This window comes from Cryptomeria japonica, chromosome 3 (assembly GCF_030272615.1).
Source record: "Cryptomeria japonica chromosome 3, Sugi_1.0, whole genome shotgun sequence".
NCBI classification, from domain to species: Eukaryota; Viridiplantae; Streptophyta; class Pinopsida; order Cupressales; family Cupressaceae; genus Cryptomeria; species Cryptomeria japonica.
This window is the reverse complement of record NC_081407.1, coordinates 344,871,147-344,943,235: the sequence shown is the minus strand read 5'-3', so window position 1 is coordinate 344,943,235 and position 72,089 is coordinate 344,871,147. Positions and strand designations below refer to the sequence as shown.

Sequence of the window (72,089 nt, the reverse complement as noted above, 5' to 3'; positions counted from 1 at the left end):
TTGCAGTGTGTCATCACATGTTGTTGTGTAGGAAACAAAATTGTTTTTTATTCTTGCAACACAAATGAAACCATTGTAGTGATAGTCTTGCATTGTGAGTTTTTCAAATTGTCTCCAAAGTTGATTACAAATATCCATCCACTAAGTAACATATAAATTGTCAGATAAGGCACTGGTCTATTGTTAGTTTTTGTGAATAAATTTGGTGTGCATAAGGTCCTCATCAGGGAGACATACTTTTTATTCCTATTAGTATTGTTCTTTCATAATTACTTAAGGTTCCAACAACATTCTTTTATAAGCATTCATTCACTATTAATCACATTCAATTTTTTAGATTAAAGCAAGTTAAAAGCATATAATAAAGCACATTTGCAGGAAACATTTTCCCATTCTTGCAAACAACAAATTTGACAAGTTTAAATTCACTATAAAGAAGTCTCTTTTTGCTTTGGAGATTAAGGTATACCCGCCTAGGTCTAGTGGAGCCTAAAGTACAGAGGAATTTGGTCTTTGACCATTCCTGTTCGTTGGCCAAGGCTGATTGAGAAATTAGTAGGAGATTGGGCAAAGCTCTAGGATTTCCAATCTGTGGTTTTGGGAACCAACAGGTTCTTTGAGCAAATTTTGAGTAATTTCCCAAAAACCAATTGGAAGCAACTATTGAGCACAAATTGATAGGGAGCACTCCAAGAGAGTTTGAGTGTTGGAAGCAACTATTGAGAACAAATTGATAGGGAGCACTCCAAGAGAGTTTAAGTGTTTTGGCTTGTTAAAGGACAAGTGAAGAGTGATAGGAGCCCACTAAAACATTATCCAACTACCTTTTGAGTAACGTGTGACTCTCTTTGAGAACCTCTCCTCATCACCCATGAGGAGCTACAAGATATTGTTTATTATTATTCTCTGAAATTATATGAGATGTTGCAATGACATTGAATAAGGAAGGTTATAAAAGGAAGTAAAAAAACAAGTTACGTATCATCTTTTTCAAAATAGGCAATGAAAATGTGAATACAATTATTACACTTGTGGAACTCATAGCAAAGAGAAAGCAGGCTTGAAAAACAAGCTATGTATCATCTTTTTTTCTGAGCTCCATAAAGAAATGTTGGATAATTTATTAATACAATTCACCATTGCATTATCATAGGATTGTTGGGAGTGGATGCGTAAAAGGTTGAGATTGATGGACATTTATTTGGATTCATAGTTTGTAATCAGAGTAAATCATCAGATGTAGAAGTCAACAAAGATAGTAAATCATCCAATCATCAACACACATAAAGAAGAATCATAACACAAGTAAATGGACCAGCAACAACATCATTAGTGTTTGAGTTGCTCCCTCTAGATGTGAGCTTGTTGTAGCTAACCATTCAACACTTCTAACTCAAGCCAACTCTATGAGTGATATCCCATTTTGGGGTTTGTATATAGAAACATTGGAATTGATATCTAGAATATAGAATATAGAATATGAGATAGAGAACAATTTCATGCACATAGAATCAAAAGACAATTTTTTTTTTCACCATATATATTGAAATCCTCCAATTTCTTACCGAGCCAGAATAGAAACTCTATTGTGTTACAAGAATTTTATGTTATTTGTAGTCATATATATTGAAATGCTTGAATTTGATGTTACAAAAAAATTTAATGCACATACAATCAAAAACATATGTTTTTTCACCATATATAATGAAATGCTAACAACAATTTCAAAATAGGGAAGATAAGAGTATCAGTTGCTGTCAAGAATTTTTATTTTTGTCTGGTAATGCTATATTTTATATTAATTCTGAAAATGTTTGCATTCTAAAAGAAAAACCTCCATGTCTAGCCGACTAGACCATCGAAGCCAGTATACATAACAGTCCATACATAACACATTCAAAAATATTAAAAAAAAAAACACAGTCCTTGCTTCAAAAAAGGTTGTATGTTCCATCTTGCCACTCCACGTGAACAATGACCAAACCCTCTTCCACATCCATCACTTCCATGTTCCTAACTTGGTTCATTTTTGTCTCCCTGTTGGAGCCTTCACCGAACTGTAGCACACGACCCTTCTTAGTTGTTCCTCTTCCACAAGGTTGACCCTATTGTTTTGTGCGTGCAGGAACCGTTCGTTGCACAAGTGCTCTATATTTCGACCAAGGTCCCAATTTTTTCCATTTTCACACGCGCTTGCCAGACATCAACTGTCTCAAGGTATTGTACAATACCATACATTCCAGCCTGTGCTACACTTCTTCTCGCCTCTTTATCGAACGTGGCGTTCCAGAGCAATAACGGTCGCAAGGGAGGAGTGAATTCACTCACGTGAATCCATGCTCCGTCCACACTTTCAAATTTGTCCATGTCTCATGCCAAACCTAATAAAGCTTCCATTCCCCCTAGCCATTCCTTCTTGACACACCTGTTCATGATTTCTCTAACTTTCACAATAGGTCGAAGCTCCAGACACCATGCCATAAACATAGATTATGTTTGCATTCGTTCTGTACTTCCATCCACCGTCTACATAATCAGGTCCAAGGATCAACTTCACCACGGAAAGGAATGCGGTGTCTTCATAGATGAACAAGTTCATCAACCTATCATCGCTTATTCCTCCCCAAAATGCGACTTGTGTTTTGCTTGTCTCTAAAGAAAAGTTGGCCTCCATATTTGAAATCGAGGTACCTGTAATTCCAAAACGGACATACAAATCTATCAGACTAACAACGACGTCTATAAATTATTTGAATTTTTATCAACTGTAAAGCGGAAAATCGCGATCGAACCCTAGTTGTTCTCCCCTCTTCCAACTCCAAGGAGAGAGAAGGGAGGTTTGCTAGGATTCGATGGTTTTCACTTAGGGGAGAGACTTTACATTCAAAAGAGGGGTTGAAACTCATAAGATCCAATCCCACACAATGTAAGATTGGATGCTAAATGAATTTCAAGGGTTAGAAAAGCAAGGCTACCCTCTTTTGTAAAGAATGTTGTTAAGGAAATTAAGCTAAGAATACATAGAAAGTCATAAAGATTCGCTTATAAACTGAGTTCGGGTTATAGGATGAAGCTGCGGACCTGGAATTAGCAGTAGAATGTCGATACGGCGCTGTCCTGCAAATTTGAGCAAAAGTTGTCAGGACGATGGCGCCCGGCGCCACGGTCTTCCGAAAAATCTGCAAAACGAAGGGGGATCTGTTCGTCTCTGCACAAGGATTCCAGATCTTCAATTTCAGCCGCGTACCTGCAACCTACACACAGAAAAGCGAAGACGATTGGGGGGTTAGGGATTAGGGGTTTGCCTTTAGGTCAAACCCCGGTTTTGGAATTAACCAAGAAATGAGCAAGAGCTGTAAATGTAAATGACTGTAAAACAAGTACTAATACCTTGTTCTAAGGATGTTTGTATCCTTATGTGCGAAGGTATAGATGTTGTATGTTGTATGTTGTAGCATGTAGTATGTGATCTCCTCTTCAATGGTTGAATCCTTGACTTGAATGCAACACTTAGCCTTGAATGGAGACTTGAAATGATCAATTGCTTGAAGGAATGCTTGAATGCTTGAATGCTTGAATGTTTGAGTATAGTTTCCACGTTTTTTCCCTCATGTATCTCTTCTCTCCAAATGAGAGAGAAAAATGTCGTTTATATACTTGTCATTTAGGGCTGATAGACTGATTTTCCCGACCTTAGGCCGACCAGGAAATGTAATTTCCAAATTGCAAACAAAAAGACCCGAGCCCCTTAGGAGACCAGGCCCAAAATAGGACCCAGGGACCAGGGCACTGGGCGCTCTGGTCCCACCTCCCGGGACAGCAGGGTGCAAGGAGGTTCAGGCCAGGGTGCTTGAAAAATGCAGTTTTCAGTGTTGCGAGCAAGTTTTGGGGTCTCCATTCAGGTTGCGTGTTGCGTCGCCATCGTGAAGACCGAAATGCAGTCGAAATTGCAAGTGTCGCAATTTTAGGACGCTACATTTAGCCCCCACTTTAGCGGGAGTATGTATGCTCATACTTCCGGTAAAGTACAAGGAAACAACATTGAAAGACTTTCACCATGTCAAGGAGGCAAGATACACCAAGCCCCCAGTGGACTAAGGATCTTACGACTTCGATTGACAAAGTAAAAGGGAAGATCACGAGGGAGAACCATGACTGTCAGTAGTAAGATTCCCTCACTATGAGTCATGCAAGAAAGATATCAAAAATTTTCAAGGCAAGGTTAAATTTACCAAGAAATTTTCAAGTATCTTGAAAAGATATGAACGGGATGTATGCCCCCCTACGTTAAAGCGATCGCACACGCCTCACCGGGGGTGATTGTTTTAACTTAGTGATACACATAAGAAATGAGAAAGGAGCACGTTATCGCAAGGATTTAGCCCCCAAGTGTGAGATAAACCCAAGGATAATAGACACAAAACATAAAGCACGAGGTGACTTCACTTTCCTCGGGGTCAGTATGCTGTATGATAATTCATGTATATATATCATATGTATGTATGCATAATTGTTCTTCATTCCCCAATCAAGGAAGGTCACCTAGAAGAAGGGAACACATGTGTCTTTTGAGTCAACATGAGAGAGACCGAGGGATCTCAATGCTTTGCATCGTCCTCAAGTAGACAACACCAAGGACAACAAATAGAAGAATGAGAATAACATATAGAAGAAGTAACAAAAGAGAGGGGGAGAGAATCTGCTATGCTAATGTAACTAGTCTAGCACGTCATCTACCCCCCGATCTTGTTGATCAATGTTTCGGGAAGGCAGGGAACACGCTAGAGGAGGAACATCCAACACAGCAGATGGAGCTATCACAAGATCCAAACAAGGGCTATGTTCATGTTCTGAGCCACATTGTTCTTGTCTAGGAGCTAGGATAAGTGCTTTAGAAAATTCATTAGATAAATGGTTATCAACATCAACAAGTTCATATTCACTATCAGAAGCAAGAGGAGTAACATTTTCATCTATATCATCATCAAGATTTATAAAAATAGGATCTTTAACTCGCACAGGATCAAGATCATCATGCATCTTATGTTTAGGAGATTTAGGCTCAATGTCCGGCTGAGGAGAAAATGGAATAATGCTTGTTGAAGGTGTTTTTGGAGATTGCAAAGTTTGAGAAGCAGCTGCCTGAGCTCTAAGACGACGCTTTCGTCGGCGTTCACGTGCAGAACGATTTCGTCTAGTCTTAGTAGGAAGTGGAGAAGATTGAGGAGGGGGAATGTTCTCATCCTTAGCACTTGGGTGTTTAGGTTGTGGTCTCTTAGGCTGGATAATAGGAGAAGAAGAAGGTCTCTTCTCTCTATAAAAAGAAGGAGGAGGAACTGCTCCATATAAGGGAAGAATATTTGGTTTAGGGAGAAGACCAAGTCCATCACGACGAGGAGGTATAGGTCTACTCTTAGGAAGTTTATTAGGCATAGACATAGTCACATCCATAGGGATGGGTTGGGAATCTTCTTGAGGAAAGACATTAGTTTTATCTTTCAAAGGAAGAACTTCCTTCTCAAGAATGATAGGAATGTCAAGTTTAGGTGTTCTAGGTTCACTTAGAGATAAGATCATATTTGTTTTCCACTTTTGAAAAGATTTGAAAAGATGATCACTTCGCGGAGGAAGAGATTGGAATTGTTTAGGCCAAAAGTAGTCTATAGGAACACTAGAAGTTCTTTCAGCTGGTTTAAAGAGACTATGATTGACAGTAACGACTTCACCATTGTGGGGAAATTTCAAACACTTATGTATAGGAGAAGCAATAGCTTTCATGGAAGATAGCCATGGATAGCCAAGCTTCACACGAAATTGTTCGGAAGATGGAATAATAGCAAAGTTCACATCAAGGGATTTGTTATGGACCTCAATAGGCAATGTAATAGAACCAATTGCGGGAGAAGAAAATGCATCAAATAATTTCACAATCACATCTGTTTTGTCATAGATCACTTGATTCAATTGCAAAGTAAAAAGAAATTCTTCAGTAATAACATTAACCATGCACGAAGGATCAATAAGCACTCCACGGCAAGGTGTATTCTTGACTTTTGCAACTATGTATAAAGGACCATCAGGTGCCCTAATGGTTTCACTGGAATCAAATGTGATGGAAGGTTCTTCAGGGATTTCTTGCTGCTCTACAAAGTTAATCACATTCGGGGTCATAGACACAAGACCATCAGATGAAAGAGAGGAATCATTAGCCTCAATTGCATTAGAGGTATGAGAAGGCAATGGATCAGTGAAAATCTGAAGATTTTGGTTAGGAGGAGCTACGGATGTGTTGCCTTTATCATTCACTCCAGAAACATAAATAGTATTATTATCAATCAAATCCTGAATTTTACCCTTTAAAGAAAAACATTTTTCAGTATCATGACCAGGCTGACGATGAAATTGACAAAAGGCTTTGTTATCAAAATAAGGTGAAGTAATCTTTGCAGGATCAATTTGTCTTATAGGAGGAAGAGTAAGCACATTTTGTTCCAATAACTTATTCATAATACTATGCAATGATTCATTCAAAGGAGTACACTTTCTTTCTCTCTTGAAAAATTTAGAAATAGGAGGCACACCTGATGCTGCATTCACATTGTTGTTGATGATGTTTTCATTGAATTTGATGGAATCTCTGTTCGGTTTAAACTTCCCAAATGGTTGTTGACTGCTATCACCCTTATCACTCGGAGCCATAGGATGTGATTGTTCCATTTGACTCACAGTCAGTTGATAATTGTGAAGAGTTGCACACAACTGTTGGAAAGAAGTAAACTCAGAAAATAGAAGTTTGTCTCGAATATCTTTTTGTAAATTAGAAATAAAGATTCTTTGAATATCATTGTCAGGCACTGGAAAAGAAATTTGAGCATACAAATGCTTATATCTACCAATGAAATCAGTCACTTTTTCTTTAACACCTTGTTTACAATGCATTAAATCAATCAAAGTAACTTTAGGACTTATATTGTTTTGAAATTGTTGAATGAAAGCATTTGCAAGTTGTTCGAAAGAAGTAATAGAATAAGAAGGCAACGAGCAATACCATTGTAGGGCTTTGTCTCTTAATGTTCTAGTAAACAGTTTTGCAAGCAACCTTTGGTCATAAGCAAAATCAGTACAAATTGTTTGAAAAGTCTTAACATGTGTTAGAGGATCTCCTTTACCATTATAAAGCTCCAAATGCGGGATTTCAACATGTTTAGGAGGGATAGCTCGAACAATGTCAAGAGAAAGTGGGCTCACAACGTCAAATGTGGGCACACTGAACTTAGATTGATTCATAGAGGCAATTTGTTGCTGTAAAGAAGAGACAGTTTGTGCTAGATTGTTAATGGTCGCTTCAGTCGAAGAATTCATATTGGATGTGTTAGATTGAGATGGAGGTGTTATGTTATTGAAAGAAGGTAAAGAGTAAGGTGGTGGGACTCTATGATAATTAGTCATAGGAGATATTTGGACAAGAGGAACACTACAAGGAGGAATGGAATGGTTAAATGAATTGCCCCCTTGCGTCATGTTCATTTGTGAAGATGTAATAGGAACACTCGTTGGAGGAATGAATGAAGAAGTCGGATTGAATGAAGGAAGAGGGTTAATTGAAGAAGAAGGGTTGCCCCCATGACTGGTGATCATAGGAGGAATGTCTTGTGTTGAAGTAGCCATTATGTTTGATGTAAAAGTAGGTATACTAGCAATAGGAGTTGTCAAAGGAATAGAATGATTGTCTTGGGTAGGAGGTTGTGTATAACCTAAGGTTTCGGCACAACTCTTCATAGGCATCACATTTGAATCCACAATGTGTGCAATACCACGCAAAATATCAATTCCATTCTTATCACTTTGAAGCATACGTTTTAGACCCTCAATTAAAGGAAGAGCTTGACTATCAGGGTATTCTTGAGACATCCATTGTCGAAAATCGTCAAATTGGTTATCCAATTTCGAAAGTTGTTCTACAGAAACCTCATGGAGAGCTTCTTCATCATTAGGAGGATTAGAGGAATTACCCATGTCCTTGTTAAAAAGGCTATTCAAATTAGGTTCCATCTCCTCAGTAGTTAAACCTCGGAAAGACTTAATTCTACGGCTTCGTCTAACGGGAATAGTGTAAGTAGGGCTTATTGTTGTAAAACTCATGCACTAGAAAGAGAGAGAAGATTTTGAATTTAGAGGTAGCAATTTTCAGTAAAATCAGCCAATCTTCTGGATTTAAGCTGTTAAATGCAATCACAACAGTCTCCCGAAATTTCGGAAAAAATGTCCGGGACCGTGGCGCCCGGAGTGCAACACGGTCCTTGCAACTTTTTTCGAAATTTGCAGGGATGAAAGGTATGATGATTTTAGAGCTAAAAAAATTGAGTGATTTTACGATCTGTAGATAGGCCAAATTAAAGTTGCAATCTCAAAATTGAACCCTATCAAGATTGTCAAAAAATGCAAAATTTTGAATTTTGAAAAAGAGAGGGAAACTGAAATTTTGAATTTTATGAGTTTAGAGGGAATGTCAAGAGCAATGCAAATTTTGAAATTTGAAAATTGACTCAATTTCACGCAAAATTCAATTTTGAAAGCGGAAATCAAAGTTGTTGTAATTAAACACTTAATTTCAAAAGTCACAAAATGCAAGAATTTGAATAAAGCACTGAAATTTCGAATGAATGCAAACACAATTTTCAGATTTATGATAATAAAAACGCAATTTTGACACAAAATTTTAATTTCAATGATTTTTGAATGATTAGAAGCCTTAGACCAAGCAATCGCAAGACCAACTTTGACTGTAATTTTGAAAGTGTTATAATTGACAAAATCAGCCAAAATTCTGGATTTTAGCAAGAAAATACAGCAAGATCTCGCTCCTGAAATTTTGTAAAAAATGTCGGGGACGATGGCGCTCGGAGTGCAACACGGTCCTCGCAACTTTTTTCCAAATTTTCAGGGATGAAGGATATTGTGATTTTATTGCAGAATCCAAAGTTACAGCTGATTTGGAGATGTTTTGATTGGTCAAATTGTCGGACAAAGGTTGAATTAAGAGGGTTTCAAAAATTAGGGTTTTGACATTTAACCACTTAATTTTCAGAATTAAAGCACAAATATGAATTGAAAATTTGTAATAGAAGGGCAGATCTAAAATAGGCATTAACATTTAGACATTTCGCAAGTTCAATTACTAAAAAGAAAATTTAGGGTTTTTATGCAATCACCTCTAAAATTTTGCAAAAGATCAAACATGGAAATGTAATCAATTTTTTCAGATCTAAGCATGAAAAATCAGAAAGGATGTTCACGTCGGGTTCACCAAAATGTAAAGCGGAAAATCGCGATCGAACCCTAGTTGTTCTCCCCTCTTCCAACTCCGAGGAGAGAGAAGGGAGGTTTGCTAGGATTCGATGGTTTTCACTTAGGGGAGAGACTTTACATTCAAAAGAGGGGTTGAAACTCATAAGATCCAATCCCACACAATGTAAGATTGGATGCTAAATGAATTTCAAGGGTTAGAAAAGCAAGGCTACCCTCTTTTGTAAAGAATGTTGTTAAGGAAATTAAGCTAAGAATACATAGAAAGTCATAAAGATTCGCTTATAAACTGAGTTCGGGTTATAGGATGAAGCTGCGGACCTGGAATTAGGAGTAGAATGTCGATACGGCGCTGTCCTGCAAATTTGAGCAAAAGTTGTCGGGACGATGGCGCCCGGCGCCACGGTCCTCCGAAAAATCCGCGAAACGAAGGGGGATCTGTTCGTCTCTGCACAAGGATTCCAGATCTTCAATTTCAGCCGCGTACCTGCAACCTACACACAGAAAAGCGAAGACGATTGGGGGGTTAGGGATTAGGGGTTTGCCTTTAGGTCAAACCCCGGTTTTGGAATTAACCAAGAAATGAGCAAGAGCTGTAAATGTAAATGACTGTAAAACAAGTACTAATACCTTGTTCTAAGGATGTTTGTATCCTTATGTGCGAAGGTATAGATGTTGTATGTTGTATGTTGTAGCATGTAGTATGTGATCTCCTCTTCAATGGTTGAATCCTTGACTTGAATGCAACACTTAGCCTTGAATGGAGACTTGAAATGATCAATTGCTTGAAGGAATGCTTGAATGCTTGAATGCTTGAATGTTTGAGTATAGTTTCCACACTTTTTCTCTCATGTATCTCTTCTCTCCAAATGAGAGAGAAAAATGTAGTTTATATACTTGTCATTTAGGGCTGATAGACTGATTTTCCTGACCTTAGGCCGACCAGGAAATGTAATTTCCAAATTGCAAACAAAAAGACCCGAGCCCCTTAGGAGACCGGGCCCAAAATAGGACCCAGGGACTAGGGCGCTGGGCGCCCTGGTCCTGAAGGACCAGGTCGCTGGGCGCTCTGGTCCCACCTCCCGGGACAGCAGGGTGCAAGGAGGTTCAGGCCAGGGTGCTTGAAAAATGCAGTTTTCAGTGTCGCGAGCAAGTTTTGGGGTCTCCATTCAGGTTGCGTGTTGCGTCGCCATCGTGAAGACTGAAATGCTGTCGAAATTGCAAGTGTCGCAATTTTAGGACGCTACATCAACCTATGCATTAATTTTTTTGTGCTTTCTAATAACTAAATTCATCTACCACATGTTCCATGTTATTCTAGAATCTAAGTACTTGTATTCTGCACCATAGTCTGTGGACATTTTTGTACACTTACACATATCCATATCATGTTATCCTACGAATACCTTGGATTCATATGACACACACAACTAATAGAAAGTTTCATTCTGATATCAACTAACAAGGCGCATTATGCGCTTTCGCGCATGACCGGTCCAAAACGGTAGTACACAATGACTAACACGCCTCTTAGTCGCATGTGTTACACCGTCCATTTTTCAATCAACGGGCAGCGATTGACTAACACAATGCTAACACGTTATACGATAGGTGCTCCAAAGCGGACCTTTCGTACAACGTGTTAGCAACAAGTTAGTCAATCGCAGCTGTTAATTGCAAAATCGATGGTGTAAAACACTTGACTAACACACGTGTTAGTCAATTCGTACTATCATTTTGTAGCCGGAATAGATGCATCCCACGGGGGCTATTCTGGTTCCAAACGAACACGTCTATTCTGGTTCCAAAACAACAGTACGGATTGACTAACATGTGCTAGTCGCGCGCTTTACACGAGTCTTGCCAAGGTGTAAGTTACTATAGCATCTCAGGGCTATGTCTATTGTTATTTTGGAGCCATAATAGCTTCGACCGCATCTATTCTGGCTCCAAAATGGACCTTTCATACAATGTGTTAGTGACAGGTTAGTCAATAGCAGTCATTAATTGCAAAATCGACGGTGTAAAACATGCGACTAACATGCGTGTTAGTCAATCTGTACTCTTGTTTTGGAGCCAAAATAGATGGTTGCGTCTATTCTAGCTCCAAAACGGACCTTTCGTACAACATGTTAGTGACAGGCTAGTCAATTGCAGTCGTTAATTGCAAAATCAACGGTGTAAAACGCGCGACTACACGCGTGTTAGTCAATCCGTACTATCATTTTCGAGCCAGAATAGACGCGTCTGCATCTCAGGAAGCATAATGAGAAAAGGCACCCTTATGAATGGAAGAAGTTCCTGTTTTATTATTAATCTTTTGTATCCTGAAGAGGAAGTAAAAATTACAAATAATGCAAAGTTACACTATCAGGCTAAGTCACTCAGATAAAAACACTTAGGCAACAAATACTAGCTTTTGATCGACGTATCATATACCGATAAGCATGCATGGAAATCCAAGGTCAAACCTATCGGCATCAGTCTCGCTAATTATAGTATGGAGTCAACGACAGTTATATCAGAGAAGCATATACCGATAAGGCTCATCGGTATAGTGAACATAAGCGACAAAAGCAGAAAATTGTCTTGCTGATAACCGATGAGGCTATCAGTAAGACTTATACCGAAAGGACAATAGTGAAAATGTCCATTGGTGAAGGTTGTAGCAAAAATAAAGTCATCGGGGAAATAATGTTAGTTGCTTGTTTTGCACCATCAGACCTTTTGTACAGTGCGATAACAACGTTTTAGTCAATCGCAACCGTTTATTGTAAAATCGATGGTAAATCCATTCTGTCATTTTGGAACCAGAACATCCCTAACATGCTTGTTAGTAAATTCATTTTGTTGTTTTGGAGCCAAAACAGACGCGTCCATTTTGGAACCAAAATAGCATCGCCCAGACGGGACAGACCAAAAACCTAACGCGACTAACCCTAACCCGCCTTCTAACCCTAACATCACTAACCCTGACCCACCTTCTAACCCTAACACCACTTGTAACCCTAATGCGAAAACCTAATGTGCATTCTAACCGTGGGGCGACTTCTAGCCCAATCTCACCCATCCAATCCAAAATCTATAGTCACAAAGATATTATTTGGCCCCGCTAATTCGCGGACAGCGTGTCTGCCTTTTTCTATGGCGTGTTATGCACCTTCGCTGATTTGCGAACTGCGTGTCCGCCTTTTTCTGTGGCCTCACGAAACGACGAATTGGACAAAAATGGTGTGTTATGTGCCTTCGCAGATTCGCAGATGGCTTGGCTTAGCCGTGATTGCACAACCTACGGTTCAAAAGGCCGACCCACTACCGGACTACCATGGCTTTTTAGTCGGGAGTTGCGATGTAAGGCTTTTTGGAGCCAGCAAACACATGTCCCGCGCGACATCTAACCCTAACGCAACAGTTAGACAAGAAAATTTTCTCCCTATTCTGCCTCCAAAATAAGCAATTTTTCGCACTACATATAAAGCAAAACAAGAAACAAAAACAAACAATGCAAACCGAGAATAGACGCGTCCATCATTTTAAATAAAATCCAAACACAAACATGAAAAAGATGACTTGTAAGGTCGATTTCCACATACCTCATGCCCTTAAAAAATGTAGCCTGCTTCAACAATCAGACGCCCTTCAACAATGCAGCCTGCTTCTTCAACAAGAGCCCTTCAACAATGAGTCGCAACTTGCTTCTTCAACAATAGCACTTCAACAATGACTTGCAGTCTGCCCTTCAACAATAATGTTTTAATCGCGCATTAGTCTTCTTTTTCCCAAGTTAGGCACAAAATGACGCCACGTTTACTGATGAAGGTACATATTCTCAAAGCAGTGCCATCTTTTTCCCACCAGTATGTCGTCTCAACGCGATATCTTAAATTGTCAGCGGTGTTTTTTTATTTTATGGATTTTTTTTAAAGCTCGCGTCCTCTTTTTCCTGTCGGTATGCTGTTTGAACGCGGTTTCTACAGTCGTCGATGCTTATTTATCTTTTCTGGCTTTTAATGTGCATTTTATGCACAACACACCGCCACTAACCAGTAAGCGAGTCACGACCGTCCTCCGACATGTCCACGTAGTTTTGTGTGGGCCCTGACGATTGAAATCAACGAGTCCACGATAACTCCACATCACATACTATGGGTCCGGCCGCTGCGCCAAATTGGCATGGTATGCATGTCTCAGACATGTATGTCGATGCATGTCATTGGTACGACAAGTCACTTTTGAAGCCAGAATAGACGTGTCCTGCAAAAAATACTCATCCTGGACGTATCTTGCAATGGTCAACTACATTATTTTTGGCTGGAAAGTTCGAGAGCTTTCAGATGACCCATTTTTGGGGTTAGCCAGTGAACATGCCATGGGGAGAGGTGAGGGAAGCTGTATGAAAGCTTCTAAAAGTGTCCGCAAAAATAAATCCCACCTTCTTCTCAACCTGGAAGGATAAATGTTGTTGTTTTGTACCAATTGTATTTGCTTGAAAGTTAGGGGATCCTTCCCAATGAATCTGTCAGATCAATTCCTGAAAACATTGCCACTCCCTAAGCCCACATTAGAATAGATCAGATTGTAGCGACAACTTTTAAAAAAATATACCCAACTGGCATAGGTGGTGAGGACACAGGCGAAGGTTGAGGAATTTGTCTTTACCTGAGCCATTGCATTCTCTTGGAAGTTGCCAAATCCATTTCATCGGATTGGCCGAATTCTGCATATTTTGCAATTATTGCATTCCAAGAGATGGCATCTCCCTGAGGCATTCTGGGGCATTCTGTCAAACACTTCAGGTACGTTGCCCATGATTCCATTATTTTCCTACAAGCATAACAAATCGATTATAATGTCTGGAAAATTTCTCTCCACTAATTTTGCTCTAATGTCATCCATACCCTATTCAAATTGATTTCATTTTGGTATTTTTCTTTAACATCTCCCTTTTCGGGATATACTTCTGCATTTGCATGAAAGTTTCTATTTAAATTATTAACAGTATTAATATTCTATTGGTAGTTTCTAAACATTAAGACTGTTCAAAAAAAACAAAACTTACACTTCTAGATGGCAATTTAAGAAACATCTTTGTCAAAATAGAAATGTGGTTGATCCATTGATATTTTCTTATTTTAAAATTAAACTCAATCTTCTTCAATTCATTATTAAGGTAGCATTGAAAAGAAAAGTTTTTATTGATTTCTACTAGTTAAAATATGTTGTGGATTACCATAAAAACAATATAATGATAAATAATTTCATTGTTTAAGTTTCTATTATTAGATTTCTTATTGTCAATACATTCTGGGTTGGAAATAAACATATGTTAATTTTAATCAAAAATGTATATATATCTATTAAACTTTCCATACGTTTATAATCTTTTTAATTCTTTGAATCAATAACATTCCCTATTGAGTTATACATTTATTTAATATTAGTTCTATTATTGTTATGATTTGAAGCATGGAGATTATTTAGGAAAAAGTTCTTGAAATACTTAAATAGTACTAAAATAATGAAGACTAGTTGAGTTATAAAGCTAAATGTATCTTCTAGTTATAAATGAGTTTAAATTAAGGTTTGTACATATAGATGCGAGACATATTTAGAATAAATAAATAAATTAAAAAGAATCATGGGATCTTGAAATTGTGTGATACACCCAAAGGATAAGATAGTGGCTATAAACTATAAAAATATCGTTACGATCCATTTCTTTCTTCAACTTAAAATCAAGGTATATTTAAGAACCTCTACAAGTCATGATGATGATGTTTTGCAAAGGTGGTCTTGGATGTGCTTTTACTACCATCCCTCTTTTCTTTAAGCACTTTGGGTAATAAAGGGAATTGAAATGGTGGAAGTGGAATTTTTATATTAACTTATGGTTATCTCCCCATGATTATATTAGGCAGATAGTATTTAATTTAAACTAAGGTCGTTTATTGATTTTGTAAAGTATCAATTTAGTCAGTAGGTATCAAGTTTAATTATAAGAAAATCCTTGTGCTAATTACTTGTTTGATCACATATTGAGATGGATGACTTGAAAGGTTGAGAAGTAGGTGGGGATAATCTAGTTCCTTAAAATTATTTTGATTTATAAAAGGATATTGTCTATTATGTGATGCAATCAAATGATTTATTAATGTGGGGCATATGCAAACATATATTCATATCTATATAACTCATTTAAGTATTTAGCAACGAGGTATTCTTTAATATTTTGTATTTTTCCTTCAGTGTATAATGTGAATAGAGGCAAGATGAGAATAACGTAGGGAGGGTTCACCATGGGTGATCTAAATGATGATCTCTTGCATAAGCTTTATTATTGTTATAATTTAATGGGGATAAGTTGTTCTTACTTAAATGTTGGGTTACGGGTTGGATGGGAGGGTTGTGTTTGTCATCTTTGATGGACTTGAAAAGCACTGAGAGGGGGGGGTGAATCAGTAACACCAAATAGAACACTACTTCAAACACTAACCTATAGATGAACTTAACCAAACATTTAAACAAAATACATGTTATCCAAAATGATAAAATAACATCCACAAAAATTAAAGCATCCACCATAACACAAGTGTTTTATATGTGGAAAACCCAAATAGGTAAAAACCACTGTGAGATGGAACTCACAAGTTAACTATCTGTAGTAATAGATAACTGACCGATTAAGGCCTTACAAAGTGCTCTACTAGAAGCGAATCTTGTTAGAGATCTCAAGCTTGATTAGAAGCTTATACCCTGTTAAAAGTACTACCTTGTTAAGAGTAACCTTGCTGGAGGATTTGAGAATCCAAACTAATGGATCACCTTGTTAGAGGATTTGTACAATGAAGTTTGCTAGAGCTTACCCGGTTAAGGGATTTGATTTTGTTGTAATGATTAGAAAACAACAAGAATAGATTGATATGTTTTGAGTAGCATAATATTTTCTTGATTAGATCCTTCTAAGTACATTCAACACTGCTCTTCATCTTAACACTTATCACTCTTCAACAAAAGCTTTCACTCTAGATGCATATCAGTATTCGCGTACCATCATTCTCTATCAGTTTCAAATGATTCACTAAGATGTCTTTAAATAGACATTCAAATCTTGTGTTGGCCTATGGAAATCAAAACATAATTTCCTAGGTGCAGTGTATCTAGACAAGTAGTCATAACTCATCACAAAAATGGTCGTCAAGGAGTCGGTGTTGGTAACTCATCACAAAATAAGATACCGGTTAGAGGAGTCAATACCAGTTGGAACAAAACATGTGATCCGTTGTCCTGGAATCTTCCGCTTGATCTCCATCTTCATCTTTATCTTCATTTTGATGCCGATTTAGTGTAGCCACAGGTTATCTCTTAAACACATACTAGTTGACAGAAAGTACCAGTTAGAGATAAGCCTTAAACATACCGGTTGATAGTGTAAACCAATTGAAGTTACACCAGTAGTCAATGTAATCATATGTGTGTGAGAGAGTGTTTCATCAATGACAACAAGTGATGAATACATTACAATCATCATCAAGCCAACAATACCCCCCTTTGGCATTGATGGCAACACTTAGAAAATTTTAGAGTAACACAATACCGCTAAGTGTGCATACACAACATATTTACACATGTGCTCATACTCCCCTTTAAATGAAATACTCCCCCTTAATGCATGCATAAATATAAATTTTTCAAAAACACACATACATATTATTACTCCCCCTTTGACAACAATTCCAAAATGATAAAGTAAAATACATACATATATATAGAAAATCTGTATCAAAGTGTTCAACATATATTATAACTTTAAAAAAAATTCATGCATTGGCTAATCTGATAAAAATATCATTGAAGTTTTGCTTCATCTGGGATAAAGCATTTTCCCATGATTCCAGTATGTTAGTAGTATACTAAAATGTAGACACCAACTAGGAATGAAATTCTTCCATTGAGTCTAGCATGCAGGTTTCAGGAGTAGCAAGGATAGCTTCAGCATTGGAGTAGGCTCTTTGAAGAATGTCGACCTGTGAGGTGAGCAGACTCTTGAGATATTTTATAGATCAGAGTCTCTTAGCCTTCTCAATATCATTCCTGTCCAATCTGTCATGCAAATCATCTACAGACCGGTTGAAGGCATGAATGGAGTCCTGGAGTGGGACATATACCTTGCATATTCTTTCTATTTCTTGCTCGGTTTCAACTTGACTCTTAGAAATGTCAGAGTAAAAGAAAGAAACATTGGAGGTAGAGGCAAGATACTTTCCTCCAGATTCAATAGCTTTCTTCAACAGACTTTCATTATTAGATAAAGCCATTTTGCCACTTTCAATGTTCTTTCCCAGTTTATCTCCATATTTCCTCTTGTGGCTCTTCTCAACAGACATTTGAGCAGCATCTTCAAGAGACTTGATTTGATCAGATGCATCTGCAACTAACTGACCAAGTTTGCTAATGGGTGTAGGAAGATGTGCAACAACTGTTTCCGGTAGTAAACCAGACAAAATTTCTACTGCATTTTGGATTGTCTCTACTTCAATCCTTTTCTCTTTCAATCTCTTCTTGTGTGCTCGAGATTGCATAACATTAGCAATCTTCATCATTTCAGATGAGCTCAAAGTGTTCATATCAATGGGTCCTGAAATACTTAAAGAGTTATCATCATCATCTTCAAGTAGTTTTTGCTTCGTCGGTTCAAGAGGTACACTTTTAATGATAGCTCTTTCTGTGTTCTGCTTTGTTGTCTCTACAGATAACTGAGTGACAGCTTTCCCATTAGACTCCTTTTGAGTATTTTCAATGACCAGTGGAGATTGGGTTTTCTCTAGTTGTTTTGTTGCCGGTTCATTGTCCACTTTCAGTTGAGTAGCCGGTTGATCAATTAATGTAACCTGTACATCAGTATTTGTAGGAGGCTCCATATCTGGTGCAATGATGTCTCCAGATAGGTCTACTGTGTTCTGAACATCTTCATCAAAAAGAATAATGAAATCATCCTTCTTCTTGATTGGATAGACTATGTCAGGTTGAACAATCTCCTCTTCATCCATTTCCGATCAAGGAACATCATTTGTAGTATCATCCTTATTGTCAAAGTGGATGTCTTCTTCCCTCTATTGGATTACACAGGCTAGCTGATGTGTCTCAGACCCAATAACTACCCTTTTTGCATTAAGAAGCTTCATTCTCCTCATTTTAAAATCAAAATATGCTTTGTATTGCTCAACCAAAGCACTAATTCCATCCGATGATAAGTTGGGAAAATATTGTACAAATATTTCATCAAAAATCTGCTTTTCCAATTGAATAGCTTCTTCCCATTTATCTAAAAGAGTATTATATAGAGAGATTGAAATATCTTTTTCCAAGTCATGTGGAAATCTATTGTAATGACCCAAATAAGTTATTACCTGTTGGATTACTTGCTTCTGCTCATCTTCAATGAAAGAATCATAATGTTCTTTGACATTGTCAAACCTGTTTCTTCCCAATGACTTCATTGTTCTCTCAAAAATTGTGTTTGGTTTTTAGGTAGCAATATCTATAGGTGTAGTTGCCTTCAACACTACCTTTACCTTATTGGGTGTTCTGTCAGTTGCCTTTTCTTTCTTTGGTTCTTCTTCAGAATCTGTACCCTCAGACTTTGGTTGCAAAATCAATTTCCGATTTCTCTTCTTTGGTGCACTCTCCTTCTTTACATATACTTTAGGTGTCAGTTCCTTCTTGGTTAGGACACTCCGAGTCACCCTTGCGGTCTTTTTCACAGGAGACTTCTCACCAGTCTTCTTTTTCTTTCCTTTCTCCTTAGCTATAGGTACAGTACCGGTTTCTGTTGGTACAACTTGGACTACCACAATGTCCAATTTTTCCTTTTGTTTATCTTTAGGTGATGCTAACAGGGTATTAGCATAACAAACCAACAAATCATGATTAACCTCATAGCTCATATCTTCCATCTCTTCCTCTCTAGGCTCAATTGATTGCATCAAGCAAAAGTCAGTGGTAATAGTGAAGACTATGTCTTTTGCAAAATGTTTTACATCATCTTCAGGTAACCTCATTATCATGCTCATCTTTTTCTAAAATTCATTAAAATACTTATTCAAGGCACCTGAAAAAGTATTCTTCACAGCCTTAATGTTGTTCTTTATCTGTGCATTGACCGATAGGTCTTTGGACCATTCAATATCCCCAATTCCCGATAGGAAGTTCTAAAAATAGAAAAATAATCATGCTAATAGCTGACCATATTTGAACTTTTGAGTGTTGTCCTTCTTAATGGATTCTAAATTTTGAAATAATTGACTCCTAATGGCTTCACAGGATATCATAGTTTGCATTATCAACAATCATTCTATGTGTTGTATGAATTGTTGTAAATGGAACACTGTTAAGTCTACTAGAATAGAATACTCGGTAGCCTATCACCATTGCTTCTAGCTTCACCGCAAGGTCTCTAATATTGTTGATAGAAAAAACATGCTTATCAGATGTAGAATCGGTTAATTTGAAAACAATATCTTTTGAGATTCTTCTTAGCACAAGAATTTCATCGGTTGAGAAATAACCCGTTACAACCCTAATAGCTTCCTTGGTTATTGTATGAGTCCTTTCTAAATACATGTTCTCTCAGTGGACTCAACTCAAAATGATTCTTATGTGTTCATCCTCAAAATCTTCAAGAAAGTAGGCGGCATTATGAAAACCTTTTTCAAAAACCCTAGCATATTTTGCTTCAATTTTTCCATTCTTATCACAGAGTGATCTCAGCTGTGTATAGATGTGTAAAGTTCCTAAATCTTCTATCTTTCAATCTATATAGCTGGACAAGTCACCTTTGACTACAACACCACTCAGGACTTGCGACAATGCATTATAAGACGTAATTTCATTTCCCTTTAGAGCTTCCTCAGGCTTAGCAGTCATCATCAACCTCTCTACAGTCTTAGACGTAGATGCCCTTCTAGATAAGCAAATTTCAAAGTGGTATACTCAAAGAAATACCTTGTTTCTTGTGCGTCGCTCCGTTTCCTAGTTGAAATGCCCAAATGCACACCCGTTCACCGCTTGGTAACTTTCAATTCAACTTAATTTCTCTAATCACAAAGCAATTCACGAATTGACAACAAGACAATCTTGTTCAGCTCTGCAATTGCATCAATTTTTTTTCTCGAAAGAGTTAGGGTAAAAATGATAAAGTAAAACTTGTTTTTATCCCTTTTTACCAACTGTAATAAATGCTCGCATTTTAGGTTACAAACCCTAATTTCAACGCTTAAGTGAAATACCGGTTGATAACACGTCAACAAAAGGTCACCAAAATTTAAAATTCAAAAATTCTTTCCCGCTCATTTTACAAGGGGTCCGAAGATGTTTTACCATTAAGCTCCCCTTAGCCATGTTAAATAGGCTTAAGTCACCGGTGTTGGGTTCTCTTCACTTGGTGAAGGAATAGTTTCTTCTCCAGACGAATCTTCAATTTTCTTCTTCCAAGTCCAATTCATATCCTCTCTAGTTTCCTCAACATCAACTTTCTGCTTGCCTTTCTAATCCTTGAAAGAGTTGACCAGTCTGCCATTTCTTGATCTACAGAACTTTGCTAAGTGCCTCGGGTTGTTGCAGTGATAACAGACCATACCAAATAATCTCCAAGGTCCTGCATTTCCTCTTATTGTTCTTCTTCTATAGTTCATAGCCACATGACCAAAATTATTACAAAAGGTGCAAACAACATTTGTTACCTTTTCCATTTCGAATGGACTAAACTAGTTGTCATAGGATCTCTGCCAGTTCATGTTTACCCAGTTATCAAAGTTCCTTATCCAGTCACCATTTGGTCTGGGATGCATGTGTGGTACAGGATTGTTTGCTCCATATCTGCACTCAATATGTCTATGCCCATACATTCCACATGTGTGGCAATGACCTTCAAACTTTCTAGACACATACCTAGCATTATTATTGTAATTTGCATTTCTGATAGGTTTGTCTCTACAAAAATTTGCAGTATGACCGGTCTTATGACAAACAAAGCAGACAGGTTTAAAAACCTTCGTACCGGTAGTCTTATTGACTTTAGGAGCAGTTTTGTTCTTTGGATATTTTCTCTTTGTACCAGAGGCTTCACCTTTTTCAGTTGTATGAAAACCAAGTTCAAAGATATCACCCTTCATTCTCTGTGATTGAATTTGTTCTTCCAGCATAGTAGAACTTCTGGCAAACTTTTCCAATTTCTCATTGGCTTCAGTAAGCTTTTTGACAAGATATTCATTATGCTTAGACAGGTTCTCTTTCAGAGATGATGCCAGCTCAAGATCTATCTTTAGATTCACCTTTTCTTCCATTTCAGCAATAAAGTTCTCATGCATAGTGTCTTTTTCCCATTTGATCTTTATAATCTCTTGATCTCTTACCTTGACAAGATCTTCAACAACTCTTTTGGATTCCAGTTCCTGACTAATGCAGATAGTGAGACCTTCTAGCTCTCTCTTAGATTCAGTTTCTCACCGTTCACCTTTTCAACTTCTTCTGCTAAAGCTTCAATGTTGGCTTCATCTGAAGAACTATTATCAGATATTTCTAACAGTTTTTCAGATAGCTCTCTCCTTTTGACTTGAGAAGATTTCAATTTAGCCCTAAGGGATTCAACTTCATTTCTGCTAGCTTCTAGCTCTCTAGCCATCTCGAAGTAGCTCCTGTCCCCCACGGTAGTTTCAAGACTCCCTTCTAAGTGGTTAGGCTTCAAAGAAGTTAGGCTCTGATACCAATTGATGGACTTGAAAAGAACTGAGAGGAGGGGGGTGAATTAGTAACACCAAATAGAAGACTACTTCAAACACTAACTAGTAGATGAACTTAAGCAAACATTTAAACAAAATACATTTTATCCAAAATGATAAAACAACATCCACAAAAAGTAAAGCAAACACCATAACACAAGTGTTTTATACGTGGAAAACCTAAATAGGTAAAAACCACGGTGAGATGGAACTCACAAGTTAACTATCTGCAGTAATAGATAACTTACCGGTTAAGGCCTTACAAAGTGCTGTGCTAGGAGCGAATCTTGTTAGAGATCCCAAGCTTGATTAGAAGCTTATACCCTGTTAAGAGTACTACCTTGTTAAGAGTAACCTCGTTGGAGGATTTGAGAATCCAAACTAATGGATCACCTTGTTAGAGGATTTGTACAATGAAGCTTGCTAGAGCTTACTCGGTTAGGGGATTTGATTATGTTGTAATGATTAGAAAACAACAAGAATAGATTGATCTATTTTGAGTAGCACAATATTTGCTTGATCAGATTCTTCTAAGTACATTCAACACTGCTCTTCATCTTAACACTTATCACTCTTCAACAAAAGCTTTCACTCTAGATGCATACCAGTATTCGCATACCATCATTCTCTATCAGTTTCAAATGATTCACTAAGATGTCTTTAAATAGACATTCAAATCTTATGTCGGCCTAAAGAAATCAAAACACAATTTCCTAGGTGCAGTGTATCTAGACAAGTAGTCATAACTCATCACAAAAATGACCGTCAAGAAGTCGGTGTTGGTAACTCATCACAAAATCAGATACCGGTTAGAATAGTCAATACCGGTTGGAACAAAACACGTGATCCATTGTCCTGGAATCTTCCGCTTGATCTCCATCTTCATCTTTATCTTCATTTTGATGTCGACTTAGTATAGCCATAGGTTATCTCTTAAGCACATATTGGTTGACACAAAGTATCGGTTAGAGATAAGCCTTAAACATACCGATTGACAGTGTAAACCAATTGAAGTTACACCGGTAGTCAATGTAATCATATGTGTGTGTGAGAGTGTTTCATCAATGACAACAAGTGATGAATACATTACAATCATCATCAAGCCAACAATCTTCTTGCTCCAAAATTACTTCAGAGATCCTTTATGCATTTTTATTAAAATCCTCATACCTCAATATCATTACTTCATTGAATTGTGAAAATTAGGGATGCAATTAAATTGGTGACTATCATCTTAATGTTTAAAAGAGTCAAGCCTTCTTGGAATGTGTAGTTATAGTATATCCTTAAATAAGATTTCATCTCTACTTCACCTAAGTGGGTGGCAACCGATGAGGAAGCTGTCTAGGGAAGTTGACCTTAGAAAGGGTTGCATACCCACTCTTATACCATCATATTAGATAGGTTTTAAATTGTTTTTATGAACTACGAGGTCTCTGCGCCTTCACATAGGAAAGGCCATTTGTGATGAGCCCCCGAGACACTAGGTATGGCCCTTAGGTCTTGCATGTCCGAGTTTTGATTGATCTTGCCACTTCTTCACAATCTTATGCATTCTCTATTTATCTATGAAAATTAGTAAGTGATTGTTGTAAATTGATCCAGTCAAAGTAATGATTCATGATAATCATGTACCTAACTTCCCTCTAATCTTGTGTTTGAATATATAGACAAATAGACATCTTGCAAGTGTAGGTATAGGAGGTCCGAAAATCACATCATGAAGGAATGCAAGAGAAACCTGGGTAAGAAGGAGTTATATTATGTTAGGAACTAAAGAAATAATTAAGTTAATGGTTATCAATTAATCCTATTTGGAAATGATAACTTGTTATTTGCTATTGTTGCTCGAAGTGTACAATGTATTTTGTTGTGGTTAAAAAAATATATTTTACAAAAATAGAAAACTATGGTGTAATTCATTTATGTTTAGTTGCATTTATTCAGTTTGTACATTCTGGGAATTGCATTTCCAATGAAATAATGTGTTATTTGTGTTCAAGTAAAAAAAATCTATTAGTGGCGTGTCATGTTTACTTGGTTAAAAAGTGGGCATGACACTGGTGCTGAAAAATAGAGGAAAATATTAAAGTGGAAGAAACTTTGAAAGATTCAATTAAGCCAAAGACTGAAGAATGTGAGAAGCTGGAACAAGAAGTGAAGAAAATGATAGACTAGGATTTCAGACCAGTGAATGTTCAAATTGGAAAAACAAAGACAAAGGCAGGGAAGTTAAGGTAGAAGTAGAGAGAAACTTGAAGATGCAAGCAAAATGTAGAATCAGAGATCTATTGCGAGAAGACCGCCAATTCATCAACTGAATGCTCAAAGGTACCCATCATTTAATGGTTATTGTTTGTTTTCAATGCAATAGTCTTGGACATAAAGTTGTATGAAGAAAATTAACACTCAATGTTAATATTGCAAGAAGTTTTCTCACAAAGCAAATTACTGTAGGAATCATGTTGTGAGTCAAAATCATTATCCAGTTGGGATGAATAAGGTGAATGTGATTTTTTATGACTATTATCATCTATGCAACGGTTATGGTCATAAAACTAATCAATGCAGATCTAGAATACATTCAACAAATTCAGTGCAAAGGAACATTAAATGTTACAAGTACAAACAATCCAGACATTATGCAAAAAAGTGTAGAAATGTGGTTGGTATGGAGAAGTTTGTAGAGAAGAACGTGATTAAGACTATTGAATGAAAGAAAAAGGAAGTCATGGTATGGAGAAAGAAAGAGGTAAATAATGAAAGCAAACATGATGTATCAAAATCTGATGCAGGGACATCTTCCTCCGATAATTGAGCTTGTTGCTTTAGATCAAGGGGATTTCATGAGGAGAAAATTCCATCCCCCCTTTCTAAAGTAGTTCATGTTGTGGGTTAGACGTGACTATGTTGGATATGCAATCTTGTAATTTGGTGAATATGTTGATGTCATTGATAGGAACTCTTTTTGGCAGGTAAACCCTAGAAGTAATTGGCAAGATAAATATAGGACTTCAAGACCAATTTTCTACATTATGCGAAGAAAGGGGTCTAAGGATCTGAGTAGTAGCTGAAGAGCTGAAGTAGAGAAAGAGTTCACATCATTGAATCTAAGATGTTTGTCGGGGAATCGAGCATTGGATAATTTCAATATTTGGAAAAGGTACAATTGGATGAATTTGATATTGAAAAGATTAGGAAGATGGAAAGCAATTTGGATGAAGCAAAATTACAAAAGGTTAAAGAGTTAGGGTAGAAAGGATTAGATTTTTGGAGAAAATTTCCCTAGTTTGAAAATGAAGATTTGATCAAGCTTGTTTTGAGTTGAGTACAAAAAAATTGCTTCGTGTTGGACAAACCATATTCAATTTAAAAATTTATCATTTCAATAATCACCGGGCTTTGCGATAAAGGAACTATTCTGGTAAAGGAGACTGCAAAGAATAAGGAAGTTGAAACCCTAAATGGAGTGACGGAAGATCAAAGAGCGTTGTTCATTGACACAATTATTAATCTTGTGGTAAGGTATGTTGCGTACAAAATCTCTTACAAAATTTGCTTCAGAAACAGGGAAGGTTCTACCTCGGTTAATGTTGTATTTGTTACGTATAAGCTTGTTATGGAGGATGCAGTTTATGATTTGTGTGAATTATTAAGGAGATAATTGCTAGAGAATATTAACATGACAAATAATAAAGGCTACCCCTTCCGGTTTGGTTCTTTGCTCATATGTTTAGTAATGCATTTTTTGAGATCTTTGTCTTTGAAGGAGAATGTGTTGTGGAATTCACAAGTGTCGATTGTAAAGCATATTTATCAGTGGTTGAATTGTTTGGAAAAAGAGAGTTGAAGCATGTGAGGATTATTTTAAGTCATTTAAGGAGGTTTGGTGTATTGTCTGGTATCCCTTGCTACTATTCTGCTAAGGAGAGTCTTGCCTCCGGAAAGAGGAAACTAAAAGATATTGTATTTTCTGGTTCTCTAAAACCTAAGAAGAAGAAGGAAGACCTAAAACAGAAAGATGTAATTGAATTAGATGATCTGGTATCTCCTATGGTTGAAGGAAAGTTGGATGTTGCAGAGCAAGGAGAAGATGGTTCAAAGATAGAAGCAAATGATATACAAAATATGTTGGAGAGATGCAATGATGCTCAGAGAACTTTGTCAGAATGCATACGTGAAATGAAGGACTGTATTGATAGCACCAACATAGAATACATGCATTGTCTCTAATGGTCGAGTACTATGAAAAATTACAAGGTGAAAGCTGAATCAATTGAATTTGAATTAAATTCTATTGGGAAAACATTTGATTTTCTGAGTGATAAAGATGGCAGTTAGAGGAAAAAGGTAGATTTTTTGCAAGTTGAATTATTGTTACTTCAAAGACAAAAAGAAGACATTACGAGCATATTCTGGAAAGTGAAAGTAATTGTTAAAGCTAAATTGGAACATTTTTCAGGGCTTCTTAGAGATGCAGAAGAATATGAATAGAATCTGTCCATTCCAGACAACTTATCTCATGCCATTGACTTATTAGTTGGAACCAAAAGTTTATCAGTGAGTATCAAATTGGCATTGCATTCCTAGAAGGTTCTTCTTCCGAAACTCAAAGAGAAATATAAAAGGATTTTTCTAAAGAAGAGCAGTTAAAAAGTCTTTTTGGTTTTTGATACCTTTTATTATTTGTTTTTGTTTTTGGAAGGACCCTTTGTCCTTGATGTCAAAGGGGGAGAAATGGAGAAATATGAATGATATGAGTAAGGGGGAGTTATCTATAGATATACATGTTGACATGTTTATATTTTTGAGATTTTTCTTTTTGAGATGTTTTGTCATTAATGACAAAGGAGGAGATTGTGTTAGATTTATGTGAATGTTGTCATTGATGTCAAACCTGGCGATTTGACTAGGACCAAGTGTGACATGTTGAGAAACAATGAAAGATAGGTATGTATGTGATATTGAGCAATAGTGGAAGGTAGGTATGTATGTGATATTGAGCAGTGGGGCATGTATGTTTTAGTATTTTTCTAATCATGGTTTGTATCAAGTTTTAGTATTAGTTATTACAATTGAATTGTTATCTGGATGTTCGTATCGCAATATGAACCATGAATCCTATGCTCTGGAATATGTAGCATCTATATCTTGAATATGGAAGTCGTTTTGCTTGGAATTTGTGTTCATGGACCTGTATCTATGGGTTTGGTAGACCTTTGTTTTGTTTCGGCAATCGAAGTGTATAGAAGATCTGTGAAGGCCGACTTGGTTACCCCATTTTGGTCAAGGCATATTTGGGTAGCATGCCAATCCGAGCAATATGTATACATATGTATATATATGTATACATGTTATGTGTGTGTGTGTGTGTGTGTGTGTGTGTGTGTGTGTGTGTGTGTGTGTGTGTGTGTGTGTGTGTGTGTGTGTGTGTGTGTGTGTGTGTGTGTGCGCGCGTGCGTGTGTACATGTATATATATACGTACGTACATACATGTATATATGTATATATATGTGTGTGTGTACATGTATTATATTACACACACACACACACACACACACACACATATATATATGTATATGTATGTATATAAATACATATACACACACATGTATATATGTATATGTATACATACATATACATACATATATATACATATATATACTATGTATATGTATATACATATATAGATACATACATATATATACATATGTATGTATATAAATATATATACACACACATGTATATGTGTGTGTATATGTATGTACACACACACATGTATATGTGCGTGTGTGTATATGTATGTACACACACACATGTATATGTGCGTGTGTGTATATGTATGTACACACACACATGTATATGTGCGTGTGTGTATATGTGTGTGTGTATGTGTATATGTGTGTGTGTGTGTGTATGTATGTATGTGAATGTGTGTATGAAGAGATAGTATGGTTGTGACATATAAACAAGGAAAAGGAAGTGAATTTATATGATCAACAAAGTGTGATGTGCATAAGAGCGAAGTGTGGAAAGTGTGTGTGCAGTTACAGTGTTGCAGTAATCCCTTACCAGATTCGCTGCAAGCAGTTGGATTAATAGATTGAAGATAGTATTGCAGTAATCCCTTACCAGTCTTGCTACAAGCCGTTGTGGATAGATTGGAGAGATCCCTTATTGGATCTGTTGTGAGTTGTTTTAATATCTATGCTTATCTTGGAATTGACCTCATGCATTTGGAGATGCAATTTTCCTCGGTTCACTTATTTCTATCATAGTGAGCATTCCGACAGTGAGTCATATTGTAATAAGGCAGTGAGCCACCTTGTTTGTAATCACCATATAACTAGTTATATTATCTTAAGAGTTAACCCTCTATTGGTTTTCCATGTATAAAAATCCGGTGTCTATCTTGTGATTATGTTTTTCATTTCTTCTGCATTTGTTGATTCATATTGATGAGATTAATTGCTAAAATATTTTGAAAGGTTTTATAAGTGGGAATATTGATTCCCTCATCCTCTCAGTATTATGGACCATTCAACCATTCAACACTTATGGCATGGATTGCACAAGTGAGGGTACAAATGATGATGACGTTGTGTAACTCATGCCCCTAGTCACATTGGCATGTGTGACATATAGCCAGACATTCTTTTAGTCTAGGCTAACATTTGTGTGGAAGACACATTGATAGGTCGCACAACCAAATTAATAAAGGGGTAACATGCACCACACTAGAAGTAGTGGGTGTAGACACCTAAATCTAGACACTTAATTAAATGAATTTTATTTGTTTAATTATCATGTATCCACCCATTAATTAAACTAAGGTTTGATTAATATATCTCTTTTTTCTATCTAACCATTAATTAAATTCAAATATTTAATTAATATTCGCTTTCTTCTATTAATTGAATAAATTCTTTTTATTTAATTAAATGCCCTCTCCAACATTTTAATTGAATTTTACATTTAATTAAAACCCCTTATTCATATAAATAAATCGAATTCCCCACTTGCATTTTCATACAAATGCAAGTTGCATCCACTTTAGTTGAAATAAAACATTTTATTTTAATTAAAATCCTATTTTTCTCCCACTTGCATTCTCCTACATTTTCCATTAACCTCCTAATCATTCTTCTAGAACATCTCAAATCACACTTAATGAGCTTAATTCTTCTAATCATGTCACATCCCTAAATTTGGGGAAGACACTTCTCCAAAATTGGAGCAAAGCCTTCTAAATGTATTTAAGACTTTATCCTTTTCAACAAGTTAACTTGTTGAGTTCCCCAAATTTGTAAGGCTCTTACAAATTAACCTCCAAAGTCTTTCAAACCATTAAAGGCTATTACAAAAGCCTTGAAGGTTTCTCCCTTCACACAAGTTAAACCTCCAAAGTCTTCAAAGAGCTTTTAAGGCTCTTACAAGACATCATCCCTTCAACTCATCAACCCATCATGGCTTGTCCCTTTGACCATCTTTTAACTTTGCACAGGAGTTGAACCAATGGATAATAGCCTGCATCCTTGAATAAATGCTTTATCCAACAAACTTGCCCACACGAGGTTAACCATTAAGTCTTCCCAAGCATTTATTGTTTTTGTCCTCTCCTCTCAAGCAATCCCATGGTGACACTTGTCAACATGAGATTGGGTTGAAAAAATCACATGGATTGATAACTTTCAATTCCAACCCTTGTCAAGATTATTCAATCTTGGCCATCCGTTTCACCAAATATTCTATAAATAGAGCTCATTTTCTCATATCAAGGATCTCATCTTAGTTATTTGCATCTAAGCTATAGCTAATTTGTCTTGTGCAGGTTATCAAGGAATTCCATTACCATCTTCAAGCATTTTTAGATCATTGTAGTTGCATTATAGAATATATCTCATTATGTTTTAATATATCATGTTAGTTTCTTTTCCATTCTAGATTAATCTCATCTTCATATCATTCTCATGCTAGCTTAATCTCACACTAATCTTCTCGTTTTGGTAACATATCTAGTTTCATATCCATAGCATATCACTAAGATCATAGTTGCATACATTTAGATCTTAGAATCATATATCTCTCGCTCTTTAGGTTGTCATCCTAGAGATCAAGTGCTCTTCCAAGCTGAGAGCCACTTTGAATTTGAAGGATCCTAGGAGATAAAGGATAATGAGACGCTTTTAAAGTTTTTGGTTGATTAATATGTTTGGATCATTTGATCTATAACATAATGTTTCATTGGTGTGTTTGAGTTGTTTGTGTCTTTCTTGCAAGTGTCACTCTTTCGAGCATACAATGGGCATTTGAGCTATCATAGGAATTGATGTAATAAGTTGTATAGATGGTGTGTTAAATGGCGTATTGTAGATGCCTCCCCCTGAAGACGAAGGTGGTATAAGTCATGATGAGTTGGCATAAAAGGGTTGATAATGCCTTCCAAGTGTACCCATAGGGGGTAATCCGATCGATACAAGTTGGGTACTCTGTTGCGGTGTCGCTATGGGCATTTGGGTTTGTTGTTCAATCGGGAACGATGATGGGGGTTGTTGTGGAGGTGTTTTTAGTTGAGGAGGTTCTCGTGGAGTAGCAATCACAAGTGTATCGAGTGATGCAACAATCATACCTTGAGCAACCATATTCGCAAAGATGAGGTTTTTTCAACTTTCAATGATTTCGTCGACTATTTGGGCATTATCTGGATATGAGAGGAATATATCAACAAGATTAAATTGAATTTCTCTCTCATTGGGTTGATTAACCATAGTTTCATTAGAGACCATCAGATTGAGTGAGTCATAACTGATAGGAACATTTCCTAACACGAAGGGATTGATACCTAGATCGGGGTTCAGTTGTGGGTCAAAATATCCTACTCCAAATTGAGAAGGTTGTTGTTCCATTGCTTATCAAGATCAAGATCGAGTGGTGATGGGCATGAACCATGAGATGAAAAGATGTGATGATTAAAATGCAACACTAATTAATTGAAGGATTGGGTAAATTAATTGATTTCATCGAGTTGATGAAATGAGGGAACTAAGATGAAAGCAATGATTGAATCGAAGATGGATTGATTGAGAGATTGGCTCTCAATTACAACTGGATAATTTATGAATAAAGCAATGTGACACTAAGGTTACTCAAGTGGATGCACTCAAGAAACAAGATAGATCAATGTAAACTAAACCTTTGGCTTGAGGTAATAAGGTCGCAGTGATACAAAAGATTATACCGTGAACATGATATAGTCGAAGAGCTGATGATAATTGTTGCATGAAAAGGTGTAGACTATTGCAATTTGGAATATGAGAACTATAGGATTGATTGATTGATTTGACTGACTTGATGAAATGGATGACGAATTGAATGGAAGGATTAACTGATTAACTAAAGAAGGATTACTGATTCAATTGAAATTTGGATGATTTAATTGGTGACACAATTGATTAGATAAAAGATTGGACTTGATTAAAAAATCAATCCTTGACTTAGGCAATATATGGTGACGATGAGGACATAGAGATGTGAAATGACAATAATTTGACAACACAAGCTTGAAATGATGACCAAGATTTGACTCAACGACAAGGACGACCAAAGTGATGACACAAGTTAAGATCTTGGTAGGCGATAATAATAATACTAAAGTGAACAAAAACCAAGTTTGGATAACTGCAAACTTGCAGGACTTGATAGATTTCCCTAAACTTTAGAAAAAGAGTAGTATAGCAAGGCAAATGGCGTTCTCACTACTTCTAGATGCAAACTTGACGTTTTACTGGATAATCTCATGGTTTCCTTCAATGAACCCGCGATTTCAATGAGACTGAGCAAATGAGAGACAAAATAACAACAATCCCACCATTTGAGGGTGCAAACCCGCTATTTCGAAAATGAGGTAAATTGGCTTGAAAAATTGGCGTTCCTGCCATTTAGAAAAGCTTGGTAAATGACCTATATATTCTGACGTAATCCTACTATTTCGACAAATGTAGTGAACTGAATTGGCAAAGAGATAACATTTATGTCATTTTGATAGACTGAGCAATTGACTTGGCAAAATAATGACGTTCCTGCCATTTCTACATGCACTGACTGAGATATGACCCGTGAAGTGGGTCCAATGGGGCATTATAGAAATGTGTGAGTAAAAATATGAGTGTGAAATAAAGATGATTAAAATAAAAAAGATAACAACCTATAAAACACAAATCAATCAAACACACAAGATAAGGATGATTAAGAAGGAAAAACCAAATAAACAAACACAATATCAATTAAGAATGCAAACTCTAGATTCATCCTTCAATTTGATAGTCCTTTGATTTGACGTGTGATCAATTTCTATGGTTCCAAGTGTGTTTGAAGGTGCTCCATGATCATGTGAAAATGCAAGCTAGATGAAAATGGATGTAATGTAATGGTGTAAATGAGAGTGATGTGAGTAGTTATTTCAGCATTACAATGGTATGATTATGGAAAAGTGGATGAATTGCATAGAAAATGGAAGGGTTAAAATGGCATGGATGAGAGAGGAAGAGGCTTGGGAAATGAGACACTTGTCATGGAAGAGGACAAGTGGCCATCCTCAAGATGTCATGTGGAAGGAGATTCCACACTTGTCCTTGAAGAGGACAAGTGGCTTAACCAAGGATGATAAGTGTCCTTGAGAAGGACAAATGTCAAGGGGAAGAATGACATGCATCTCTGAGGACACATATCTACTTGGAGATAAACACCTAAATAAAGATATTTTCTAAATATTTGGAAAATTAGAAATGTACGCACACATGTGAGGGGGGGAGGTTAGAAAGGATAGGGTTGGTTACAACCCAAGAGTTATGTAGTGGGTTAGATTAGAAGAAGGGATAAATGATGGTTTAGGTTAGGAGACATGTGGGGAAATGGGGGAAATATGATTGATTGATTAATTGATTCTATTAAAAAATGAGGAAAGGATAAAAAGTAAATTAAATAAACCCAATTATGCATTTGATTTACTTAATAGAAGAAGGGATAAGATTTAATTAATTAAATGATTTAGGGATATAAAACAATTAATTAAAATGAGACTATTTCGTAATTAATAAAATTAATTATATAGAAGGAGGGAGCACTCATTAATCAAATAATGCGTAAAATTATTTAAATTAAAACCGTTTGGGATAGCAAAATTCAATTAATTAGATAAATCAAATTTAGGTGTTGTGTAGGGTGAAAATGAAATCGAGTAAACTAAGACCTAATCCCACTCTCATTCACACATTAGAATATGAAAGAGCCTAATGAGATGATTCACTTTGACTTCCTCTTATGAAAGGGAGTCAAGGAATATCTTTGGGGTTTCTATTTCTTTGCTGCTATGAAGAGGAGATGAGCTAAATGTAAACAAATGATAAACTAAGCTAGGGAGATGAACAAAAGTGATGATATAATCTGAAATAATAGAGAAATGCAAAACTGAAACTAAGATATAAACTGCAAAATAGGAAATGAAACTCAAATGTGCATCTGTCACCAAAAAGTGAGCTGGATTGAACCGGACCAGGGTGTTGAGCGCTCTAGTCCTTGTTACTGTACTGGTCTAAAACTCTGAAATCTGCAAATTGAGACCCTAAGGTGTAAAACTGCCAAAAGATGCCCCAAAACTTAGAGGACCAGGGCATTAGGTGCCCTAGTCCTAGAAGACTAAGACCTTTTTCTGGGTCTAGATCAGTCCTTACAAATTATGGCTTTCCCAAAGTTTGTCGCTTTGTCGGATTTTTGTACCTGCACCTGCAACTTGAAAAATGGTGTTTGGTGGTTACATAGGGTTTTACCTTAGTCAAACTCCTTTGTTTTGGTAATTTCCACCTACACAAATAGCCAATGTAATATTGGAATATGTGTGCCCTATAATCTCAAGTGTTTGTAAGATCCTAATGAGCTAGAATGCAAATTAGAGTTCTACCTTATGTTTTGAGTATAAACCCTAAATGAATATAATGTAAATGAGAATGCTTCAAACCACAAATGAAACAATGGATCTAAAGCAATAATGTAAAACTAAAAACAAGTGTTGTGAAACTCATATAAAGATATATAAATAATATAAAACCATACCAAACCCTAAGGGAGAGGTACAAGACAACCAACAATCAATGATCTCTTATTATTCTTCAATATCTCCAAAGTTTCAATTGATGATGAAAATGGTTGATGAAGATTTGATGAATTAGTTGATTGAAGACTTCACATAAACTTGCACTTTCACTTCACAAGAGGCTCCTTCAATTGCTAGAGTTGTCAGATCATTCAAATGAGGAAAGGAAATGTTGTATATATGAACCCTAACTTTGTTTTTGATCATAGGACAACCGAGAATTGATATAATTTCACACAAAGTTGGATTTAAACATTATAATACCACAAAAACATAATCCCAAAAATTGGGGAGAAAAAGTCGGGACCAAGATGAATCACCATGGTTCGACCGACTTTTTTCCAAATTTTTAGGGATGTGAGGTATCGTGATTACAAAGTAAATTCCCACTCAATGCGACAATTCAAGGTGTTTGGATATGCACAATTGGGCCTTGAAGGTCGAAATAGGACCTGATTAGGACTTTAATGAATTAAATTGATAAAATAAAAAAGGGGCACACCTGGGGTTAAGGACCTAATCTTATGATGTGTGGAGTGGTAAAAGAGGACCTTAGATTTAATCAAATTAATTAAATGTTTAAAGAGAATCTAAAATGCAAAATGCAACACACTAAGGCGGGTGCTAACCTAAGCATGGAATTGTACCACCCAATTAAGGATGTACAATTTATGATGCCACAAGTGTCTATAGACATAAGTTCAACTTAGTGGTCATATCCTTGGAAATTATATTATAAATCACATTGCATAGTGCAATGGGTCTGAATAAATCAAAGGGTTTGGGCTCCTTCACCTTGGGTATCAAAGCAATAAAAGTTGATCGCAAAACAACCCTTTGCTCCCTACACTCTTTAGCAACCTTCTAAATATATTCCCTTATAATGTCCCAATATTTTTGGAAGAGTTCAGTTTGGAAACGATCTGGTTGCAGGGCCTTCCTAGCCCCTAAAGAGAAGGCAACCATTTAAATCTCATCCCTAGAAAAATGAGCCAAAAGAGACTCATTCTACACATCCATAATCAGATTGGGTATGCAATCAATCAACTCATCTTGAGCTATGAGGTGCACCATGGTGGAGGAACCAAGAGGTCATGGAAGAACCTTTTGGCATCACTTCTATTAACTTTGATATCATCTATGCCAACATTATTTGCATTGCTAATGCTCAAAGATCTTATTATGTTGCCTCATAATCTTAGTAGACAATTAAAAGAAACTAGTCTTCTTGTCCCCTTCTCTGAGCCACCTAACTTTTGTTTTTTTATGCCAAAGAGTATCCTCCATCCTTATCACTCTATTACAGTCTTCTGATAGCTTGGTCTCCTTCTCTCTAAGAGTCTAATTAAAGCTTTGCTTTGAAATAGCCCCCTCCATAGTCTCTAACTCACTATCTGTCTCTCTTCTATTCAAAAATAAATTCCCCATATCTTCTTTATTCCATGATCTGGCTTTCTTCTTGACTTCTTGAAGCTTCTATTCCATGATATACCTCTTACAACCACTAATACTAATTCTCCACCAGTTATCAACCATACTGTCAAAGCTAGGATGCTCATACCAAAAAGACTCCATTTTAAAGGGAACACTCTTGGTTTTATAAGGGTTGCATAAATCTAACGAGATAGGCCAGTGATTTGATCCCTTTAACCTACAAGACTTAAAAAAACAAATCCCCCAACTCTAACAACTAATCTGAATTGAGTAAGAAGTCATGCAAGTTGCTTTGAATGTTATTAGAATCGAGTCTCTTATTGTTCCAAGCAAACCACTATTATCTAGATCTAACATCAGCCAAAGTGAGATCATCACAAAGGTTCTTGAAGTCTAAGTAACCACAACTCCCCATCATCCTACCTCCCATTTTGTCACTTGGTGCTAAGGCAACATTAAAATCACACCCAACAATATAATTATCCTCACTATGAAGGCCCCTAAAGGTCCAAAGATGGTCTCGCACCACCACATGCTATGGCTTTAGTCAGAGGACCATACACATAATAGATCAACATCAAACTACCATCCTTCAGATTCCCACATCTGATAGACAAACAAAATTGTGTAGCTTCGATAAAAACACCTATAATGTTGCATTTGATCCACGGGCAGACCAAGCCACTTGCAATACCAATAACAACACAAGCCACTCCCCCCCACCATTAGCCCATAACCTTGGTATCAAATCCTTGAGCTTCTCCTCCATTTTAGTTTCTTGTATAAGCACAAATTCTAGAGCCTTTATAATGATCAACTGTTTAAGAGAATGAAGCTTCTAAGGGTCATTAAGGTCCTTGATATTCCAACTAAGAACCTTCAGTGAGAATTTGGGACAAGGAGGTGCTCGTCTCCAATAGTGACATACTTCCTAATTGACTCTTGGGAGCCATTCTCTAGGTCCTCAAGAATTTTAGTCTTGGCCTTATTGACTTTTGATCTTCTACCCTTGCCATTGACACCGGCTACATGAGGGATGTCCTAGTTCTAAATTTCTTTGTTCTCCTTGTGGTAGTGGTCCATTCCATTTTTTGATATATTGTATGTTTTTTATCCTTTTTATATTCCATAGCCTTACATTCCAACTCCTTTGTTAACACATGCCCTCTGCCACTTTCTACCACATTCCCTTTCGCACCCTTAAGTAGCAATTCTACCTTTATAGGCACCTCTCCGTCCTCAAGTGTGAAAGGAGAAACACCACTATCTTGACAGGGAGACCATTGAAATCCACCATGAGGAATATGCAAATTACAAATGTCATGAGGACACACCAACGGGGCGAATTTTGATTTCAAACCATTGCTCGACTCGACCATACTGTTGATAGGTACAACCCTTCTTTTAGCAGAGCCCCTTGAGGCCAACATATGGTTTCTCACATAGTCATAACTAGCCCCTACAAGCACCTTCATAACATTTGCCACAGTGTTGCGATTTGGCCTATCAAGATTGTTCATACCCTCTAAACCCATGGGTATGCCATTGCCCCCACAATCCCTAGCCTTGTGATCAATTTTCCGACACTTGAAACATTGGATAAATGGACCTTCAAAGACCACAACTTATGTCCACAATCCTAAAGTTGAGGAGAGCCATATAAAAAGCCGAATTGGTTCACTGAGATCTAACCAAATGCAAATTCTAATTCCAACCATTCGCTCGTCCTTGAACAAAATCTGCTCGCTTCTAATGTAGCTACCTAATTGTCTCCTATCACCTTGAAAATATCTTCTGAGCAAAGTTCTTGTGGCAATTTGGATAACTTGATCCAATAAGGGACTTTTTAGAGTTGCTCCACTTGAAGATTGAAGCCTAGATTAGGCACAAATGTAGAGCCTTGCTTTCCCCATAAACCATGGGCGACCTTTTAGGGTACAATCTCTTCCCAATTCGAAACATTATTTGGATGAAACCAAGTGGAAGAAAGCTAATGAGGGGGTTTGCTCCTTTCCAAACCAGTCGCACCAAGCCCTAATCTAAGCCAAAGTGGGCTAGATCCAATGAACTTGGTAATGACAACTGTTTGTTTCAATTGATCCGCTTCCAAGATGAGCAGAGCATTTAGAATGGCAATATTCAGGATCCCATCCGCTATGACAACATTAACATTGCTGATGGCAACCTTGGTGCAAAGCCCTTTCGCTGTTGTGAGAGAGGGATTATGATCTACTTCAACAAATAACTATCCTAATTCGCATGAATTCCTCAAGGTCTCCTTCCCTACAACATTTCCTCCATTCTCTCTATTCAATACCCCTTCGCTATTAGTGCCCTCGACTTCCTTTCCTTCACTATTGTTGTTACACATTATGAAAAATTGATTAAAAGGTAGATGCCCCGAATTTAACTTACTTTATATAAATTTATTAAAAATATATATACTAGTCATTTATTGAAAAGAAGATAACTCATTCCTACACAAAGTTGTTTGGGAGAATTCTAAATTAATGTTAGGGTTACTTTATTCCCCTACAACCTTAAAAAACACATTTTGCCTCCGAAAAGGTCCTCATATCCCTCGCAGACCCTTAAATTGGTGCGAGATATATGTTAGGGTTAGGGTTAGGTTTTGAAGAGCTTGTTTGCTCAGTATACATTCGCTGTGATTTAGCATTTCTATTCAAGGATTTCATTTGATTCGCTGTGTCTGAAGCGCAGGGTTCAGAGGGTTTCTTGTGCGTTTGTCAATATTCTTCGAATGATGCGGTATGTACAGTGAAATTATTTTTTTCTCCATTGTTAAACTGCTTGCACTTTACAGTAAGGGGCATTACAGTTTAGAATATAATAGGCTACATGTACCAGGAGATGGGCGAAATTTGATGGTCCACTTCTTGCTTTGCCACAGTGGCTGTAGCTACACTAATCATTTCATAGAAGCATATGGCCGTGCGCGATTTCTCATTTGCTCATGGTTACCGCGTTTCTTACATTTTTAGTTTAACTTTCTTTTCACATTGAAGGACAGAGTGGAGAGGCAGATTTTTTTCTGCTGCCTTCCCTTAGTTATCCTTCGGACAGAGAAAAATTTGTTAGCCTTGTGAAAACATTGCTAACATGTCACTATCCAAGCAGACCGTTTATCTCATTACATTGTGGTTGGTCTGTGTCAAATGGTGCCCACATTTTATATTTCCTTTGATAAATCCTCAGGGGTGGGATCGCAGTGATTCAATCGTATTTTAGGGTTACTTTCGAATTTTGTTTTTTAACGTGTTCTTGTATTTTGGATCTTACACAATTTAGTGCTGCATGGTTGAGGTAATGGATCGATTTGCATTTTTGCCTTCAATTTTTAACATAGCATTTTCTTGTAATTTAGCTGTTTTCCCAACCTGCTGGATAACCTAGTTGTATGTGGTATCTGATGTGAATCTTTCTCATCAGATCTAAAGAAATTATAAAACTGCGTGCACCCAAAATGTTGCATAGAAATTATTTTCATTCATTTATGCAAGCTAGAGCTACATATGAGTTGCCATTTGGCACTCCTAATCACCGAAATTCATCCAATGTGATAGGAAACCAAAATTAGCCTTATTTTTATCAGTCTCGCAATTTCCAGGCCAGCGGATTCAGTGCCATAAATATAAATGATGGATCATTATTCTGATTCCTGTTAGTTTATTTTATCCAATGTACAGTAACGGTTTATTCCTGCTTTAGGGTTATCTTTTAATCAGTTCAAATGGCCGTAGAGTTAGGGTTGTAAGTGTTTTTTAAATTCTCCTCCTTGAAGGGGGTTATATTTCATTTTCATTTTTATTTATTATTTAAGTTGCATTCTTTACAAGTAAAAGTGAAATGATGATGGAGAGCTAAGTCCAAGAAGATGTACGTATAAATGGTGCTGATATTTTCCTTGGTAACTTAGCTTAATCTTGTTAATGTTTTGTGAGGAATCATTTACCATTCTTCTGTATATTAAAGGTAACATTAATACATTCATAGGTCTTATTTAAAGTAAAGACTTGCAACATTCATAGGACTGTTTATTAATGTTTTGTGAGGAATCATTTACCATTCTTCCGTATATTAAAGGTAACATTAATACATTCATAGGTCTTATTTAAAGTAAAGACTTGCAACATTCATAGGACTGTTTATTCCTAAAAATGTAGTTGGGTAGCAATGGTTGGAAATGTAGGGATAAAAAAGGAATTTCCAAAGGGAGTGGAAATAGTTTTAGATTTGAGTTGTCCATTGTCATCGTTATGTCGTTGGCAATATAAAGAAGTCGATGTATTATATTGAGTGGAAAAGGTTACATGGACTAGGCATGTTTGGGTGAGTTTATATACATCATAAGAGGAATATCATTTGTATATTTAATTTCCTTTATGTACTTGTGCAATCATAACACTATAGATTATTATATTATTGACGTTGTCTTAATTCATTTGCTAAGACCTATGAGGGGATAGGTTGGTGTGTAGGGAAAGGTGAGTAAACCTGTCACAAGTGATGGTGAGACCAAGATGGATAGGGACATTGTCTTGGGCCATTGTTTCTAGATGTTTGGTGAAGGTGCCATGCTCGTCTCTCAAAGATGAGAAATGTTATCTTTGGTCATATCCTAAGCATGAGACCTTAATCCATGACCTAGAATGGGCAAGAAAGAGGAAAATCAGTTGCATTCAGCTATTTGGTGATAGTAAGCTTATTGTAAATTAGATAAGGTATCTTCGTGTCACAAAAATCATGCTTTGAATAGAGTTTGAGATTTAATTTAGGAATTTGGTACTTTTATTGTACTATATATACATTGAATGGAGAATGAACATGTCGATAGGTTGGCTCCCATAGGAGCACAATAAAACATTCCAATTGACACTTGACTTCTAGAGGAGCACAACACAGCATTCCAATTGACATTTTGGTTTCCATATTCCTATTGACACCAACAATATTATGTGAAAGTTATGTTAAGAGTTTTAATATTTGATAATAACATTTTGAAAGTGATCAAGAAATTGTTAATTTTTTTGTAAGAAGAGTGTTTAGTTGTCATCAAGAAAACTTTTAAACTAAGTTGCCAAAGGGATTAGTGAATTAGACTATGAGATAGTGGAGGTCTTCAAAGACTAGCAATTTGAAGAGATGAAGTTGTGTGATTTAGAGGCTCAATTAGGGACTACTATCCAAAATACTTTGAAAAAAATCTTGCAATTGCAATTTGTTTCTGGTTTTGAGAAAGAGGGTTTCTTTGTTTGATAGGTATTTCAGGGATAATCAAATTTTGGTGAAGGAAGAAAACCAATATAAAGAGAACCTTCATATTCAAATCGAAAACACTGGCTTACAAGATTTGTTTGATAGGTATTTCAGGGATAATCAAATTTTGGTGAAGGAAGAAAACCAATATAAAGAGAACCTTCATATTCAAATCGAAAACACTGGCTTACAAGATTTCCTTGGGTTTAACTTTTCAAAAATCCATTTATGTAACTTCTTCAAGTGAGAAAACATAAAATTTTACTAGTTTTCTTGATGATATTATTGTTTTTTAAGGATTCTAAAGAGCACTTATCCCATCTGAGGCAAGTCTTTAACACTTGTAGGAAGTATGGTATATCTTTCAACCTAAAGTACCTATTATTTTATTACAAAGTTATATTACTTAGGCATGTGGTTTCAAAACATGGGATTATCATTATATCAAAAGGTCAAGTATTACACTTTCTTTACCATTGTCAAGTTACAAGAAAGGTCTTGGAAATCTCCTTGGAAGAATAATTTTTGTAATAAGATCCAATTCCAATATAGAAAATATTTTGATGACACATAATTGCTATGTTGAAAAAAACCACTTGTTTCACCTTGACAAGGGAAGGTAAGAGGAGTTTTGGTACCATAAAAGAAGTCATAACAACCACCCCTACATTGATAGACCTTGATGTTTCTAAGGAAACCATTGTTTGGAGCAACCAATTTCTTGTTTTAGTTAAGAAATAGAAGGTTTTGAAGGGAGGTATTATTTTGTCGAGAAACTTGTTCTTATAAGAAGTCTTAAAAAACTCAAACATTTGATTTTCAATAAGAAGATTTATTTAATGGCTGGGTAAGAACTTGAGTGACTAAAGGGTTCTTGGATAACCAAAGTGATGAGTATGATGCTGAAATTAAGATGACCAAGTTGGTCAGGGGTAAAGGCTTGAGTGAAATATTGGTTGAAGGGTTAGAGAATGTCTTAGTACTCCAAAATCACTCCCCAAATGGCTGCACCTATGTCTTCTCTAAGTTGGGTACAATACATGACTCGTTTTTTACAAATTGGTGCATGGAATGTATAGAGCAAAGATGAGGCATTATAGGCTACAATCTTTCTGTTATGTGCTCTTGAATGGTATAATTTTAAAGAAATATTTTAATAGTGTTATGAAATGCAATACATGTTCCTTCTTCAAGGAAGAGAAAGGTTAGCAATCCTTCCATTGCAACTCATTCATGTTGAACAACTCTACATTGTGTATCTCTATTCCAATAGAGATCTATCATGCAATGTAAATAAATTACTTAAATAAATTAATTAAATAAATTACAATATTTATTTAATTAATAGTGAAAGAGGCAAAATGAATTAATTAAATAAATTAGAATATTTTTTAATTAATTAAGTGTTTACATTGGGGATTAGACTTTGTGGGAGTTATCAACCCACCTTTTAGTGTGGACCACAAATGGGTGCTTGTAGCTATTGATTATTTATCCAAGTGGACAAAATTTGCTGTAATAATTGTAAACTTTTATGAAGACTTGGTTTTACAAGGTTTGTTGTTCATGAATATATTGTTTTGGAAAATGCTTTAGCTTTTGTAGCTAAAGCTAAAGCATTTTCCAAATAAGAACCTTATTAGGATCATTCAAAAAATAATTGAAGACAATTCGAGAAGTTGGAACACTAGATTGAAATCAACCTTACGGTCTTATCGGATCACTTCTAAAAGGTTTATATGACATTCACCTTATGTTCATGTGTATGGAAAGAAAGTAGGGTTGTCTATTTTAGTTGAGTTAATAACACTTAGCCTTATTAAGGAGCTAAAAATGTTGGAAGAAAATTCAATGGAAAGGAAACTTGAAAAGTTGGTGGAGTTGAAAGAAACAATCAATAAAGTAATGAAAACAATGGAGTTGCACCAATCATAAATAAAGAGGTCATTTGATAAGAGGGTAGTTGTTAGAGTAGCCTTTGAAGAGGTCATTATTATCGAGTGAGATGTGTTGAAGAGTAGCCTTTGAAAGAACGTCAAATTTGATTCAATGTGGTATGGGCTTTATGTAATTTTTGAGTACAAACAACACGATGCTTTTTGGCTATCCAAGCTAGATGGAGAGGAAATACGAATCCAAGTCAAGGGGATTAATCTCAAACACCACTATTGAGGTAATATTTCTCTCAAGCACCACTATTGAGGTAATATTTCATCTTTATACATAGTAGGGTAAGTTTCTATGGCAATAAGTGTTGTAGCACAACTTTTCAGTATAGTTTTAGCTTATTTTTTCTTCTAAGTGTTGATGCATAGTAAGCTAGTCCTTTTAAAGGTCTAGTTTGTTAGGTGTTTTCAAGTTTCAATTTGTCTTTTTTTTTTGAATTGCATGTTGATGACAAATATCTTGGTCATTTGAGCATCAACATGAGACTAATACAAGCTCCTTGTGAGTAAAAACACATTTGAGATCACCTCTGAAAAATCAAGAGTCACTACTTAGAAATCTACTTTTATTTTAAAATCACCTCCATATTAGAAGCCAACTATGGAAGACAAATTTTCACAACTTAGAATTCCACTTTGGATGTACCCATGGGGAATTTGAACTTAGGTCTGCACAATAAAAACCCAACATTTTAACTAATTAAGTTCAACCCCTTAGGCAATTTGTCTTTTTATATTTGGAAAATGCTAATATTAGTGAATTATCAAGTCTCTTCATTATTAATAATCATGGATGTGACCCCATTAGTTGACTAGTGTGAGCTCTTTTCAATATGGTAATCATTCCTTTGGGGTGATTAATGTCTATGATTCTAATGATGCTATTGGAATATCTTCTCTATGATATTGGATTGCCAATTCTATACCAATTGGCCCTTGGGTATTGTGTGGGGATTTTCAACACAATTGAGATGCCACATAAAAATGTGGAGCTTTGGCCATGCACTAGACTATTGGTGAAAGAGAGGCTTGGTTTTTTATATGTAATAAATCTTTTCTTTCATACCTCAATTTTAGCTATCATCATGACCTTACACCTTGGAACATGTGGACAAACTTGGGCTTTAGGCCTTATAGAGTTTAAAGAAGCTTTATCGTGTCATGATTTCAACAGTCTTTTTTTACTTTTGCAAGTTGTTATTTGTTATATTTGTCAAATTATTGGTGGAAGTTTTCTTATGTGACTACATTCCCATATAGCTTCACATTGGATGAAAAAATTCAATTTCGAAAGCTATGAAGAGTCAATTTTTCTTAAACACGTCTCTACTCAACCACAAGGCCATGGCAACACATATCCAACATGTCTAGAATATTGAGCTATGTCCTTTAAAGGGAATTGGATGGATTAATTAGTTGAATGATTCCCTAACCCGCATATCTTAATTTTTTTCATCTATGGGTGCCAACTAGCTCATTTTTGTCGTAGCTCATATGAGGCTATAACCTAAGAGCTTTGCCTTACTATCATTGCCTTGAAAGCTTAGCTATTTGATTCCATTGGTCATAGTTAGCTAGCCTAACTATGATTGTGGAAGCAAATTATGAATTCTTATGCTTCTTGTGATACCTAAATCAAGGATTGATTGCATCGTCTTAAAATGGAGACAAGTTGTCGAAGAATTTTTTTAAAAGCCTTGTAGGCTCAACAATCTTCTCATACCATTGAGAGAATTCATGAAGACCATCAAATTTTTTAGGAGTTACTTGGTATGTTTCACTATTTTATCCACCATTATGAGAAGGTGTCTATACCCTAGGAATACACTTTTGTAAGACAACATGCTTTATAGCAATGTCTCAATGTCTTTAAGTTGTGTCTTGCCACCTTTTGAATGTTCAATGCATTATTTGTGACTAGTTTCTCTCATAGAGTGTCATAGAGTGAACTCAAAGAGAGTTTTTTAATGGGAATGATAAAGCTCATGTCTTTGATGGCTTCCCTTGTTAATTTTTAAAGGCCTTCTAGCATATGATTGGTGACAACCTGCATAATGCGTACCTTGAAACCATGCAAATTGGTTCATTAAGAAACATCATAAACAAAGACAATATTAATTTCATATCTAACATGATTGACCTATAGGATATTAACTATTGGTGACCAAATACGCTATTGGATATCTCATACAATGTTATAGCCAAAGTGTTGGCTCTCAAGCTACACTCATGTTGCAACTTATTGTCAAAACATAGAAGACCATATTTGTGGATTCTGCCTTCTAATTTCTCTAACATCTTTTTAATAGGAATTATTTTGATGATTATTTTCTCTCTATGACTCTACCCAATTTAGCTTGGCTTGACTCTTTCCATTGCAAGTGCATAAATTTTTCTTTTCATGCCAATCCTTCTAAGCTTTGGTAAGTGTGATTGTGAGAATTGAGAAGAAACTTTAATATTTGCTCTCCAAGCCTCTCTCGTTGGTAGCAAAATCTTATGTCGATTTGAACTCTCATGTTTTACTATTTCTCATCCTAGGTCCCTTCCAAGAATTCTTATATGAGGGTTAAGAAGCTCCTCAAAGATTTTCTAAGGGCTTCCAACAAAGGACATCAAGGATTTCATTGGGTGACTTGGGAGTTTTATTGTTTTGCATGTGAGATTAGAGTCTTGGATTAATTTCCATACATAGACAAATCATTGCATTATGTGCTAAGTGGATCGCTAGGGTGCTCACAAGTAATGAGGTATGGAGAATTCTTTTTACCATTATATTGGCAAAAACATTCCTTAAGCTCATTTCTGGTAATGTTTATTGTACCGAGGTCTTGCAATGGGGACTCGATTCTCTCACATGGAAATTGCCACTCCTAATTATCCTTGTTGTGGTCAAATTGAGTTTCTCAAGTATATTTTCTACTTCTATCCTCAAGCTCAAGAAGCTTAGAATTGGGTTCACGATTTCTTCAAGTGTTTGAAGTTGACATCTTTTTCTTGGCACATGGTTTTACTGAAGGATGGCCCTACCTCCCTCACAAGTATAGTCAAATTTGGAATAGTTTTAGGGTGGAATTTCTCTTCAATATTTGGGAAGATAGAAATACTACTCTTTTTAATAGTAGCACATCTCCAAGAGCTACTGAATCATTGGGGTAATGCCCCTTGCGCTATTGCCTAGGTTCCTAATGACTCCAAAGCTCATCATGGGTGTTTTTGTGGATGTAGCCACTCTTCCCAACATGATAGTCATAGATATCATCTATTTTTTGTCTCATGGTCTTTGTGCCTCATAATCCTAGAGACTCTACTAACTATGAAGGATAACTTTAGACTTCATGTTTACCATATCCTTGGTGGGACTATGGTTGGCTAAACACCAACAAGTTCCCCCATGTGCCATTCGTCATCTCTTCGGTTCACATCTAGCTACTTGAAGAGAATGTAGAAGATGGTAGTCCCACTAGGTGGAAGTCAATTGATGATTTGACCTCTGATGATGCTTGGGGGAATCTTGTTGATCAATATGTTCCTTCACCTAGCATATCCATGACTGCTTAGTTGAATTTTTGGGCTATGCCATGTTTTTTTTAATCCTATTTTAGGGCTAGTCCCTTATGTTTATTCTAGTTTGAATTGTTGGTGTGCCTTCTTACCACCCTTCTTTTTTTGTAAAATTAATATTATTTTTATTTTATTAATACAAATATAAATTAGATATATTCATAAAAATTCTAAATACATTAAAAAATAGGAGGGCACACACCAAAGATTATGTTATATTTTATTAAGACATATAAAAACTTTTATGTGCACACAATATTTGACTCTTTTAATGATCTTAACCATTTAAAAAAATTAGCAGTCTACAAATTAGATTTAGAGTACTAGAATTCTTATTATTATTGTTTCTTCAAATTTAAGTGTATGCATCTTCAATTATTCATCAAAATTCAATTTTAATTGATTTAAAAAAAAAGTCCTTTTTGTTACTTTTTTATCCCTTATTTCAATAATGTACAATTACCCCTTACATGAATTAATAATTGTGTGATAAAATCTCCTCACGTCATTATTAGCAAATTTATCTAAATGTGACTAAAAGTTGTGTGGGTGTGAGAGAGAAGTACAAAACTAGCCTTTTAGATGTAAAGAAAATTCAATCACAAGGTCCTTTTGGAACGAAGAAAATGGAAGATTATATAAATGAGCAAATACAAATTAAAGAAATTGAGCAAGGTCTTGAATATAAGATCAGTCATGGTTGATATTTTAAGTGGTTCAAAATCATTGTGAATTTATTGAGATAAGGACATGCTTAATATGCTAGTGCAAGAATATATTTAAAATATTTCAATCTCTTAAGAAAAACTAGAGAAAGATTATTAAAATTGAAATAAATTATATAAAAACATTGGTGGCATTTTCCTATGTCAAATGCCACAAATTGTTGATAATTGATATAGGTGGCTTCTTTTTGGCTAAAGTAAAATCCATGATTATCAATTGTTGGTTGGCGGTTCTTTTGTGATCATTATTTTGTCATCAGTTTTAGTTTTGTGATCATGCAATGTGGGTGATTCTACAAGCTAATAGAGAGGACAACTCAACTAATAACTAATTGTTTTAATCCACGTGTTAGTTCTTGTGTGATTAGCTAATAATGTTTAGTCAACAAATGTTTGTTATTAATAGTACTTAGTAGTACTTGTTGGAGGCAATAGTATTGCATTCATTTGAGCCTAATTAATCGATTTTTCATCAAAAGTGATTATTATTTTTTGTTTTCGAAATAAAATTGATTTTTATAAAGTTGAGATTTATATTTTTAAACTAGAAATTATTTATTTGGATGAAATTTTTTGGTGTTATAGAGCAAATTTATAAGAATGATAGATTTTATAGTATTTAAAAAATAAATGTTTATTTTAAATAACTTTTTTCATTTTTTATTGATAATCTTCTAAATAAAGTGAATTTTTTACATAAATATATATAAATTTTAATTTAACCTATTTCATTACAAGCATTAGACAACAAATATTTTTATTAAAAAAACAAACCATGTATATTTTATAATTATAATTGTGTATAACTTTTTAAACATTTCTATTTTTTATCAATACCTTTTGAAAATCATAATTTTAAAAAATCATTTTAATATATACAATATAATATTATAACATTTAATACCCATCCATATCGTCAGTAAAGATCTTCTGCAAGTCCTGGGAGTGATCCTCAGAGAGATGCTCCGAGCCTTCAACTTTCCGATCACTACCATGTTCCGAGGCCCATTTTGCCAAATAATCACCAACTCTATTCCATTCTCGAGGGATGTGGATGAAAGACACCTGCTCCATTAAGGAACTAATATGGAGAATCTGCTGAACAATCCCTGCCAACTGCCATTGGACCCCATTCACTTTCTGCTCATTCAATAAGTGAACAACAATTTGTGAATCCGATTCACAAATCACCTGCCTTTGTCCCAGCTCCCAAGCCCCCTCTAGGGCATAGAGAATTGCATATCCCTCCATAAAATTATTAGACTACCTCCTTTTATGCACCGAAAAGAGGAAACTACCTCCCCCCTACTATTCCTACCAACACCACCAACTCCAGCAGGGCCTCGATTAACCCTAGATGAGCCATCAGTGTTAATCTTGATAATCCCATCCTGAGGGGGTATCCACCTACCCACCCTTTGCACCTTCTTCGTAGCCCGTCTACCTCTCCTGACACAATATTTGCCTCATCTCTACTCAGCAGAAAATTCACCTCACATTTAGCTTCCACCGTCTCCTGGATCATAGCAATGATCCTATTCCAAATTTGCTGAACAAACAATCTGACCTCACGAAAGATCCTCCTGTTCTTTTTGAGCCAGATCTGCCACAGAATGAAGATGGCCCCAATATTCCAGACAGTCTGGAGGAAGGAGGACAAGATAGGAGGTCTGCCCAAACTGCTCCAGAACTCAACCAGAGAGTCCGTGTGGGCACAAGGATGCTTCCACACCCCCCACCAATAATGCCAAATAAGCATAGAGAAGGGACATCTTAAGATTAGGTGTGAGGAATCTTCCTCACCATCACCACACAAAACACAAATAGAGGGCCCCAGGAATCCCTGCTTGCAGATATTGTCCCAGGTGAGACATCTATTCAAGGCCAAAGTCCAAGCAAAGCTTTACACTTTGGCCAAAAGACATTATTCCACACCTGTTTCCACCAGTTCACCTCTCCTCCCTCAAGTCTTCGGTTCAACAATTCCCGGTATCCACTAGCCACAGTAAAAACTCTCTTGGGATTTGGAGACCAAGCAAGCCCATCCCTTCCCTTGAGGGAGCTATAGTGTCTACTCGCAAAAGTGCCATACAACTCAGCACACTCTCCCTCCATCCCTACAACCAGCCACTCATTAGGAGCCTTTCAGCGCTCCAAATCGAGCGACCACACCTATAAACAGACTTAAAGTTACTCACCCTTGACCATCCCGCCTCCAAAAACCTTTGGCACAGATTCCCAAGGTGAGGATACTGATCAAGGATGAGAGGATATCCATCCCAAGAATAGTTCCAGAAAAGGACCTTTGCCCCTCATCTGCAAATCCAAAAAAGCCCAGCCTTAATGAGAGAAGCCCCCCTCTTGAGAGTATACCAGATCGATGAGCCCTTTCCCTCAAGCAGATATCTAGGGATTTCCTCCATCGGGATCCTCTGCATATATTTGTTGGCCAAAATCCTAGCCTAGCCTCGATCCTGCTCCTCACACCACCTCTAGTACAATTTAGCAGCCAACGCTTCCCCAAAAAGAATAGACTGCCTTAAACCAAACCCCCCCGATTGCTTTGGGCTACACACCAGGTCCCAATTGACCAGACTCTATTTGGAAGAGGAAAGATTGTCTGCCCATAAAAATTGCCTAGCTAGAGAATCCAAGCCCTTCAAGAACCACTTAGGGGCCACATGAAGCATACAAAGATAGATCAGAAGATTCTGAACCATCGACTGAATCAGTTGAACCCTCCCAGCAAAGGATAGCCATCTATGAGTCCAGTGTTTAACCTTCGTGCGAAATTTATCCAAAATACCCTGCCAAGACTCCCTAGGCGGGTTGCTAGGAGAGATAGGAATACCCAAATAAATCAAGGGCAGGGAGCCAACTTGGAATCTCAGTATAAGAGCAATTCTCTTTTGAATAGTGTCAGGGTTGTTGAAAAAGAGGTTAGAAGATTTATCCTCATTGATCAACTGGCCCGAGGCTGCAAGATAAACATCCAAGACCTTACGCAGATTAGTAGCTTCTTTGACCCGAGCCAGCCCCATAAGTGTTGTGTCATCCACAAACTGCAAATGAGATTGCGGTTGCAGGTCATTACCCCATCTCCAACTCTGAATAATACCCAGACCCACATAATGCTTAATCAGCCTCCTTAGACCCTCAGCTAGGAGAATGAATAAATAAGGTGAGAGAGGGTCCCCCTGACGGAGACCCCTGGAAGCACCAAATAGCTCAGTATGGTCTCCATTGATAAGCACAGAGAAATAAGTAGACATAACACAACTCATAACCCACTGGACCCACTCATCAGCAAAACCAAAGGCCCTGAGGATCTTCTGAAGGAAGGACCACCGAACTCTATCGTACGCCTTAGCCATATCTAGCTTGATAAACACAACTTTTTCCTTGAATGAAGCCATAGAATGAATGGTCTCCGTAGCAATGAGTACACCATCCAAAATTTGAGGACCTTCCACAAATCCACTCTGCTCCTAAGAGATAACATTCCCCAAGCACTTCTTCAGTCTATCCGGTATCAGCTTAGAGATGATCTTATAAATCACATTGCAGAGAGAGATAGGGCGGAACTGGCCTAGCCGGTCGACCCCAATCACACTTGGGGATTAGAGCAATGAAAGTCGCATTCAACGCCCGAAGCATCTGCTTATTCCTCTGGAACTCCTGGACCACATCCAATAAATCCAGTTTGATAATATCCCAGAACTCTTGAAAGAATTCTGTCGGGAACCCATCCGATCCAGGAGCTTTTCCTTTCCTCATGTGAAAGACAATCCTCTCGAGCTCATCCAACAAAATAGCACACAATAACTGTTCATTCATTTACCCCGTGACCAGAGAAGGAATGCAAGCAAGAACCTGATTCTTCGCCACCGAATCCCCCGGGAGGTCCTCTCTGAAGAGGGCCCGAAAAAAATTTAACGACTCCCTAGAGATCTCCCACAAGGATAAGCACTGCTCACCTCTATCGTTAACCAGAACAAGGATGGAATTTCCATGTCTTCTTGCTTTCACTGAGTTGAAGAATAAAGTAGTGTTCTTGTCCCCCTCCTTTAGCCAATCAATACGAGCTTTCTGCTTCCAGTATATTTCTTCCCTAAGCTCCCATTCCTCAACCACCTTGACCGCCCTATCCTCCTCCTTAAGAAATTCCTCAGACAGGCCATGCTCTCTGATTTCACTGGTGATCCCATTCAACACAAGTTGAGCATCTTTCTTAGAATGAAAAATATTCCCGAAACCCTGGCGGTTCCACTGTTTAAGCTGACAAATTGTAACTGCCCAGCAAAAGAGTACATGGCAGTGCCAAAGGGTGGCTTCCCATTCCTCCACCACTCCGCTACAAGAACATGCAAAGTAGGATCCTGAAGCCACATAAGTTGGAATTTGAAAGAAGGAGATCGAGCAACCCGAGCCGAAGAAGAAACCAGCTTGATGGGCCAGTGATCTGACCCTCTCCAGTTGAGAATCTCAGTACTTGTGGACCACCCCCCACCAATCCAAAAACTAGAGACCAAAAAACGATCCAACCTCTCTGCAATCCAATACTCTCCCATCCTCCTATTGTTCTAGGTGAACAAACCATTGCCAGGCTTAATGTCAATAAGCTGCAACAAGGATATATTATCTTGAAAAAGGGCAAAAGAAGGTTCCAATCGCATGACACCCCCCTCTTTTCACTCAACTCAAGGATGGCATTGAAGTCTCCTGCCATAATCCAGGGATGAAAAGGGGCCAGCCTTCGCATACAAGAAATATGAGACAATAAGTTTTGCTTACCCTGAAAATTTGTAGGGGCATAGATGTTAGAAAACAAGATGAACTCCACAGTCTCAAGACTAGAAATAACCCCAGATAAAGAAGATCTGGAGGTAACCCGCCAAACAGGGCAAAATCTTAAAGGGTTCCAAAGACATGCCACCCCTCCAGAGGAACCAACTGCCCCAACACATTGACACTCGCCTCTCCCCCACAACTTTGACAGTAGACCCATCATACCCTCCACTGAAAGTTTAGTTTCTTGCAAGAATAGGACATCAGTTGAATGATTCCTAATCAAATCCCGAACTAGTTTTTGTCTAGGGCCACTGTTCAAGCCCCTCACATTCCATGAAAGCACAATCATTTTGGGAAATTGGAAAAGTGAGAATCCAAAGTCTTTACTGACCCTGACTCAACCAAGTTCTCCTCCATCAATTTGATCTTATCCAGATCCTTCTTTCTACCAACCTTTGAACTCTTCTCTGAAGCACTTTTCTTAATATCTTTCTGATGCAAACCCTGGAGAGCAGAGGACTTATTACTTTTCACCCCAGCCGGTTCCAATTTCAAAGCTATCGGAGAACCCTCCCCCTCAACCAAATTCCCCTCCAAACCAGGAGTGAGTCCCAACTGAACCCCTATTGACTGATCCATCTCCATCTGTTGGCTTCCAACCACTAGCAGGGCCTAGGTAGAGTCCTCAATTACACTTTCCAGAGGCCCTCATGATGCACCTTGATCCAAAGGGGTTAACCCCAGATTTACTTCTTAGTGGCTAAGATCATCCAAGACCTCGAATTTGTTGAATGAATCCTCCTCCCGTCTCTCTTGTAAGGACCTCTTTTGTGCTCGGTTCCTGTTCTTTGTCTTAATTGAGACAAAACCATCAATACCCACAACCTCGACTGACATGGCAACTTTCCCTTTCTTAGTCCTATCTAGGCTTGGGTCCAACTACTGAGATTGGCGCACCGCGGGTTTATATCTAGGGCACTTACGTTGTAAATGACCATACTCATGACACAGACGACATCGAAATGACAAAGTCTCATAATCTAACTGCTGAACCCAAGAATAAGAGCCTGCGCACATATCTTTAGCATCTGGCAATGGTTTACTAAGATCAATTTCATCATAGATACGTGCAAAGGTCATTACCTTTCTCCCCAAGGCTTGCGTTGAAGGTCCCACTGGCCTCCCAAGTAGAGCAACAAGCATTTGTAGCACATCCTCCCGACAACATTCCACAGGAAAACGTGGTAACTAAACCCACACTAGAACCCTTTTTGGGAGCTCCTCAGAAGGATTAAACCCCGCATGCCAAGGTTTAATGAACAAACCCACTTGGTTGTAAAAATACGGGCCGCCTTCAAAGACCCTATTGTGATTCTCCATGCAATTGAAAGTAACCATGAAATATTTATTTGCCAATAGCATAATCTCCATTTCCCCTTTCGGTGCCCAAGTCCTCTGCGCCCAGTTTTCCAAAAACTGTAGGGACACCCTCATTCCCCAAAACTTGTAGTATAGGGAGTGTTTTGAAAAATATTCAACGTCTTCAGCTATCATCTCAGGAGGAATAACCAACTTCGGCCTCTCGCTGCATCTCTCCAGACAACCATTAATCTTCATCATGCGAGAGCTGCCAGCACTCCCAAGCCTCGAATCAGATGAGAAAAGATTATTATTAAGAGTTTTCATACTCTGCAGTGGGGGTTTTGAGCCCACTGCAACACGGAAATCCATGGCTGACGCAACCTGCAATGCCTCACCACCAAAATTCGACATCGGAGCACTAGAAAAAAAAGACACGAGGGCCAAGAACCCACACCCCAAAAAGGCCACACAAGGAGGCTCGACACCCAAGGCACCACCCCACTCCAACACCACCAAAAGAAAGGGCCAGCCGTCACCCCCAGGCCCATGGGAAAAACCACTGGCCGCAGCCAACCAGAGCCCCACCCCTGCGCAGCCAAAGCCCCGCCCCCGCACAACCAAAGCCCTGCCCCCCAAACCCTCGCAACTCCCCCGACACCCACAGTTGAGCCTAACAGTACCCCCCGCAACCGCTACACTCCCCCAACGCCCTGCACAACCCTCCCGCGTCGCACCTGCAACCAAACTGCTCATGAGCTAGGGTCACGAAACCCTAGCTCGACCGCTCGAGCACCCCCGCACACACCCCATCCCCAAATCAATTATAATTAATATTACATAAATATAAATAAAATAATTTATAATTTTAAATTAATAATTAATAATTAAGTTTATGATTAATTTTATTATTATCATAACAATTATATGAATTTTATAATTAAATTAGGATTTTATTCTTCAAAAAAGGTATATATTTTTTATAATATTTATATTATATTATATTATAATATAATTATTAATATTATTTTATTGAAATAAGTTATATTTAATATTATAAAATGTAATTAAAGTAATATAATTTTAAAATAACAATAATTCAAAATTATAACAAATATTTTTACTTCAATACTATAAAGACAATTACTCACCACTAAACACTTATTTGTTATAGTTAGTATTGCCGATGACTCTTTGTATAGTTGTAAATATTTTTAAATAATTTAAAACTTATAAATTAAGATTTTTTTCTTATAATTTTATAGATTTATAGATTTTTGTTTGGAAATGTTTATTTTATTTTATTTGTACTTATGTATACAATAAGTGGGGTCCCTGATTGGTAGATGTATAGAAAAATAAATAAAAATGAATACTTAAAAAAATAAATTTTATTTATAAAAATATTTATTATTAAAATTTTCTTTCTTATTTTGATAAGATGGACAAACAAGGAGATGTTTCAAGACAATAATATGATTATTTTATCAATAAAAACAAAAATAAATAAAAGTTAATTTTTGAAAGTGAGGATTAGTTCGAAGCATGATGAATATTTTATTAGTCTTCTAAGAATGAAAAAGGAACATTTTATGTTCATTTCCTTCGGAGAATGACGAAGGAATAGCAAAATATTTTTTAAAATGTAAAAAATACAATAATGATTAGATCTTTTCTTAAATTTCACAATTTTATAATATTTCTTAAGCTCAATCATAATTCATAATAATCAATAGAAACTGTACATCTAATAATAAAATGTACCAATAATTTTATTTGAGAAAAGGCTTGATTAATAAGTATTTTTTTATCAATAATATGATAATTTTTAGTTTAATCTAAATTAAAAGAAATTACAAATGAGAATTCTCATCTCCAATATAAATGCATCGGATTAACATGAATAGTCCAAACTTACAAGCACACACACTGCAATGATCCAATAAAAGTTTGAACTTTAATGGCTATGACAACAATGTCACATTTTCACCATCATACTATGCCATGAATGAGAAAAATAATAATATTTTTTAAAAATATGACTAGTATATCTATATTTAAAAAATATAGATAAATTATGCCGAGAGATATCTTATAATAGAAGGAAATCTCACGATTGCAACAATATCTGTAGTATACAAGAGTTTAAAAAATATGGATAATAATAGAGTTGCTTAAGTATGTACCAACATTATCTAAGACGATAACATGAACCTGGAATTTAGAATCATTAGATACTCACAATGCCGCTTGATTTTGGTTTTATTGATTGTTCCCTTTTAAATATTATGACACTTCCACAATCGTTTGAATGTAACGGTTTCATATAGTTGGAGACAAGTGGTGAGGGTTCTATTTTATTTGGAGTAATAAAATAACACCTCCACAAAAACCAAAAGATGACATATTTCATGCATTTACCCGTCATTTGCATGTCAAATTGTTTCAAAATTGAAATTTTGTTTATGGACATTTTGATGTCATTGTAGATGCCTCTTGGCATAACTAGTATACCTATATTTAAAATATATATATAAAATATGCTGAGAGATATCTTATAATAGAAAAGAATCATGTGTAAAATAAATATTCTTCTAAAATACTAAACACCAAGAATACAAATCCATTAAAGTCTTGCATGCAAAAAGCTTGAGACAAGTGGCGAGGGTTCTATTTTATTCGGAGTAATAAAATAAAACCTCCACAAAAGCTGAAACATGACATATTTCATGCATTTACCTCTCATTTGCATGTCAAATTGTTTCAAAAATGGATTTTTGTTTACCTCTTGACATAATTATAAATTAATTTTATCTATATATAAATTTTTTTATACTATGTATATATTAGCATTTTTGTAAAATAATAATTTAAAAATTATGAAGAAATATACATCTAAATTATAAGTCCTCATCTTTGAATTAAGCATTTTTGTCTCTATATAATAGTCTATTATAAGATTATGAAGAAGCATGCATCTAAACTATAAGTCATCTTTCAGTTAAACTATCATAAATAAGACGATGCAATACATCAAAATCTTTTAAAAATGGAACCTAGACCAATCATTATTGTAGAAAATTTAAACCCTATAAAATAATATAATCAAACAACGTACTGTAATCTACATCACTTATACTTAACCAATTATACTGAACCGTAATTCTCCAATCAAAATCCTTATAAGATTAAATCCACATTTTTAAATTGGTTGAGACAAAAGAGGGCCCTTTTTCATTCACTTGACGACAGAGGCAAAAGATTACATCATAGTGACGTATAGAGCTTGTGGGATTGATTGAATCCTTCAGTCAATGTACGAATGAAAATATCCCACGTTGAGATATATTGTTGAAGCATCATTTCTCTTCAGCCATCTTTTTCCTTTTCTTTTCCTTTCTCCACCTGAAAAGCCACACGAAAAGAATTTCAATATTTGCCAGGCTTTTCATGACAAGCAAAGATTTCAAAAGATGAGGTTTTTTTTGTGGCCGGGAGAAAATAACGCTGTGCCACAAATAATTTAAAATTAAGTCCACTGTGGAAGGATGATGACTCAATCATGCCTGCCGCCACAACCACAAACAGAAGTACCTTTTCATTTGTATGCGTCGGTAAAAAACACAAATCTAGCTTACTGTAGACTCAGCCATTTCAAACGACATGCTTCTCGGTAAAGGAATTTTACAGGGCCGGATCGCTGACGTTGAAACCCTAAAAACCCTAGAAACCCTAGCCGCACGCAATCTTGTGTAAAGTGACAGAAAATGGAATCAATCTTGAAGAAAAAAAAGGCGTTCGGTGACAAACGCAAATCTAGCTTACTGTAGACTCCGCCATTTCAAACGACATACTTCTTGGGAAAGGAATTTCATAGGGCCGGGTCTCCAGCGTTGAAACCCTAGAAACCCTAGCCGCACGCAATTGTCTTCGCTTTTCCGGTGTAAAGTGACAGAAAATAGAATCAATCTTGAGAAGAAAAAGGCGCTAGTCCCCCACATGTTCTGGCAAATGACGTAGGCGATGAATTCGGAGTGTCAGATCAGAGTACAGAGAAAAAGAGGGATTCTAAATCCTGAAAAGGGCGTATGACGTCAGCACGTCCTTCCAGTCGCTCGCTTTTTGATCTTTTTGTCAAATTTCCGGGAGACCATTTTATTGGAAAATAGAAAATGAGAGAATATTTATATAATTGAAAAAAGATGCGGTCGCGTAATTCGCGGGTTAAGTATTTTGCTTTCTTTCTTATTCACGAGGAGCTTTTTCAACCATAAGCACGTATTTTTGACATCACATTCCCAACTTACTCACGTAAGTCATGTTTTTTACGGAAAAACTTTAACTCATCTAAAGTTTATTTAAAGGTTTTCTTATTTTCACACTCTAAAGTTTATTTAAAGGTTATCTTATTTTCTTATTTTCTCACTCAATGATTTTTGTGAAAGAAAATCACTTTTTAAAATATTTTTTTTAATCTTGATTAAAATTAATTTTTTAGGGCGGGGATCAAACTTTTTACATTGAAACAGTTAAAAGGTGTACAAAAAGAGAGATATAAAAAATGGAGTAGAAAATGGAATAGTGAAATAGAAAAGAAACAATACAATTACAATCAATCACAACATAATATTTTTAAGATTTAGTCTAAATGACTTTTTGGGTCAATTGTACATCTTTAATCTAGGTATATATCTAAGAGACAAACTCAAATTTTATGTATAAATTAATTAATGATAATTATGGAAGTAGATAATTTTTAGAATTACTTGTACATCAGTAATCTAGGTATATATCTAAGAGAAACTCAAACTTTATGTATAAATTAATTAATGATAATTATGAAAGTAGATAATTTTTAGAATTATATATTAATTAAAGATAATAGATTTTCACAATCAGAAATGTTGATGCAAAAAAGCTCACACAATCAAAACCATAAATAACAAATTGAATATTAAATGTTAAGTTAGGAAATTAAATGAGATGGATGAAAATATTTAATTTTAAAAATAATACTAAATTTTCCTTAGTGCAGGTGTTGAAATGTGTTATTTTGATATAGAAAAAATATATAATTTGAGTAGCTCTTTACCCCAAGTTTTATAATTTTTCAAATTGAAGTTGTGGATTTGGTTCATTATTATAGATGTAGATTTATAATTTGAGTAGCTCTTTACCCTAAGTTTTATGCAAAATTGTAACTTTTTTCAAGTTGAAGTTGTGGATTTGGTTCACCATTATAGATGTAGATTTATTGTGTCATCCATATATAATCTTATCAGTTGTATACTTCTATACTCTTATTTGTTAGAAATTTTCTTTATTCTTATTGTTAATGTTTTGTGGTGATTAAAAATATGACAAGGAGGTTGTTGGATCACTACGAGACAAGTTTGAGACTAGTTTTATGGAAATGTTAAAGATTGACATGCACCAACTACATGTGTAACTGTCATAAATGATTGTTCTATAGTAAATGTTGTTATTTTTGATACACAAATTAAAGTTTTCCTCTAATAAATACTCTAAGAATTGTATTAATATCTCAATGAATGTCTTTAAATGCAAGTACGTAGCAAAAACCGTCTCAATTGTATACCAGGTCAATTTAGGGCAAAAATAAAGTAAGCACAAATTGACTTTTTTTTTAATGGAAACACATTAACATACATAGATGTTGACATCTTTGCCTTTATATAGTAGGTTACACCAATTTGAGTAAGCATACATCTAAATCACAAGTCTCTTCAGCTAAGTAGCCATGTGTAGGGGAATCCAAGCCATCACATTCACCTAGGGGTCGAACCTAGCCTGAATGCGCCTCTAAGGGTTTGAACCTTTATAGATGGCCTCTATATCACATACCATCATCCTCATCAATTGTGCTCAACCAATTGAGCAACAGCCTTTGACAAATTGACAAATTTTGAATTTGATGTCTTAAAATTTGGAAATTAGATCCAAGAGTGTGAAATCGATTCTAAACCCGTAGAAATAACTTGAAATAAAAGATCAATATATTGTATGTAGAATGAGTATAGAAAAATGCGTGGAAATAGATAAAATATTTTTGTATATATTTAAATAAGAATAAATGCTCAATAAAAAAAAACAAAAACAAAAATATCAATCCTACTTCACATAAAATTATATCAATTACTAATATATATTTACATCAAAATATTCTTTCAAATAAACATAAATCTAAATAATAAATAGCATATATATATATATATATATAACTTTTCCTTACCATTTTTTTCAACAAATACATCATTTTGAACTGTAGTACATATTTATTCACGTGATTGTGATAACATTAATCGTATTTTTGATAAAGGATATAGAACTTTAACTTACAAAAGTTTACTTAAAGATTTCAAATTTTACTTTTAATACATAGAAGTTATGTAATACTTTTACTAAAGTCTCTTTTAAAAAAAAGGCTCTTCCAAATGACTTTATACTCTTTATTAATGAATAAGTCAAACAACTATTAATGAATAAGCTAAATAATTATTTTCTAAAATGTAGAATATATGTTCTTGTTTTTAATTAGATTTAAATAATTTAAATGTAATCTCATTATTTTGTCATTTATTTGTCATTTAATGAATGATTATTTTAAAAATAATTTTAAATACATGTGTACATCTAAAAGATAAACTTTAGTTTCTTGATGTTGAAGTTATGACCTATCTACATCATCATATGTTTGTCTATCACCATCATATACTACTTTTGGACTTTATTGAAACTTGTTTTATAAAGAATTTAAGTCATGAGTGATGTATTCTATAAACAATTGTCTTGTATTCCTCTATCACTATCATATTACATTTTTGAACTTTATTGAGAATCATTTTATTGAAAATCTTAATCATAGTTTGGTATATCCTATAAGTAATCACCTTCGACTTCTAATTATATGATTTAGATACACGAAAAATTTAGATGATGATTTAGTTCAACATTATGAACTCTTAAATTAAATTTTTCATTAAGTTCTTCGTTATTTTCACAAATGGATTCATAAGGAGTTCAAGGGTGGTATGAGCATTAAAATTGAATTAATAATATTATAGGCTAACTTCTTTCTTTTTGTACCTAAGACGACTTTTCATAATATTCTTTTCTTTAAGTAGACATGTAAATCCAATTTAGAGGGGCTTATGTTGATCCTTTTCTTTGCTTGGACATTTGAAGGAACAATCTTTTCTTACAATTAACTTTATAGAGGAATCTCATCTTCATGTCTTAATACATCCTTCTCTCCAGGTCATTTTCAATCATTTTTTTGCCTATATCCATGCTCAAATTATATTGTAGATAATGTCATGTCAATTTTTAGAAAGAAGATTACAACATGATTTCCTCTATGTGTTAATGTATTATTCTCTCAAAGTCATTTTCACTTATTTCTATGACTACATCCACTGTCAAATTGCCTAGTATATACAAGTGTGATCAATTTTTAGAAAGGGGATGACAACATGATTTATTTCATACATTAATGTGTCATTCTCTTCAAGTCATTTTCACTTATTCTTTTGGCTATATCCATCTTCAAGTTATCTTATATGTACAAGTATCATCAATTTTTGGAAATGGGATGACAATATAATTTAGAAAAATAAACATGTAATATCCTAGACACCTTAATTTCTTGTAAATTTGTAGAGCATTTTTTATTTGTTATTTTAGAATAAATATCCTATATGTGTTCATAGCTTATTAGTATTGTGCTCTCTAGGTGCACAAATGACTAACCTCTATGGAATTGGTGCTAGTGACTCAAAGAAATTCATGTTGAAAAAATTATTTGGGACATGATCATGTCTTATACCTTCAATGTGTTAGTCCTTTACATTCAACATGACTTGATTCTTGGTGGCTTCTATGCGAGCCATTAAACTTTCATTGAGAAAATTAATTTTTTATCATTAATAGCAATCTATTGTATAATGAATCTAATGTGCACCGATAGTTATTTTAAAAACTCAAGGTACAAATACTTATGTTTTAATATTTATTTTCTATTGGTATTTTCATTTACATGTCATATTTTCTGTCTTATATTTATTAAGGTTCATATTACAAAGTCTTATATTTATTAAGGTTCATATTACAAAGTTGAAAGTGCATCACTAACACTTTCCTCACTTGTTTTGATCCTTTTTCCTTAGAGTATAATAATCGAGTACTAAAATGAAATATTTAAAGTGAGAAATGGCATTAAACTTGAACTTGATCTAAAACCATGTCCTTATTCCATTGTGATCTAGAACAGATCTTTAATTGTCTTGATTTATGTCTTGGGTCAAGCCTACTAGTGTGGCCTTAAACCTAGTTCATGACCATATCTTTGGCCTTAAACCCTAATTTATTGAAAATACAAGGTACATGACAAAATAGAAACAAACAAACAAATAGAGTTTAATTGGTTTATGATGTGATAAGGCCAATAAAATTATATCAATGAACTAATAATGAAGAAATTTTAAAAATTAGAAAAAATGTATAAAATACAAACCATTCACAACATTTATGTGTGTGGAGAAACCCTTGCAATAAAAAAGTCAATCCCAAAGCTCAACTTGACCTTATATTCTCAATAGATGAACTATACTATTACAATCAACTTATTCTTTTGACAATAGATTCACTACATAATTGTACCTCAAAATAACCACACAATATACTATCCATATGCTTCTAATATGACAATAAAATTAATAAATCATTGAATAGATCCAAAGTCATGAATAATAACTATAGGTCATGTAAAGAATCCAACCACCTACATGATCATGATCACAGATTCTATAATATTACACAACTATCCTTACACTTCCTACACATCCCATACATGCCATATTAGATATCATAGATCCATTAATAATGATCAAATTGACCAAGATCCTAATCCTAGGTGTTCCATGAGGGTATTGGTTTCCTTTTCATAGCACTAAATATGAAATATCTTCTTACAATTTTTAATATTGATTGAATGTTTGCAACCTACCTATTAAATAATTCTCTACACAATACCTCAAATATATTGAAGAATAAATACTTCTACTTCCTTACAATACAAAAGAGGCAGTTCGAAGAGTTTAGAGAAACCTGACCATATACAAAACTAGACTACATATTACTGTAGCCTATCAACATGATAATGATATATCGGAAAATTACATATTCTAAACAGTGTTGTAGCATCCTAAAATTGCACCCCTTTGCAATTTTGACCACATTTGGGTTCTTACCTTAGTCTTTGCACCCCTTGGCCTACTTGGGACCTGATTATGCTCATGCCCCTTCCATATTGCATCATTTTTTGACATTTCCTATTCATAAGGCACTTGATCCTTGCCCCAAAATAGGGCAGGACCAGGGCGTGGCACCATGGTCCCCCTCATTTTTGGGCTCCCTTTAACCCATTTTCACATTTCAAATATGAGCGGGAATTCCCTCTCCATGTTGACTCCTGTCGGAAAATAAATTAGTTTTTCCTACGAGAAAGTATATAAAGAGGATTTCCCCTCTCATTTGAACATCCATGACATGCAAGAGAATATTCAAGAACACATGAGATCAAGCATTCAAGAGTAATTGAGCATTTTTAGTCTTCCTTCAAGCCTTGCAACAACAATAAAGTCAAGATTCAAGCATTGCAGTGGAGATCTACATCCTATTTTATTAAACCTTAATTCCATGTGGAGGCAAGCAAAACTTCACAAGGAGGTATAATCATTTAATTTTTAGTCATAATTCAACATCTCCCTCAAAAGGAGAACCTTTCCTTATAGTCATTTCAATTTTCTTTACTTCAATTTCATGGTTAATTCCAAAACCGGGGTTTGACCTAAGGCAAGCCCCTATTACCAACCTATTGCCCTTTCTTTCTGTGTGCAGGAAACATGTATAGAGTTGTACTTCTCAGAATAAGCTTCATTCACAGAGATGAATCAACTATTTTCAATGCACAAAAATTTCAAATGACCGTGGTGCCGCGTCGTGGTTCCAGATTTTTAAGAGCTTTTTCGAGGGTTATATCTGACTCAACTTATACTACTCAATTCCAGGTGCCCAACTCAATCCCGCATCTATAGCTCACTGTTTTCTAAGTTTTATCTTCAATTTTCAACACTTTACCTTAAATCAACATTTCAACTTACAAAAGAGAGGAAAAATATTCACAAATCAATCCAATCCACTCAGTATTCAGTACTTATTTGATTTGTAACTATAAATTAAAAAATCAACAAGTCATTCAAATGCTATTTCTCCATATGGGGAGCTGGAATCTCCTATTGGCTCCATCCATGCCATCCACCCACATGGTCCATCGTTCCACAATAATATTTTGCCCCACATTATGGGATCCAGATGGGGATGAATTATTGGTTCCGCCACAGGTAGGTTTTGCCCCTGTACCACATCCTTTCTATGTTCATTCAACCCGCTCATAAAGTTGGCCAACCCTTCTTCAAACATTTTTCTTTCTTTGGATTGGCGGGTCCAGGAAAATCCATGGGATATTTCCCACGTGAATACCCTTGTCCAACCATATTGCAACCACTTTTCAAACTTTCTCCTCTCGAGCTTCATGGTAACAATGACCTGCATAGCAATGTTCTGAAAGATGAGTCTCCTCAGAGACTCAGTGAGAATTCTACTCCTACCATTGAACAAATTATCATTTCTAAATTTTCATATAATCTAAAGTATTTCAACAGACAAAATAGACCAAAAAATATTGCAGATTTTCTTAAGGCTTTGAACATGAAAAGTCATAACATCTTGCACAGTAATATTTTTTCTCATACAAAAACCAAATAACCCCCACACCTCCCTGACAAAGAAGCAATAAAAAAAAAAAGAGGAACAACCTTAGGAAGGTGACAAAAATAACATATATTAGGCTCACCATTAGGCTTGCTGGAAGACAATTTTTGGATAATGAGACACCAAACAAATATTTTCTTCTTTGGTTCAGTAGGTATACTCCAAAGGGAATCAAAGGTTCGGTGCCATTGGGAAGAGGTGCGGTTCAGATTCCAATAGGAGTTAACATGGGAGAACACCTCCTCATTGTCAGTAATGATCTTATAGATATCCTTAGTGTTGGCAATTTTTGTGCCAACCTTAGCAGGTTTTGATTGCGCGGGATAAGAACCCGCGGGATAAGAAATAACTAAGAGGGGGGCTCTTTTTTCCCTTGCATCCTTTTCGGGCTCCAATTATATTTCTGAGTTGACCAGGCTGACCGATCAACTCACTTAAGTTCTACCGGCTGGAGGGCTTCGGGTTGTTAGCGGGCCTATTTTCCCCTTTTCCTCTTACCGACCGATGGTGGTTTTCTCTCAGCTACAAAGGGAAAACTCAAGGACCCTTATCCCGCGGAGGACAATAAAAAGTGTAAAGGGGTCGTAGGATAAGCAAACAAAGTAGAAGCTAGGAACCCTTATCCTGTGGAGGTAAGCAGGAAGTGTAAAGAGACCCACATGATAAGAAACAAAGCAAAAACAGAAGAGGTCTTATCCCATGGAGTTGAACAAGGACACAAACGATGCCGCGAGATAAGGAAGATAAAGGTGGATATGCGTCTTTCTTTATCCCACAGGTAGAAAAGATCAACAAGAAGGCTTCATAGGATAAGATCCAAGTAAGAAGAGGGTCAACCTCTCTTATCCTACGAGGTAAAACAAAGGCATCAAAGGCCCCACAGGATAAGGAAATAAAGGTAAAACAAAGAAACCCTTATCCCATGAAGTAGAACAAAGACAAGGGAGATGCTGCGAGATAAGCAAACAAAGAAGACAAAGCAAGTAATGCTTATCTCGCGAGGATAAAGGGGGATAAGAAGGATCTCATAGGATAAGAGACAATGAAGGCCGATAAAGAAAAACTCAAGGAGGCTTATCCCGCGAGGTTGAGCAAAGAGTGAAAAAGGCTCGTGGGATAAGAAGACAAGGCCGTTGAGTTTTGAATGCAAAGGAGATGGTTGTTCCCCCTTATCTCGTGCGGTATGCAGGGCCATTTAGTGGTCAAACACAACCAGGGAAGCGTGGACCTAGGGTGCCACGTTGGACATCTACGGTCATTGAATCTTCATAAAATCCAAGGACCATGTTTTAATATTCCATGAGCCTGCTGGATGCTTATGTGGAGAGATCTTGCATGTCCATCTTTGTGTGAATCTCTCAGATCGAAGGTGGATGTTCAAATTTACTATGGGCATTGAGTTTTGAATGCTGTGTGGAGGGTGGTTGTCGACATGATGGTCGAGGACATTCTTTGCTCAGTCGGTGCTCGATTTTGGACCCGATATCACTCCAGCTGCTATATTTCTCCACCATAACTCTAGACATGACGCCTGCAACCCCATATGCATTTAGATGCAGGGTTTTCCCTGATTTATAGGGATTTTGTTTCTTCAGAGGCAGAGAAAATATTCAGAGGCCAGTTTCAACACTTCATCAGATCATCCTCTATCTGATCTTCTTCTCCCCTCTCAGATTTTTGTAACCTAAGTCAAGTGAGGTTAGGGTTTCCATCAGTGGTTCAATTCTGAGTTATGCCTGAACTATAAAGGCAAAATTGTAACATATTTTTTGGATCTTCTCCTCTTTTTCTCTTACAAAAGTCTATGACTTCTGCGACTATAAAAATTACCTTGTCTCTGCATTAATAAAATTTGCTTTCCTTACCTAGTTTTAGTTTATGCAAATGTGTGTATTTTTCCAACCTATTTGTATGAATGCATCTTTTTCTTGTTTTCTCAGTATCCGTGACAATGTTGACTTCTCTTAGGGTGGCATTTGTGAATATTGTTTGTTCCTCTGCCATTGTTAAGTATTCCAACCTTGACTCTGTCTTAGAAAGCTAGACTTACATAGGAATTAGTATATCTTTTGGGTAGTTTTATTGATGCTTTGTGCAATTATAGGTGGGGGTAGATCAACTTTTAGTCTAGGTGCAAGCCTTATTTCTCTTATTTCATGCAACCCTTCTCTCTCTCTCTCCCTTTTCCCTGTTAGATCACATATTAGTTTTACCAAAGTGTTGGGTTGGTCCGATACCCTGCACATAGATTGAAGAGGAAGCCGATCTTTTCTAGAGATTCAACCTCACAACACTGTAAGGTCCCATGCTTGAGAGGTTGTTTCCATGTTTCACAAGGTTGGTGATCAAGCTTGATCACCAAGGGTGCAAACTTTTGTGACAACACTTAGATTTCGCTTTACAGAGCAGGGATCCATCAGGCCACTTAAAGGCAACAAATATGAAGTTATTATCTACGCAATCTTTGGGAAGGCCAAGGCACTCATAGGCAAGCATGAGCATAGAGTAAGTTCTAAAGTGGGAGGGAGGGATATCAAACTTATGCATAATATCAGTCTAGCTCAGGAAAAACCCCTCTTCATGATATCTGAGACCTTTTCCAGCCCTTTATGGGCCCAAGACTTGGTTGAGCATGCTTGTATAAGAGCCAGAGGTTTCCCATTATGTTGCAAGTTCCACCATATGGCCCGTTATCCACACACCTCTTTGTTGTTCCAAACAATACCATTGTTTGAAATAATTTATCTCATAGAGTCCCAAGCTTTCCAAAGATTTAAAAACAATAGATCCAATAGGTTTGACCTCAAAGGGACCAACGATAATATCACTGATTAATAATCTTTTCCAGTTAGCATTCCCCTTAGGGAAAGATTGGGAAATATTGTATCTTACCAATATCTTCCAAGGTTATTACCCTTGCAGATCCTTAATTATCCATTTAATAGCTAAGGAAATACCATGCCACCTTAGGTCCTTTAGTCCTAATCCACCATTGCTCTTACCCATACTACACCACTGCCATTTTACTGCATGTTGCTTCTTCCCCCCTTTCCCATTCGACCAAAGGAAATCCATGATTTGCTTTTGGATATGTCCAAATTGGTATCTCTAAAAAGCCATGCCGATGCAAAATATATATTATATGAGGAGACGACCTTCTGACAAATCTGAAATCTCCCAGTGAGAGAGAGGAAGTTTTTATTCCACATTCCAAGCTTTTTATCAATCTTATTTTTAATCCACTCCCACATCTCCTTCAGGTTAGGGAAAATGGAAAACAATACACCCAGCTATCTAACAAGGTGGTTAGGTTCCCCCCACATCAAAGAGTGTTTCTGAGCCCAACCTTCTGCATCCCATCCTAGCATGATGGATTTGGAAAGTGAGATCTTGCTACTTGAGGCCATGCATAATATGCTTAATTTATCCATAAGAATATCTATATTTCTCGCACTGGACTCTTTTAAGATGGCCGTGTCATCAGGAAATTGTATGTTAGATAGGTCCTCCCCATTTGGAAGAGCTATGCCTCTAAAAGAGGGTGAGAGAGAAGAGTCTCTTAAAAGGTAATATAGGGCATTGACAACAAGTACAAATATAGCTAGTGCGAAAGGGCACCCTTGTCTGATGGATATTGACAGAGTAAATCTTTCTGACTGCACCCCATTAACTTCCACACAAGCACTAGCATCTCTCTTGAGCATGTTAACCATTTTACAAAATTGATCAGGGAAACCTAAGCTCTTAAGCATTGTATTGAAAAAACTCCATTCTATCCTATCATATGATTTTTCAAAATCCAATAGTAACACGATAGCCTTCTGATTAGATTTATGAGCCCAAATCATTGCTTCCCAACACATGAGAAGGTTTTCTAAGATGTATCCACACTTAACAAAACCTGTCAGTGTGGGGTTTATGACTTTAGGGATTATATTCTCCAATTTAATAGCCAATACTTCAGTACAAATTTTATAGGACACATTGAGAAATGTAATAGGGCACTAGTTTTTGATAAGCAACCTATCCCCCTCCTTAGGGATTAGGTTGATGAGGCCTTTATTGATATTGCTGCCCAATGAACCCTTTTCCATTGCTTCCCCATAGAGTTGCAAGAGATCTTCTCCTATCCAGTCAATACATTCTTTATAAAATTCAACTGGTAACCCATCCAGTCCTAGTGCTTTATCATTGCTAAGAGCCATAATGGCCTCTTTGATTTCACCAAGTGTTAGGTTCCTATCAAGACTTTCTGCCTCCTCGGGACCAATGTTCTCTAAGACTATATTTTGGTCGAGTTCTCTAGCAATTTCTCTGTCCGGACTATCTCCTTTAGAGGTGAATAAGTTTTGAAAGTACTGTGCAAAAACCTTAAGAATATCATCCTGATTAGAGATATTGAATCCATTATCCTAGATAGTATCAATGTTATCCCTGACCTCTTTATGTTTTAGTAAGTTGAAGAAGTACTTTGATCCCTTATTTGCATGTTCTAGCCAATTCACTCTAGCTCTGATCTGAGCACCAAGAACCCATTTATTCTGTATCCTCCTAAGATTATTCTTAGGTCTTTGAAGGTTATCAGACTCTGAAGATCCTGTAGGTTTATATTGTATGTCTTTCTCGGCTTCCAATAATGTAAGATGATCCTCCATTTTCTCTTTCCTAAAATCCTTAGCCCTCTTTTCCCCTACAATTTGGAATAGGTTATTCCAGTTGGTTACATTTTGGTTCCATATCTCAATAGCACTTTTATGTTTGATGATCAAAAGTTGAACTGCCTGATAACAACCACCACCTGTTTCATCTCATCCTCCTTTAGTAGGCTTATGTTAAGGGCAAAAGCATCTTTCTTTAAAGAAGGCAATCTATGGGATCCACCATGGGTAATCACAATGTTGATGGGGTGGTGGTCTAACAATGTATAGAGGATTACCCTCACACTGTTACCCTTATCATTATTTTTAGCCTTAAAAAACAATTATTAAAGTAGAATCTGTCTAATTTGCTATAAATTCTTTTTTGCCCTTACTGAAAGTTACACCAAGTAAACCATATAGTATTAGCTTTTGCCTTTCTACTAGCCATAGGATCCATAAACCTGAATTTATTGATCATTCTTGACCAAAAGAATCTTTCATCCCCCTTCCATTCAAATTTGTTCCCACCGTGATTATCTGAAGGAGACTCAACCATGTTAAAATCTCCACCCATAATCCATGGAATTTCATCCATATCACACATCCATTTCCAGAACTCTATCCTTTCCTTGATATCATTTGAGGCATAAATGGAGAAAATTCCAAATTCCAAATCTTTATATTTCAGTTCAACCCAAACTAGTCTATTATATGGAGAATGTCCCCATTTGGTAACACATTTTCTCCATGAATTAATCAAAAGGATGGCAATCCCTCCTGTGTATGTGTAAAATTCATCTTAAAACAAGTAATCAATTAGAAGCAAAAGGGAAATCACGAATCCCTATCTAATCAAAGAATTTAACAAATAAAACAATGGAATAACACAATCAAGCAAATATGAATTAAAATAATCAAATGAAATCAAAACTCCCGATCCCAAGATTGCGTATTGCTTCCATTGCTCTTCTCTGCTCCGTGGTATGATGGCTCTCAGATATTGCGTTAGTAACCTGCAAGTGACACAAAGATTCAAAGTTCACGATTATTGAGAATGGAGATTGGATGCTCAATTTATAGATTTTTGGAGAGGATTGATTGAAAGGTGGAACAGATTGATCAAGAGGTGGAACTCAGGTGAGCTCACATGAAAATTGATAGTTGAACTGTTGATTGTAGGAGTGAAACATAATAGATTGAATAGATTAATTGAGTCAACTGATTGAGAAAAAGCTGACTGGAGGAAGAAAAAGAATGATTGGAGGAAATAAAGAGGATGACAAAGAAATCTTAATTTAGAAAAAGCTAACTGAAAGATAAAAATAGAGATTGGAGAGATAAATGATTTAATTAATTAATTGATTGAATTAATTAATTTAGCATGTGCTTGCACTTAGACTTAGATTTTCAATTTAATCTTTGCATGAGATTTATTCAAATAATTGAATTTATTTAATTCAATTTAGAATTTGAATATATTTAGAACTTGACTTTGATTTTCAATTTGGTTTTTGAAATCATGCACATGTAATTGAATTTGGAAGAAATTAGAAAAATACAAAATTAAATAAAATTAGAATTTGAAGATTTGGAAATGGAAGAATTAATTAGTTATTTAAATAATTTAAAGAAACTATTTAATTATTTAGAAATGGTAATTTAATTAAATAATAAAGATTATTTAATTTAAAGGATTAAAATCACAATTAATTAAATAATAAACATTTAATTAATATTTAGAAGATGGTTGAATGATTAGATGATTGGAGATAGAAATTGAATAATTAGTAAATTATTTAAATAAAAAGATTATTTAAATTGGGGAATTAATCATAATTAATTAAATAATAAATATTTAATTAACATTAGAAAATGATTAAATAATCAAATAATGATAGAATAGGAAATAGAATAATTAGTAAAATGATGAGGAAATGATGAAGAATGATGAAGAAAATGATTAATCAACTTAATTAAATAATTAAATAATTATTTAATCAATTAGAGGAATAATTAGTACATGATCAATGAGACATTTTTAGGTGTCTACATTTGCCCCTCTTTGAGACAAAGTCAGAACGACATTGTTTCAAAGAAAACAAAAATTTTTGCCCCAGTATGCCTTGGTATTGCTGTACAGTGTAAATATGCCCCCTTGGAAAAGGTGGTTGAAAAATTCCAAAATTGAGACCATGTTTTCGATATCAGTTTAACGAGCAAGCGTGTGAAATTTCGTGCGATTTCGAGATCATTTGAGTAGGCTACAAGGTGTTTGAAGCTGGCAGGGACCACGGGCGTCGAGGTGTCAAAAAACCCTAATTTTGAGCTATAAATAGAGATTTTTAGGTTTTCATTTGCTCATTTGCAAATTGGCAATTCCTTGGTTTTCTCTACAATTTGTGTGCTTTTGTCTGAGTATTTGATCATCATGGCTGGTTATAAAGCTCGATTGCACCTGTTTGACCGAGTACGTTCATATTAGAGACCTCCTGGGACTGGCGGCATGGTATTTTTCCAATTTTTTCCTGATTTATGCTATTTTCCAAAAAATTTTCCATGATCAATTTTTGCATTGTGTCACGCAATCGCTTGTCGATGTTTACGCATTAGCTTTAACTGTACCACAAACGTTCTAAATGCTACACATGCGTTGTAAGTGTTACACATTAGTGTTATCATGCCGTATTCGCTCATTTCTTTACGCATAAGTGTTTATTGTTACGTAAGAGCTCATTTCATTACGCATTAGCTTTGAACATCACGCAAGAGTCATAATTGTACTGCATTAGTCATAACTATCACTCATTCGTTGTATGTGAAATTTTTTGTCATGCGTTTGATTTTGTTTTTTAAGTTTCTCGGGATCCGATATCTGATGTTTTGAACATTTTCTCATTGCAGGAGAACATTGGTGTGTTATACTACCGACAGAGCAGACCTAGTGGAATTGATCTTCGAGCTAACTTACCGGATGAGGAGATCGAGCATATCTGACAGCTTGGTCTATATCATGTTTTACATTTGCCAGAGGTTACGACCAACAGGGCCATGATTACAGCTTTGATAGAGCGGTGGCATTCCAAGACCTGTTCTTTTCATCTTCCGACTGGTGAGGCATCGATTACTTTAGAGGATGTATGGCGTATATTGCGGATTCCCATTCATGGTGAGAGAGTTGTATATGACCATGATGATGGCATTACTGGACTATGTGCACTTTTCGAGTGTGAGATTCAGGACTTGCAGATCAGTGGCCGTTATGACATCCCTT

The 72,089-nt window shown here is 36.0% G+C and overlaps 2 long non-coding RNA genes and 1 other non-coding gene across 3 annotated transcripts; 2 read left to right on the top strand and 1 right to left on the bottom strand.

Annotated features, from left to right (window-relative positions):
• Positions 1–38,168: 38,168 nt before the first annotated feature.
• On the top strand, positions 38,169–39,341 carry LOC131034815 (uncharacterized). Its single transcript, XR_009103850.2, has 2 exons — positions 38,169–38,434; positions 38,534–39,341. It is a non-coding gene; the product is annotated as an uncharacterized LOC131034815 (long non-coding RNA).
• LOC131034839 (small nucleolar RNA snoR109) lies at positions 38,577–38,663 on the top strand. Its single transcript, XR_009103857.1, has one exon. It is a non-coding gene; the product is annotated as a small nucleolar RNA snoR109 (small nucleolar RNA).
• A 17,197-nt stretch (positions 39,342–56,538) lies between the features above and the next one.
• LOC131034809 (uncharacterized) lies at positions 56,539–57,466 on the bottom strand. Its single transcript, XR_009103846.2, has 2 exons — positions 56,922–57,466; positions 56,539–56,732 (listed from the first exon to the last, which is right to left on the bottom strand). It is a non-coding gene; the product is annotated as an uncharacterized LOC131034809 (long non-coding RNA).
• Positions 57,467–72,089: the final 14,623 nt, after the last annotated feature.